The 58,153-nt window shown below is 34.3% G+C and overlaps 6 protein-coding genes across 11 annotated transcripts; 4 read left to right on the top strand and 2 right to left on the bottom strand.

The window, feature by feature from the left end:
* The first annotated feature begins 5,399 nt into the window (after nucleotides 1-5,399).
* Nucleotides 5,400-11,151, top strand: LOC132052460 (histone deacetylase 6). The gene is made up of 6 exons (XM_059444007.1): nucleotides 5,400-6,076; nucleotides 8,834-9,274; nucleotides 9,391-9,533; nucleotides 10,075-10,165; nucleotides 10,236-10,375; nucleotides 10,686-11,151. Exons 1-6 carry the CDS (start codon nucleotides 5,528-5,530, stop codon nucleotides 10,735-10,737), a joined length of 1,416 nt encoding a protein of 471 aa, XP_059299990.1. The 5' UTR covers nucleotides 5,400-5,527; the 3' UTR covers nucleotides 10,738-11,151.
* Nucleotides 11,152-11,299: 148 nt separating this feature from the next.
* LOC132052461 (uncharacterized) lies at nucleotides 11,300-12,829 on the top strand. Its single transcript, XM_059444008.1, has one exon. It carries the CDS (start codon nucleotides 11,672-11,674, stop codon nucleotides 12,680-12,682), a length of 1,011 nt encoding a protein of 336 aa, XP_059299991.1. The 5' UTR covers nucleotides 11,300-11,671; the 3' UTR covers nucleotides 12,683-12,829.
* An 11,468-nt stretch (nucleotides 12,830-24,297) lies between these two features.
* Nucleotides 24,298-25,265, bottom strand: LOC132052458 (protein LATERAL ORGAN BOUNDARIES-like). The gene has a single exon (XM_059444006.1). It carries the CDS (start codon nucleotides 25,263-25,265, stop codon nucleotides 24,747-24,749), a length of 519 nt encoding a protein of 172 aa, XP_059299989.1. The 3' UTR covers nucleotides 24,298-24,746.
* LOC132052457 (AP-1 complex subunit mu-2-like) lies at nucleotides 25,171-40,330 on the top strand. 3 transcript variants are annotated; one of them, XM_059444004.1, is made up of 13 exons: nucleotides 25,171-25,289; nucleotides 35,946-36,084; nucleotides 37,041-37,187; nucleotides 37,269-37,331; nucleotides 37,419-37,595; nucleotides 37,676-37,779; nucleotides 38,048-38,155; nucleotides 38,302-38,398; nucleotides 38,524-38,621; nucleotides 38,735-38,876; nucleotides 38,978-39,100; nucleotides 39,319-39,472; nucleotides 40,299-40,330. In XM_059444004.1, the coding sequence occupies exons 2-12, from the start codon at nucleotides 35,956-35,958 to the stop codon at nucleotides 39,415-39,417; spliced, it is 1,287 nt and encodes a 428-aa protein (XP_059299987.1). In that variant the 5' UTR covers nucleotides 25,171-25,289; nucleotides 35,946-35,955; the 3' UTR covers nucleotides 39,418-39,472; nucleotides 40,299-40,330. The 3 variants fall into 3 exon arrangements, with proteins under 3 accessions (XP_059299987.1, XP_059299986.1, XP_059299988.1); XM_059444003.1 differs by having other exon boundaries at nucleotides 40,168-40,330; XM_059444005.1 differs by lacking the exon at nucleotides 25,171-25,289 and adding an exon at nucleotides 35,655-35,776 and having other exon boundaries at nucleotides 40,168-40,330.
* On the bottom strand, nucleotides 39,511-47,955 carry LOC132052456 (tryptophan aminotransferase-related protein 2-like). 2 transcript variants are annotated; one of them, XM_059444001.1, is made up of 6 exons: nucleotides 47,424-47,955; nucleotides 45,762-45,833; nucleotides 42,878-43,181; nucleotides 40,944-41,224; nucleotides 40,120-40,424; nucleotides 39,511-40,024 (listed from the first exon to the last, which is right to left on the bottom strand). In XM_059444001.1, the coding sequence occupies exons 1-6, from the start codon at nucleotides 47,618-47,620 to the stop codon at nucleotides 39,828-39,830; spliced, it is 1,356 nt and encodes a 451-aa protein (XP_059299984.1). In that variant the 5' UTR covers nucleotides 47,621-47,955; the 3' UTR covers nucleotides 39,511-39,827. The 2 variants fall into 2 exon arrangements, with proteins under 2 accessions (XP_059299984.1, XP_059299985.1); XM_059444002.1 differs by lacking the exon at nucleotides 45,762-45,833 and having other exon boundaries at nucleotides 39,517-40,024; nucleotides 47,424-47,942.
* Nucleotides 47,956-52,145: 4,190 nt separating this feature from the next.
* On the top strand, nucleotides 52,146-55,074 carry LOC132052455 (uncharacterized). 3 transcript variants are annotated; one of them, XM_059444000.1, is made up of 2 exons: nucleotides 52,146-54,153; nucleotides 54,508-55,074. In XM_059444000.1, exon 1 carries the CDS (start codon nucleotides 52,367-52,369, stop codon nucleotides 53,864-53,866), a length of 1,500 nt encoding a protein of 499 aa, XP_059299983.1. In that variant the 5' UTR covers nucleotides 52,146-52,366; the 3' UTR covers nucleotides 53,867-54,153; nucleotides 54,508-55,074. The 3 variants fall into 3 exon arrangements, with proteins under 3 accessions (XP_059299983.1, XP_059299982.1, XP_059299981.1); XM_059443999.1 differs by having other exon boundaries at nucleotides 52,146-54,256; XM_059443998.1 differs by lacking the exon at nucleotides 54,508-55,074 and adding an exon at nucleotides 54,257-54,349.
* The last annotated feature ends 3,079 nt before the right edge of the window (nucleotides 55,075-58,153 follow it).

Below are 58,153 nucleotides of genomic sequence, written 5' to 3'. Positions count from 1 at the left end.
ATGTTAAAACCCCAAAGTACTCAAACACCTTATAATAAGGATAATAACCTTTGTTTGAAGTTTAAGATGTAATTATTTGACCAGGCACATGTTATCAATAATTATGTCAACTACTTACTGCAGACGATGATTCTTTCGCTTTTGTTTTTTTCATTCATGCACAAAATTTCTTTCAAATAGTTTGCCAGCAACTGAAATGTGGTCCCAATTAGTCTTGATTATATAGATTGTTATGGGAGAGTTTAATTGAAGTATAATTGATACTCAATTAGCATGTGGAATACCAAACTGTATCATATTAGAGCTAGAGTTGATCTGATTCATAAAAGTTTTGTAAAATTACGTACCCAATATATATTGATCCACCGTAAATAACTCCTATATTGATGAACTAGAAAGGATTTCGACCTCTTAATTCGCCAAAATTTTAAAGTAAATTGTACTAGCTTCTTACTGCCAACAAGTCCATAAAGGGGGTCTCTAAACGACTAGTACTTCCTCTGTTTTATTTTGTTTGACACATTTTTCTTATAGCATATTCAAAAAAGGATAATACATTTTCTTTTTAAAATTTATATGCAGCTTAGCTTTAAACTTTCATTTTATTTTTAATGAGATAGATTTATAACCATATATATGTTCATAATTGTATAAGAGCTTTTATTATTTTAAGACACTTTGGCGACTATAAGCCTAAAGCCATTAAAGCCCTTGCTGATACGTGCCACCAGCTCAAACATGAAAGGAAGACATAGCTGCAATGATTGTGTGTATGAATTTTTAAGGATGTTTTGAATTGAAAGGAAGAGAGAGATTGACCTCGTCGAAGAGAAGGGAGGGCTTGTTTTCTTTGTTTTTGGATTGATTAGGAAAAAGAAATGAATGGGGTTCATTTGATGCTTAACCTACAAGGCCGGCTTGGCAATTTAGTTGAAACTTTTCTTTCATGGCCTGATGTGAGACTTGACTTTCATGTTTGAACTGTTAGCACATATTGGCAAGTCAATGTTTGTTAGGAGGAAGTTCGGGACATTTCAATAAGTTATAATTAGTGAAGATAATAAAATGTGTTGTCTATTGGACAAGAATTTCGATTGTATTGACTGACTTTTTTTTTTTTAATAAAAAGTTCTTATTGTTTAATCATCGATCAAATTCAACAATATTTTTCAATAATAATTTACTACTAATGTATACTTTCTGTTAAAAGGTGTAAGATATTATTTTGTGAATTATATTATTTTGTGAATTATAAGAATGACTGATGGGGGACAAAGTGGGAGTGGCCTCGGTGGAGGACAAGATGCGGGAAGTAAGGCTGAGATGGTTTGGGCATGTGAAGAGGAGAGACCCCGATGCTCCAGTGCGGAGGTGTGAGAGGTTGGTTATGGACGGTTTCAGGAGGAGTAGAAGTAGGCCGAAGAAATATTGGAGAAGGGTGATTAGACAGGACATGGCGAAGTTCCAACTCACCAAGGACATGACCTTAGATAGGAGGTTATGGAGGACGCATATTAGGGTAAAAGGCTAGTAGGTAGTACCGCTTATTCCTTTGTACTAATAGTCGCAGTTTTGCCCTATAGTTTCTTGTCCTTTGATTTATGTTGTTATCTACTGCTCCTTTTTTTTTTCACACCATTTTATCATGGTTTTTTTTCTCTTTCGGTATTTTCATTTTCATACTGCTTTAAATTGCTTGTCCTTATTTGACTTTTTTTTTGCCATGCTTTCTCTTGAGCCGAGGTCCTTTGGAAACAACCTCCCTATCTTCCTAAGTAGGGGTAAGGTCTGCGTACACTTTACTCTCCCCAAACTTCACATTATGGGATTCCACTGGGTATGTTGTTGAATTATAAGAATGACTCTTTATAAGGTGGATGAAAAAATTATGAACGATTGAACAACACAAGCAACTTCTGTCAATACAATACACAACTTATGACCAAGTTAGCACGATAGATAGGCTAAATGAATAGTATCAAATCTTGCTGGTCCATCATAACTTGTGCAACACAACCAACATTTTGTATATGGGGCAGAACTTTTGACTAATTGAGCAGGTTCACTATGTCTGATATTGAAATGCCCTGAACTCCTGCCTCATAAGTGAAAATCAAAATATATATATTACCCCCAAAATATGAGACCAAATGCATGTGATAATACCCGTTCAGGGACAACTTTTACACACTCAACCTTTTACATAACAGAGGCTATTTAAAAAAAAAAAAAAAAAAACTGAAATGGGTTAAAAGTTTGCGTCCAATTGGGTTATTCTTGTAAATTGCCCCATATAAAAGGAGACAGACTATTTCAAAATATTATGCGGATTTCCCTTCATATGTATTGGTCTTTAATTTTCCCCCTCAAATTGGTGATCTTTAATTTTTGTCCCTACTTCTTCTTTAATCAAAATTTATGGGTCAAAGTACCCTTATTCGCGCGTCTGCTAAATTAGAGATTCGCGTTCGAACCCCAGCAGAGTAAAAAAAATAAAAATTCGCAAGCCAAGATTTTCATTGAAACAATTCCTATTCGGGGTAAAGTTATGCCTAAGGCATAACTTATGTAGTATCCTACAGAACTATGTTGGACAAGGATTAAGGCATAACTTCTATATAAAAACTAAGCCTTAAGGAATAATTATGCAGGATAACTTAATTTCTACAGAATTATGCCTTAAGACATAACTTTATCCCGAATAGGCATAGTTTGCTGTTAAACCGTGCCTTGCAATTTTTTTTTTTTTTTTAAAACTCTATTGGGATACTACAGAAGTTATGCCCATAAGACATAACTTTACCCCGAATAGGCATAGTTTGCTATAAAATCTTGCCTTGTAATTTTATTTTTTTTTTACTCAGTTGGGGTTCGAACCTAGAATGTTAGGACATTTTTGGCACTTTTTTAGTCGAAGGGCAAAAATTAAAGACCAGCAATTTGAGGGGCAAAAAATTAAGACCACCCCGAAATAAGGGCATTCCTGCGAATTGCCGAAACTATTTTTCTCGTGTCATTCTCTTGGACTTAGTAGACTTGCGAGTCTCATAGAAATCAAAGAGGAAACTAAACCCAATTTCACCATCACTATCAGTCCCGAGCTCAAATTCGTGGCCTAATGGACTCCTCCACCTAGACGGCGGCGCATCGCTTCCATCCACTGGCACCGGCGCAAAGAAGCGGCGCGTCTCATACTTCTACGAACCCACAATCGGTGACTATTACTACAGTTAAGGTCATCCAATGAAGCCTCACCGTTTCCGTATGCCCCACAATCTCATCGTACACTACTACATAGAATATTATTTTATGGATTATAAGCTAGCGTTTGGTCATAGATTCCTAAAAAAAAAAAAACTTGATTTGGGTGAAGTTTTTCAAGTTTTGAAAATGTGTTTGGCCATGGTTTTTCAAATATATTTCCCTTTTTGTTTTGAAAAATATGAAACATTACTTCTACCCATAAGTTCTAAAAACTATCAAGACTACCCAACCATACAAAACATACATACTTGCTAATCCCGGATTATGCAGAACATGATATTTTAATAAAAATTGCTAATAACACACTTACTAGCTACTTCAATTCAAATTACAATACAAAGATCCATCCGTTCAAGAAAAAAAAATGCCAGTAACTAGCTTAGCTCGCTCACTTTATAGAAGATACTGCTTTAATTGTAAAAATATGATAGATACGACTTTAATGGAGGAACATGGTAGATAAAATTAGTTGGGTCATAAATAGATGAGATTTTTTTATTTTTTTTATTTTTTATAAAATATAAAAGTTTGGCGTAGTTTTTAAAAGGCCAGAACATTGATCTTCGTCCAAAAACATATTTGAGCCAGAATTTGAGATTTGAAAACAAATCTTCAAAATATGCTCCCAAAATCTATGGCCAAATGGGAGCTAAGAATGATTATTTTTTTTACAGAGTGGAAGAAAAAGTTGTGAATAATTAAACAACACAAGCAATTTTTTTCAGTACTTCGCGTGACCAATTTAACGAGGAAATGATGAACATGATCCTTTACAATTTGAATAGAAGAAAATAATTCTGCAAAGATCTCTTATTGTGTAAAAATAAAAATCTCTTATAAAAAAATCATAAAACTAAAAAACAAATCTATAAAACAAGTTGTCCCTCAATTTACTACTATATATAAGAGACAATCAATGGGCTTTTGTAGTCCTCACAAAAGTTTTCAATAAAATGTCAAAATTTTCAATTAATTACTTGTAGGTCATAATCTTATTTTTTAAAGTTAAATTTGTTTTTTGTAGTTATGGTTGACATTTCAAAAGTTGTCGAACCTCCTACCCTAATTTTTTTTTTTTTAATTTCCTATCTGGTGTCCGATATCCACATTGGAGCACGATTAATCTGGATTTGCGTCGCGCAGGGTCCGTTCAGGGAAGCGCTCCCTAATAAGAATTTTCCCAAACCCAGGTTCGAACCTAAGACCCCTGGTTAAGGGAGGAACAACCACATCCATTGCACTTTATTTTCCTATTACTTTCTTCTATAGACTAATCTATTAACCTAAAAAAAATTCATGTCTTTGCTAGATTCTTGCTTCTTATTGCTCTTTCATTTTCTCCTTTTTCATTTGTTGCTTATTATAGATTTTTGCATGTAGGCATTTCTTTTACTTTATATTTGTATTTGAAGATTTCTTGAAAATTCGTTTACTTACATGTAAGCATTTTTTTGAATTTATATTTATACTTTAATGAGCTCATATGTGTTTAAAAAGCTATTATTAAAATAATTTTCAGATAGTTTTAAAATTATAGATGTCATATAGTGTTGAAAATAAAGATAGTGTTATCAGTCAAGATCTGGCTATCTTTAAAATCTCTTGTTTGGTCAACTATATTCATTTTTTCAACACAAAACAAGTTTAAAGCAGGGCGGAGTTAGAGTGTCGGCTACGGGTTTGATCGAATTCAGAAGTTAAAATATTAAAGGAATGAAATGAAAATTTTACTTTTAGATATTGAAAATATACTTATTTGGAAATTCTTTAATTTAAAATATCTATTTTTTTATCTTGAATAATAAAACTAGTTAATATAATAAGTAGAATGAATAATGTCAAATCTTGCTCATCTATCACAACTTGTAAATATTTAACTAAATATGAGGCAGAACATATGGCCAGTTGATCAAGTTTACTGTGTTTGGCTAGTTGAAATATCCCGAACCCCTACCTCATAAGCAAAACTACTTTATATTCTCAACCTATGCGCAATTAGCAACATAAATTTTGGTCAATGGATTTTCTTAAGCATAGGCTAGTTTTGAAACTTTTTTGAAGTGGATTATAAGTTAAAGACTATTGGGTCTATTTTTGTAAATTATCCCATATAAAATGAGACGGTCGGGTCGTTCTCCTTCCCTTATAAGTAAGTTAATAGCATCTGCTGGACTCATTAGACTGCGAGTAGTCTCATAGAAATCAAAGAGGAAACAAAGCAAACCCAATTTCATCACTCCGAGCCCAAAAGTAGTGTGGCCTAATGGACTCCTCCACCGTAGACGGCGGCGCGTCGCTTCCATCAACCGGCACAGACGCAAAGAAGCGGCGCGTGTCATACTTCTACGAACCCACAATCGGTGACTACTACTACGGTCAAGGTCATCCAATGAAACCTCACCGTATCCGTATGGCCCATAATCTCATCGTACACTACTATCTCCACCGTCGTATGGAAATAAACCGTCCTTTCCCGGCGCGTGCTGATGACATACGTCGATTCCACGCGCCTGATTATGTTGACTTCCTTGCTTCGGTTTCGCCTGAGACGTTACATGACCATACACACGCGCGTCATCTCAAGCGCTTTAATGTGGGTGAGGATTGTCCTGTTTTTGATGGGCTTTTCGGGTTTTGTCAAGCGAGTGCTGGTGGATCTATTGGTGCTGCTGTTAAGCTTAATAGACAAGATGCTGATATTACTATTAATTGGGCTGGTGGGCTTCACCATGCAAAGAAAAGTGAAGCTTCTGGTTTTTGTTATGTTAATGATATTGTTCTTGGTATACTTGAGCTCCTCAAAGTCCACAGGGTATACACTTTTTTACTCTCTATTAAGTATTCTCGTTGTTTCTTTACGTTTTGAATTGATGAATAATTTCATTTAGACACTCGAGCTATGTCCGGTTTCTATTAGACATTCGAACTATGTCCTGTTTCTATTAGACACTTTGGAAAACGTAATGTGTGGGTTCACAGGCGCTCATTATGTAAATAAGTTATTAATCACATAAAATATACCTCATTTAGAACGTGCACGAGGTTTTACGGCTTATTGAGGCTAATGCGTATAATTAAAGGAGGTGATATATTTTAACTGGTTAACTTGTCTATGTAATGGGCGTTTGAGAATATGCGCTAAAGATTTTCATTTTTTTTTTTTTTTTTTTTGTAATTTTAGTTGTTTCTTTACATTTTGAATTGATGTATAATTTCATTTAGACACTCGAATTATGTCCTGTTTTAATTGAGCACCTGAATACATGATAAAATATTTCTTGTTATGTAGGTGTTCACAAGTGCTCATTACGTAAATAAGTTGTTAATCACATAAAATATATCCCATCCTTTGATTATACACATCAGCATCAATTAGAAAATGCATGAGGTTTTACGGCTTATTGAGGCGAATGCGTATAATTAAAGGAGGTGATATATTTTAGTTGGTTAACTTGTCTATGTAATGGGCGTATGAGAACATGCGCTTAAGACTTTCAATTTTTTATTTTATTTTAGTTGTTTCTTTACATTTTGAATTGATACATAATTGTGTACTTGCCGAACTTTGTGCTAAAGTGTTTGATATTGCATTTGATTACAGTGCTATACCTCTATGTTTCTATGTTTCTGATGCTTAACTCTTTGCTCTTTAATCAATTTTGAAATAATAAGTGCAGATATACATTGTGTTCAATCATATTTCGTTCCTTTTTTTTTTTTTTGGCTTAATACATGGACAGCCCATCAAACTTGCTAGCAAATTTCATTTAGACACTCGAACTATATCTTGTTTCAATTGAGCACTTGAACACATGATAAAATGTTCCTATTAGACACTTTCAATTCAAATTATGAAAACATTTTCTTCCAGGGAAAACATGTTTTCCTAGAAAATGTTTTGTTTTATGGGAAAACAAGCGGGTTTCTAATTATTTTCTAGTGTTACTCAGATTAAGGTAGAAGGCTAGTAGATAATATCGTCTATCCTTTCATATTAGTAGTCGCATTATCGCGATATAATTTCTTGTGCTTTGATTTCGGCTACTATCTGTTATTTCCTGTACTTTGATTATCTTATTTTATCTGTGATAGCTATTGCCCCTTTGCAAACTGCTTCATCATGGCTTAGTCGCTTTCGTTATTTTCATTTCTATATCGCTTTGAATTTCTTGGCCTTATCTGACCTCTTTTTATGCTTTTTATTGAGCCGAGGGTCTTTTGGAAACAGCCGTCCTACATTGGTAGGAGTAAGGTCTGCGTATACTCTGCCCTCCCCAGACCCCACGTTGTGGGATTTCACTGGATTGTTGTTGTTGTTGTTGTTTCGTTAAGCAAGCAAAAAACCATTATACCAAGACCATCTATATATAATCTAGCAAAACACTATGCGGGTGGGATGGGGTGGGTAGTGGGCGTTCGGGGGTCGCGGGGGTGGGATGATCAAGGGGTGGGGATTGGGGGTGTTGGGTGAGTGGGGAAGAGACATTTATGGAACTTGCTTTCCCCACTTCCATTAGGGAAGTCATTTTCCTCATTTTTAACGTTTTCCTAATTTTTAAGGAACTTGTTTTCCGAGAAAATTCGAAACGTTTTCAAGAAAACGTTTTCCTCCATTCCAAACACACCCTTAAAGGTTTGAAACATGTGTTTAATCTGGTTTTCATTTATCATTCTCTCTCTTCCTTTTTTTTTCTTTTTCTTTTTTTCTTGTGGTAATATATATTTCCTGATGGCTGTCAGAATGGAGTACATGAGTGTAATCCACAATATAGTTTTAGGTGAGATGAGACCATCTTGTACACCCTATTTTGGGTGAGGGTGATCGGGATTGGACGTTTTATTGAACTATGGAATAGAAGTGATGGTACCATCATGTACTTAATAAGGGTGCTTTGGACTTTCGTTAATAAAATTTTGGGTGTCAATATGGTATGTGGCCCTGCCCTTGTGTATAAGTTTCTGGTAAACCATTTTGAGGAGTATGAAGAAGCCAACTAAAGGTAAGCATGATGCCCATGATTCATATCCTTGTGGATTGGCTGGTTCAGATCGTAGCATTTGGTGTAACTTCAGAAAAGTTTGATGTGAAGGGAGTAAATGTTATGGACTATGGAATACCTATAAACTTGAATTTGACTTTGCCAAATTTATTCTGAAGAAATATGAAAACCTGACTATTTTCCTTGTATTAGCTGGGGCAGATCTGTTCCATCTCTGTGGAAGCATTTAGCAATTCATAAGGATCAATCAAAAGAAATATTGACACGTTACGACCTCAAGTTACAATCTAGTTCCAAATATATGTACACATTATTTGTTAGAATTCCTCTTGTTTTAGTACATCTCTAAGACTTCTAGGAAGTGGAACTTAGTTAGTCTTGATCAATCATTATTTCTCTTCTTATGAAATATATCACTTATAGAATCTGGCTAATTGTAGTGTGAACGCAGTTGCATACAAGTATAAGCTGTAGGTTTGCAACATCTTTTCCTTTGATTCAATCTTTAGCCTTGACTAGAGCTTGCTTTGAGTTACTCTTCCTCTGAAATGTTGAGTATTGCTCTGCAGCGTGTATTGTATATAGACATTGATATTCATCACGGAGATGGTGTTGAGGAGGCTTTTTTCACCACGGATAGAGTCATGACAGTGTCTTTCCATAAGTTTGGGGACTTCTTTCCTGGTACAGGGCATATCAAAGACATTGGTGCAAATCAAGGGAAGTACTATGCCCTAAATGTCCCATTAAATGATGGGATGGACGATGAAAGTTTCAGTAGACTATTTCAACCCACAATACAAAAAGTCATGGAGGTCTACCAACCTGATGCTGTTGTTCTCCAATGTGGGGCCGATTCACTGGCTGGAGACAGGTTGGGTTGTTTCAACTTGTCTGTCAAGGGCCATGCCGACTGCCTTAGATTCCTCAGATCCTTCAATGTCCCTCTGATGGTACTGGGCGGTGGAGGTTATACTATAAGAAATGTCGCTAGGTGCTGGTGCTATGAGGTCTCTCTCTCGTCTTCCCATCTTGTTCGTTTGCACCTGCTTTTCAGATTCTCTATCTATTACTACTATTTGTTTCAGAATATGTGCTAAGTTTCAACTGCTTTCCTTTGTTGCAGACAGCAGTCGCAGTTGGGGTAGAACCTGAAAATAAATTGCCTTACAATGAATATTATGAGTATTTTGGCCCAGATTATACTCTTCATGTTGAACCACACCCCATGGAGAATCAAAATTCACCTAGGGATTTGGAGAAGATCAGGTAATTTGACCATTGTACTACTTCCTGTAGTTTGAGGGAATTCCCATCAGCAGCTCTCACATATGCTAACCTAATATATCTTGCAACATGTTTGTTAAACGACCTTTTCCTAGTGCATTTTATGCATTCTGTTGGTGCTGAACAAAATTATGTTCATTTTCTTTTACTTTTCGACAGGTGACCTTAGTTGATAGTAGATTACCATCAAATTGATGCCTCAGTGGTGTATATGAGACAGATTCTGCTATTCTATCTGTAACGACTAGATTATACTAGTATAATACGATCCTAATCAGAGCAAGAACATCGGTTGTTTCTGTTTATTTTTTGTTAATGACGGGCAACTATTTACTCTTTATGCATATTTTTGAAATAATATGCCGAGAAGTACATTTTCTCTCTATCCATAAGTTCCTCTCGTTCTTCTTCAAGCAACGGCTAAACTCAGGGGCAATTATTTCCCCTCGTTCCTTTTTTTCTTCTATAGAGTAAATTGACAATTCTTTAGACATTACTTGACATAAATACTTGGTGGCTGCAGGAACTTATTGCTTGAGCAACTTTCACAATTACCTCATGCACCTAGTGTGCCATTTCAAACTACTCCTTCTACAACAGAAGTTCCGGAGGAGGTTAGTGGCGCCTTGATCATTAAATTACTACATGTATAGCCCCATCTTATTCTAGAAATTTGGATTGCAGAAAGAGCAAGATATGGATCGAAGGCCAAAACCACGGATATGGAATGGTGATGGTTATGAGTCTGATGCTGATGAAGATGAGAAGCCTAGACAACGAAGTTCCGATAGTAATCTTACTCCAGTAGAGTCATCTGACATGAGGTATGGCCTCAAGTTGCATTAAGTACTTCTGTGAAGCTTAAATATATGTGTTCTTTGAAAAATTGAGGCAACCTAATTGGGAAGTCCTTACTTCGTAAGACACAGGTATTTGGCTGACTATTATTAACTTGGTTTGCGCCTTAACTTGTAATGTGCAACGGAATGTTGTGAGACCAGCCTCAATCAACCATGGCTTTAGAGAAGATTTTTATTAAGCATCACAAAGAAATTTTATATGCAAGATTTAGTGCTTTTATGAAATGAAAATTCCCTTCCTTAAAAAGCTGAAGTGCTGTGGCTTCTGATGCAGGGATGTTGATGACCAAGCCAATGTAGACGACATGGTTGATGATCGTCCCTAGTTCAAAGCTCTTCTACATCTTCCCAAATGCAATGACTGATAATTTTTCTGGGTAGGAAGTACAAGCGATGGTGACCTTCCCCTCTCTTCGAGCAATTGTTCTTATGTCTCTTATGCTGAAAATGGAACTAGAAAATCATATATGGGAAAATACGTGCTTGAATATGGAAATAGAGTATTATGGCTGAGCTCCAGTTTTGTGTTTGTTAAGAGATTAACAGTGTAGATTGTAGTTAGTTGGTTTTAGATTAGTGATTGATGAGTTAAATGTGCACCACAAAACAGACAGGGCACGATGTTCTTACGGATACTGCTGCTAAGATACAATTATGTGTGTCCTGTGAGTTATCCGTATAGTACTGTGGATTTATCCATGTACTTTTGACACAATGATAGTTTCGTCTCTTCTTTGAACGAGATTAGGTTAATCATTTTGGTTCCTTAAATAGAGGGTGGTGATCATTGATCAGTCTTCTAAGTCGGTATCGTTTAGCCGCTATAAATATCACAGGCAACTACATCTCACGAAAGCTTGAAACGGTGAAACCTTACTGCCTATAAATGTTTAGATAACAAGGCTCTTTGAAACTTCATTAATATACCTTGAGGACATATGTTTCGTTGTCCTTTGATTGTTTGAAAACTTGCATCTATTTTTCCTAAATGTAAATCGTTAACCAATTTACGTGTAGATTTCGGAATATGTTACTAAAAAATTGTAATTTTTCCAATGAATTCCTTGTATTCTTGTTCTCAAAATGTTAGTCAAGAACAAACGCCAAAACTTCAAAATCCTTCCTATAGATGAGTTGTATTTAAGGGACTTCTTATCCCGCAAAACGGCAAAAGTGGCACCTTTTTTTTTTTTTTTTGCTTCAAAAAAGTAGAATCTACTTATACATTTTGCCAACAACTTAGACATTTGGGGAGGTGCCATGAATTTATTAGCAGCACAAAACTTCAAAACCTCCATCCAAACCCAACCCTCACTTCAATGTCACCTCCTTCTTTCTTCCCTACCCATAATCTTCAAAATCCACCACGAACCTCAAAACCCCATAGCTCTCAAATCCCACAAAACCCAAGCTTCAAACCACAAAAACATCACTCCCACAAGCCAACAACAACAACAAGAAGATGATGACGGGATCCCAATTGAACATGTCAAAACCCTAGTCAAATTCAAGTCAAGACACAACTACATCCGAGTTCTAGAAGTTTCTAGAAGAGCTGACCACCCATTAGCTGGTTCCAGGCTTCTTCTTCTAGATGCACCTGGTAACATCCACAGCATATCTTTCCTCTTTAAGTCAATCACAAACGCTTATTACGATGTTCTAGCAACTCTTCCACCAATATTACCACCTGGGCCATTAGGAATACTCGGGTTTGGAGCCGGGTCGGTTGCAAAATTGATTCTTGAAATATACCCACAAGGTGTCATCCATGGCTATGAACTAGACCCATCTGTAGTTTCAGTTGGAAGAGAATATTTTGGGCTTTCCAAGATTGAAAAAAAGTACCAAGATCGTCTTTTTATTTACATTAGCAATGCACTTAATGCTAGTGTGAAAGATGGATATTCAGGGCTTATAGTTGATTTGTTTAGTAAAGGGTGTTTGATACCTGAACTTCAAGACCCACAAACATGGGAAAAATTGAAAGGGAAGTTGAAGAAAGGTGGAAAGATAATGGTGAATGTGGGAGGGAGTTGTGTAGAGCCAGAGGATATTAGAAAAGATGGGAAATTGATAATGGAAGAGACATTAAAGGCAATGAATGAGATTTTTAAAGGTGAGGTTTATGTGTTGAATCTTGGAAATAGAAAACAGGCAGATAGTACTGTTGCTATTGCTGGTGGATTGCCTGATTTGGAGAAATGGAGGATGGCTGTCCCTAAGCCTTTGAGGTTTTATGTTGATATGTGGAACAAGTATGGTGGATGAAGAGTCTAATTTTTTTCCTTCTACGGATATTGTTTTTGTTTGATTTGTTGTGTGGAAATCAAAGCAATTCTTACATTGGGTCAATCCTTATAAAATCAGGATATGTTTTTTCTTATTTGGAAATTATAAAGAGAAAGAGTTAACTCATTTGTTTTCTTTTTTCTTTTAGCATTATACTTGAGTGCATTTTTCCTCTTTACCAAATTCCATAAAGAAAGGAGTGCTCTTAGTTTCCTTTTTTGCTACTAGGTAAGATGGAGAAAGATATTTCTACTTGCATTTTTTGGACAGAGATTCTAGTATTCTAGAGTACAAAAGAATCTAATTTCAGCATTTGTTGATCACTATGAACTCTGATAAAGCTTATAGATTCATAAAACAATAGAAACCATGACTAACGTGTAGTAACTTCAAATTTCCCCAGGCCTTGAAGAGGCAATATATTTACATTAAGGTACACATTATCATGCCGTTGCACGGTTGTCCTTCAAAGGCACTGGTCTTTAATTTTTGTCCTCAAATTGTTGGTCTTTAATTTTTGTCCTTTCCCGAAAATCCAAAAGTTCTGAGTTTGAACCCCGGATTAGTGGAAAAAAAAAAAAATTCGCAATAGACTTTTGCCCAAACTCTGACTTATAAGGTTCAAACTCTACCTTAAGGTATAGTTTTTATCTAAATCTCGCCTGGCAAATCCAAAACTCTAACTTGCGATTTTCTTTTTTAATTTTTGACTGAACTAGGGTTCGAACCTGGAACTCATGAGTTTTAGGTAAAGGACAAAAATTAAAGACCAACAATTTGAGGGGTAAAATTAAGCTTTTACCCAAAATGTAGTAGTGAGTAGTGAGTCTCAAGGCAAACCTCAGTCAAAATTCTAGAAAAAAATTAAAGACCATGTTTTAACCCTTAAGATAGACTTTTGCCCAAATTCTATCTCATAAGGTTCAAACTCTACCTTAAAGTATAGTTTTTATCTAAAACTCGCCTGGCGAATCCAAAACCCTAACTTGCGATTTTTTATTTTTATTTCTGAATGAGTTATCGAGTTCTTAACTAAAAATCGAGCATAAACTTGTTAAGGAATTTTTAGTTATGAGTTTTAGGTGAAGGACAAAAATTAAAGACCAACAATTTGAGGGGTAAAATTAAAGACCAGTGCCTTTGATGGACATTCCGCGCAAAAAAAGTCAAGAAGTATAGTGTAGTGTAGTCTAGTGTTGTGCAGTGAATAGTGACTTGTGTTGGTTCGTTCGGCCCAAAGGAGGCTTTCCCTCTTTACTGGGCTGGGGAAGCCTGGGCCAGTCCTCATTCACAACTTTGGCCCATAATCGGGCTAAACCGGAATTAGGCTTACGTAAAGGTATCACCTCAAACAAATAAATGTATGAAGCGTCTTTTTCATACACACAATTATCACTTAAAACATGGATATGAGTTTTTTCCCGTTTCGTTAACTACAACAGTTAAATTGTTTGATTAGATGTAAACATCAAGTGCGAATAAATATTAACCCTTTACTGAAAATTTTCACAATTGACATGCTAATGACAAAGTTTTATCCTCCTTTTTTCCGTTTCTGCTGAAGACAAGTGGGTGTTCCTTTAACGTTGAGAAAATTGTTGATACGTCCCATTCTTGTATGAGTGGCTTATCTGCCAGTAATAGTGGTCATCTCAATTGGTAAAAACTGTCGTCGTCATCATCATCATCATCATTTATTACCACTTCGACCAAAGGTAAAGATGATTTCCTCTAGTATAACAAAGGATTTGAAATTTTCTTATCATATTTCATTAATAATTTGTTTTGACATCTACCTATTTCATACAGTGAAAATGTGAAAGAATTTATTTTAAATAAATTCTCATTCACATAAATTTAGAGTCTATCATATCTTGTAGTAGAATAGCGGTGAAGGATGGTCAGTTGAACACTATTAATTGAAATTTGAAAGTATGCATAATTATATATGGATGAGCAAGAATAATTTGGGAAGGCTTGCATGATTGATTGAGTATAGGAAGATTCTTTTTGTTATAGGAATCAAAGCCAAGCTCTCTGGTGCAGGAGTTCTTTAACCTTTGAAACCAACCTAGGAGGCTTGTGAAATATATGTAAAAGCCTAGAGAGAACATGCAGGCGTGATATTAAGGGGGAGTTTAGGACTTAGGAGTAGGTAACCTAATAGGCTGATTGAAGGTCCTAGAAAAGGAAATGATCAGCTAGAGATCACAAAGCTCTTAGACCATGTTTATTGCATCCACTTCGTGACATCAAACTTTTAACTAGGATGCAGAAAACTATAATAAATACTGTATAAGATGGTCATAGATCACTAGGCAATTGAGTTGTGAATTGTGTCACGCTATTACATCTTTGGATTAGACTTTTTGATGTCCCCCTTTTCTTTCTTTTTTTCTAGCACTTTGAGCTGTAAAGAGGTTGGGGAAGGTAAGAAGTGCCAAGTTGATCTTGTACACTAGCTATATATGACTAATATTTTAGACTCCTATCGGCCAGAGTCCGTGCTCTTCATTAGAGGTCTTGAATTCGAGCCCGAAGTCTTGGATTTGATCCCTGAAATCAAGTATTAATAGGCTTTACATAATATAAAGTGGATTTCAAAATAGATATCGGACACCGAATAGGAACTAAGGAATTTAGGCTCCTCATCTCACAATTAGCTGCGGTGGCAACTACGTAGGCGTTTGTGTTGGGTAAATGGCCCAAAGATACTCTTAACATGATGTGATATTCTCCGCTTTGGGCCAAGCCCGCACGGTTTTCCCCAAAAGGCCTCACATCATTAAGAGTATCCAACTCCTTATAAGTAGGCTCATTTTTCTTTTCAGCTACCAATGTGGTACTTTGTTCGCACACCCAACAATCTTCCCCTCTAACTAAGTTCCACATGACTCATTACGGGTCAGAGATTCAACGTGTCAATGTGCCACCCACATCGTCGCAGTATTTACAATACCGAATCCCAAAGGTCGTGTACGCGTCTTCAAAGCTTACGGTAAAGGTTGTAAACCTGCCCATAGACGGGCAAAGGCACTAAGCCGGCCCCACGCCACACTCCGCCATCTTCATACTTGTCCCGCCAAACCATTGGATCTGATACCAGTTATTGGGCTAAACGGCCCAAAGATACTCTTAATATGATGTGATATTATCCATTTTGGGCCAAGCCTCGCATCGGTTTTTTTTTTTTTTCCCAAAAGGCCTCACATCATTAAAAGTATCCAACTCCTTATAAGTAATTCCTTTTTCTTTTCAGCTACCAATGTGGTACTTCGTTCGCATACCCAACAGTTTGGCCATAGATTCCATTTTTTTTTTTTAACTTTATTTGAAATTTATAAAGTTGGAGTTGAAGATGGAGGTACGTTTGGTTATATTTTTTGCAAAGGAGAGAAGAGAGTACTTTATTTGTATTTTTGTGAAGATCGAGTTGGAAAATAGATTCAGAGCATTTTCCAAATTCGGAATCCAACTCCAAGTAATTGGATTTGAAAATTCTATAACCAAACACTGATTTTGAGAAAAAAATGAAAGATTTTTTTTTTTTAAAAAAAGTGAATAATTTGACCAGACGGCTCCATTACTCCTTTCGACTCATTTTATGTGAAGGTGTAGCTTGAGGAGTCAATTTTTATTTTCTTTAACTACAATTTTCGAAAAGTATTTTTTTTTTAAAGTGCTTTTCAAAAAAATTACTTTTTGCGAAAAACAGTTTCTGCTACTCTCCAAAAATACTTGTTTTCTCACAAAAACTTGTCCAAACACCTCACTTTTTTTAACATAAACAATTGTTGAAAAAAATTAAGCACTTTTGAAAAAAAAAATAAGCTTGATCAAATAGGCTATAACTTTTGTCTATGCTTTTAATTGGGTAGAACTAGCTGATTCATCCCATTTAACATTAGTACATTTGTAAAAGGGGCACAATTAACTTTTGTATGACTAGCGGGTCTAGAAGCTAGCGTGGTAGTGTTTCTGTAGCTCTCACATGTGCATCACTATCACATAAGTGAAAGGTTATGAACCTGAAATATGCACTTTTGCAATTGTTCTCTTTTCTGTTTGTCTTCTTTAATTTCTTGTTATCCCTTTGACTCACAATCAAAGTTAGTTTAATGATGATTTAATTTCCTTGCTTTCTGTCATTTCTTTAATTTCTTGTGTGCGAAACTGATGCCGGAAGGAGACTTTACCGAGTAAGTGACAATTTTAAAATGAAGATATTGAATTTTCTAGTCTAACAATTTAATTTAGTGAACATAATTGGTCTTGCAAATACATTTCGAAACAAATAGGAGACATTAGTACGAGATTTTCCATTTAATTTCGCTCAGGGTGTCAAATGGACATGTTGGCCTGAATTTGATCGGGTTAAAATGGACTGAGTTAATAAATGGCCGAACTGACATTACTTTGAGTTGAGATAGATAGGTAAATTTATAAATAGCAACTTTTCAGCCCCTATAATTGAAAAATATATATATATATATATATGGATTATATAATATATAGGTGAAAGTGTGTACGACACTATCATGGAAATTCAACTATGCAATTTTTAATTTTATAACAATGATTATTTTTCAATTACAAGATTAAATACTGGCTAGCCCGTGCTATTATTATGAGATAGATCGAGTCATAGCCCAACCCGCCCAACTCTTATCAAATATTAATTTCTTTTTAGATTTTCATAATTTATTTAATTACCTAATAAAACTTTTGTTCTCTTTGTTATAACTTATAGATAATTATATATCAAAAAAAAAAAAAAATTGACAAGATTTCTCTTTGGTCAATTGGGTTAAATATTCAGCATGAATTGCATGGACTTCTCAAAATGAGTTAAGTTAATTAATGAGCGAATCATTAACGTGTCAAGTTTAGATTGGACGGGTCTTTATTTTTCATTAGCTAATTTTACCACTGCCGTTTAGAGTTGTCAAAATGAGCTTGGCCTGCCGAGGCCAACCCAACCCTTTATATAAGTAATGTTGGTCTAAGATTTTCTTAATCCATTTAGAAGCGAATAGCTTAACCTCTCTTGGCCCGCCAGCCTCATGTTTAGATTGGCCAGCCCTTGAGGTCGGGAAAAAATAATAAATTAGTTAATTTTAAAAAAGTTATGAGTTAAGCAAAAAGATGGAAATTAATGAAAAAAGAAAAGAAAAGAGAAAGTACTAACTATTAAGCAGTAAATTGGAGACTAGAGTTATGTTTTAGTCTCAGAAATCATATTATGTTTAATTTTTTTTTTTTGGACGTTACTTGGATTAGTGAACAAAGATAGTAATTTATGTTTGTTCTTTTGATTTTATTTTGTTTCTGTAATGTGAGTTCGTGCAAGAATGGTATAGTAGAAAATTATGTTTCAGATTGTAGATTTTTAGTGTTTAGATTGTCTAAAAAATCACTTAGAGAATGCAATTTCGGTAGAATAAAAATCTTAAAGGACGGCCCATGAAAAAGTTAAATTTGGCCGTGCTCTTTCGCCATTTTAGAGGTCCTTTTTTTAAAAATAGTCAGCCCGTCCTAACCCATTTAAATCTCTCTAACCCTTTAGGCCAGCCTGTTTTGACACCTCTAACTAGGGGTGTACATGGACCGGATTAGTTTGGGTTTTTTAAAGACCAAACCAAACTAACAAAAGTCAGGTTTTTCAACCTCGAATTTTCTCGGTTTTTTCGGGTTGTTCAGGGTTTTTGGGTTTTTTTCTGGTAAAGTCAAAACATATAACTTGTACTTCAAATATTTCTTTGGTCCTAGTAAGATATGATTATCTAATTAAGATATTTATTAAGAAAATAACACCAAATGTGTGATGAGAGATACATTGTACTAAAATATTCAACAAAAAAAAGTAATGAAATTGCATAAAATAAAATGATCATAATATAAAAGTACTAAGTCATGCTATAATAAATACGGCTAATTTATAAGGCATATAGAAAAAATGGTGATAATCTAAAAGTACTAAGTCATCCTAAAATAAGTTTTTACCCTAAAATATGCACGGCCAATAAGTATTAATTACATGACTAGATATTAAAGAAAAATATTAAGTTATGTATTTTCATGCTAAACTAATATAAAACTAAAGAATAGATATCCAACTTTATTGTCATTTCTAGTGTTAGAATTGAATTTCTTTTGTTAGCGTTAGTATTGATTTGATTTTTGTTGAGTTTTATTTGAGTTACTAATATCTATGGGCTATAAAACTTATTGGATCATACAAAATTCTAATTCTAAGCTTGAAATAATATGTTAAAAGACAAAAAACTATGAAAAAGTTTAAGACACATTTATAATTACATCATAAATAACACATAAAATATTTTTGAAATTTTATAAATGTAATGTCGGGTTGGTTTGATTCGGTTTGACTTTTTTTAGTTAAAATCAAATCAAACCAATAGTGTTCAGATTTTTCTTTTTAAAACCACACCACTAGTAGAGTTTTTTTCTTAATTTAATTTGAATTATCGGTTTGGTACAGTTTCTCGGTTTCCTTTGTACACCCCTAAGTCTCTAACCCCGTCTATGAAAGACAAAATGCAAGTAGTGTTAGGAAACAAATAATGTGCATGTACATTATATTGTACATATAAACTATATAAAATATGAAACATATCTATCAATCATTCTTTGTTTCTGTTGTCAACTTTTATCTCTAAAAGTTAGACGTGGAAAAGAAGCAAATTAGGGCAGGTGAATATATTGTGGCAGAGATGTTTGCAGAATTACATTACATCAAGAAAAATGGGGATACGGGTGAGTGGGGAAGTTCTGTTCATGCCAGCCCCCATTCCCCACCACGATCTGATTGATGTTACTTTGTTTTTTCTACGGATTATTAGTCAGTAGAAGTGACTGATTCTTTGTTTCTTTTTGGTTGGATGTTTTTGATGTTCCATAGCTTCTCTCGCATAAACAGTCATCCATAGTCCACACATCAATTTGATCTGAATATGAATTGGAAAGAAGATCAAAAACTATTCGAACATGCCACTTATCATGGATGACTTTTCGGATAATATATTTGGCTTAAATAGAAGGCCTCTTATTGTTAAATGAACACATAAACACATGATAAAGTATTCCTACTAGACACAATCGATTCAAATTACGTAGATAACTTAATCACTTAAAATATATCAATTTCTTTAATTATATGCATTAGCCTCAATAAGCCGTAGAACCTCATGCCAGTTTTAGTTGAGGTTGATCCGTATAATTAAAGAAGATGATATATTTAATGTGATTAACTTAATTACCAACTTAATTATCTAATAGACGCTTGAGAACACGTGCAATTTTTTTTTTTTTTTTTTTAAATTTAAACTGAAAGCGTCTAATAGTAATCCTTTATCATGTGTTCAGATACTTGATTTGTAAGTCGCAGTTCAAAGTGTATAAAATTTAAGGAGTTATTGAGGTATTAGCCCATATATTTTGCAGCAACCACCACTAAAAGAAGAGAATTACGGCGGTTTGTGGAGATTAACGCAGCCGTTGTAATTTGAGCAAATATAGGGCGTTTTGTGGAGTATTTTGAAGCAGTTTACGTGGCCGTTGTAATTTTAGCAAAATTAGCGGTTCTTTTGGAGTATTTTGGGCGGTTTATGCAATGGATCGACACTGTAAAAGCACGGCCGGGTAATTTGTGGCGATTTGTTAATTAAAATAATTCAAGAAAAATAATTAGAAAAAAATAAAAACTTATTTTAAGAAAAGAAATTATGAAAACATTAAGAGAAATTTCAAGTTGTTTTTTTTCTTGATTTAAATAATTAGATTTATGTAGAAACTAGATAATTATAAGCAAATTAAAGATTATTGATATTCAAATATCAAGTTCAAAATGCAAAATAACCAATTTTAACTTTTCGTTGTGTTTTCCAGTCACCTAAAGGGGAGAAAGAAATGTGCAGGAGAAGAAGAAAAGGAAAAAAGGAAAGAAAAAGTAAAAGGAAAATAAATTAAGTAAAAAAAAAAAAAAGTGAATTAGGTACCAGGGGTCGTTTGGTAGGAGGGATAGGATGGGCTGGATTATTAATCCAATGAGATTGAAATTAATCCTATGTTTAGTTGGAGGGATAACTTTTTTGATATCCCATCCAATCCCATGTCGATGGGATAAAAGGTGGGATAAGGTGAGATTAGTAATCCCACATAAAGGGTGGGATTAGTAATCCCATCTTATCCCACCCAATCCCATCTACATGGGATAACTTATCTTCCTACCAAACGACCGCGTAGTGCTTGTAAGTTGTTAGCAACAACTTATGCTCATAATTTGTGGTTGGATTTAATCCTGTCATCTAATTGCTCATAATTAATTTCATACATTACAAACTGGGGCAAAATTCTTAAGTGGCACTAAAATGTCAAGTTTTAAAACAAAAGGGAACAAATGGGAATACCTAAATTTAAAATTGTATTTTTTGTGAGAGAGCTGCTATTTATTTCTTTTGGACCATTTTTTCTTCTTCTGTACTTCTCATTGTAGAAACTATCCCAGTAATTTTTTCATTCGATAAATGAACATATTAGAGGGGATATATATTATCCCTCCGTCTTTAATTTGATGTTTTGAATTTGAGTTTTAAGAATGGAGAACCATTCGTAGGAAGCATAAACACAAAGAAGTTAATTAGATTACCTTGTCATGTGACTGGATAGATCAAAGGTTCAATGAGGACTAACCTAACATCAATTATCAACACCAACTGGACGTTCATTCTAGAAGACCTTGTCTTTTTTCCTAGAAGACCTTGTTAATGTAGCTTACCTGAAGTAAAAGTAAATCAGAAGGTAAATACCAGTCCAGCCATACTTTTAGTAAGAAAATTGTTTACAATGTCGATTAAATCCCGTGAGTATTAAATTTTGTTGGATTTAAATTCATAAGTAATTTTGGATTATATTCTAAATTCATAATTTATAAATTATTCCAAATAGAGATCATGAACTAATATGATTGAATTAGTTATTTAAATTCAATGAAATGAATTTAAATAAAACCCTGATTTTATTGGCGAGTTGATTTAGTTGAGCTTTTACCTAATGAGCCAATCCGTGTGGTGAAAACCCAAGGATCCGCCTCAAACCTCAACTCAGACATATATAAAGGGATCACATTTTTTATTTCGGTTCACCAAAAGTCACAATCAAAAGACGCAAGAGAACTCAAAAAATCAAACGACAACAACTCGAATATCAAGCATTCAAAATTAATAATTATTGTTCATAGGGAGCATCGACTTTCACACTTAAATTCAAATGAAGAATAAGCTTCAATTGCTTGAGTTAATGTATAAATAAATCGAACGCAAGAATAAACAATGATATCAAGTCCTTGGGCCAACAGTTAAAGAGAAGAACATTCATATACTTACGACAAATTTAGAAAAATTCTAGAGATTGTAATACTCAATTTACTCATAAATTAGATGTTACAAATTGTTTCATTTTAATTTTTTTTAAAAAAATTTTTTCAGGCACAAAATTTCTTATTATAAACCTTCTCATTAAGCACTCGTATGCCTTTTGAACCTCACTATTCTGTTGTTGAACATGAATTTAAGTTAGATCCACTAGAACATGTAAATGCACTACTATATTAGAAAGGAAAAAAAGGTTGATAGCTTGTTTTTGCGAGTCAATAAGTTCTCGAAAATACCTCATCCTCTCGAATATGATAAGAACAGCAAAAAAGAAGGGTTAGTTCTTGGTGAATATGAAACGATATGACGCATAACGAGGGTCTTTCGGAAACGACTTCTCTAGCTCCATGAGGTAGGGATAAGATTTGCTCGTACACTTTACCCTTTCCAGACTCCACCTTATGCGATTACACAGTGCGCAGAGTCGTTACTGGTAATGTAAATATAAATATGTAATACTGACAGGGGCGGCTCTAAGGCTAGGCCGGCAAGGCCGTTGCCTTAGGGCCCCAATTTTTTTATTTTTTATTATTATATGCTATATATATAGTTTATATGAATAATAATTACCTCTATAAATAAAAGTGTTATAATATAATATTTTTTTTGTTATTTGATTGAGGTAATTTTATACCAGTAAGTAAGTTCATAAATTAAAATAATTTTCTTCACTCATTGATTAGTATATTTGCTTCACTCTTCAATTTTAATTTTATCCCTTTCTATATAGGAATTAAGTTTATATATATATATATATATATATATATATATATATATATATATATATATATATATATATATATATATATATCAAGTTATCAACAACATAATGAATTTCTTTTACAATCATCTCTGAAACTGCATGAACACAAAATCATTCATGCACCGATTTTCTTTTAGTGTAATTCAACACATATTTTATATTAGGTTACTTACAATTTATTTTAGATATTCACCAATAGTGTTACTTAATAGAATGAACTACAATTATCGTTTAAACTTATCAGAAGGTATAAATATTTTTGACATTGTCAATGCTTAAAACTCTAACTAGTATGTTGTGTAAGTTAATTTCTTTTTCTTGTTTCTGATGATAGCCAAATTAAAATTTTCACTTTGAGTTCCGGACCTCAACATCCGATAATCCACCACTTTATTCTTTGTGCATTTTTTTTTTTTTGAAAATTCGCTATTTTTGTCTTAAATGATTAATTTATTATTTAGAAAGCAATTAATTTTGATAGTGTACAAAATTTTATAAGATAAATTTAAAGCCTCTCAATATGGTTTCGCCTTAGATCACGAAATCCGTTGAGCCGCCCTGAATACCGATTTGGTAATAGCAGAGGTTGGCACTACTCGGATAGAGAAAAAACCGACAAGGGGCGTATGGTACTCAAACCCAAAGGTGATTCTTTGATGATCTCGAGATGACAATGAATTAGACATGATAGAATTATTGATTGGAATTGCTGATTTAGATATAAAGAAAGTGAGCTTCTGACATCAACTGGGGGAGAAAAAATTAACCAAATATCTTTCTAGTGCTACATAACAGCGGCAACACCGCCTGCTGTGGATTTAACCCTCTATCCTATTTAATATCCTAGAATTGAAGAGTCGGCAGAATTGAGTAGCTTTGGTTCAAATTATTTGTATAAATAATTTATTCAGTACTCAGCACGCATTATGATTCGGTACTCGTAAATTAAAAATCCTGAACTAAGTGCATGTTCAATGTTTTCTGTTCCCGCGCGCGCGACCCCAGCTAGCCCTAATATTGAATAAATACTTGCAATAGGTAATTGCTTTAGGCTAAACAAGACTTTTTCTTTTGGAAAAAAAAGAGTATTATCTTTACAGAGGTTGAAGAAGTGAAATTTACCCTGCGTATTTCCAAATGTTTAGCATTAATAATAACATGATAAAAATGATATAGGTTAACATAGTTTGAGTTTAAAATATTTTTAAATCAGCAGTCAGACCTTGCCTGTTCCAGTGCCCTTTGGATAGGTGTCTTTCAGCTAGAAAATCACATAAAGGAGCTTAGCAGCTTTGCAGATTATTAGGTATTGAAACGTGGTCCATACTGCCATATGAACAAAAGCTGAATAAAACATAAACAAGAAATACATGCTCAAATATAGGATCTATTTAATTACCTACATACTCGTGCTAGTGAGAATCTCCTTTTACAATGACATGAAATAATTTATTACTATTAATATAAGCAAATCCCATAAAATAGGCCTCTTCACATGGACATTTTTCTAGAGTACTCTCAAATAAAAGTAACACAAACAGAAGATATAGCAGCCATAGAGTTACCTCCACCTCTTAGGTAGTCTCTGAAGATGACACATTATAGTCATAAAACACTTAGAGAATGACTTTTTTTCTAGCAGCACGCAACTACTAAAAGTCTAAAAATCCCAAATTTTCGCCATAGTGACTCAATGGTCTAGCTAGGAAATTGCATGTGAGGAGGACTAGCTAGAAAACCATAGCACTAGTAGTAGTAGTAGTGATAGTTAAAAAGCACACAATTTTTTTCAAATGACCAAGAAACATGAACCCTCTATAAATTAGGCTCAAATATTTCCTCCTCCTCCAGAAGGGTTTTGATCATTCCATGATGAGGGAGGATAAGGGAAATGATAACCTCCTCCATGATCATACCCCATTCTCCTACTAAGTGTCATGTTATGAAGTGATGAGCCAATTTCCTGAGGGCCAATAAATGGTGGCGCGGACACGTCATTGCAAGAAGCATAGCGGAGTAAATCCGCATTAGCGTCGTCGAGCTCCTTCTGGAGGCGCTCGACTTGCCTTTGGAGGAAGGTGATCGCGCTAACACACCCATAAACAGGATCTCTAACTCTGGCCTCGGCTTCGTAGGCCAGAGTGCTGACGGCGTCCTCCCTCTGGTGAGGGAGGAGGTCGTTTAGAAGCTTGGTCACATTGCTGGCCCCGAAGATCTTGTGGACATTGGCAAACTTATGTGGCTCCTCAGGTGGGAAATAAGGTGCAAAGATGCAACCAGGCAGACACTTTCTCCTAAGGAATTTGCAGGCAGCACAAGGGGAGTTGTAGCAGCTGGATGAAGCCATATTTCCTCTCTAAGCTGCACCAAGGTAACATCAAGTAATTAATTTAAACCCTTCTTTCAATTGTTTTTTATAAACATCCTTAAGCTATGTACTTTTAAAAAAAAAAAATTGATCTACTCATTCTACCTACTTGTTACTATAAATTAAAATTACAGTCACGATTTCTCCTTAATTATTTCTAACCTAATTTCAATATTTTCTCCAACTCTGGATTTTCCTGAAATATTTTTTGTCTTGAATTAATATGTAACCATCAAAGAACCTTAACACACCTAACACACATCAAAGAACATATATTCAATTATGCTTTCTAATAATTCTGGTTTCAATCAAGAGCAAATCACAAAAGGGAGGAGAAAATACCTTGAGAAAATTAGTTTTCTTAATTATTTTGTTTGGAGTATAGTGAAGTATGAGATCACTTAGATAAAAGCATGCTGGATGACAGAAAGAAGACTACATGCTTAAATTCTAAATTTTAGATTTCTGACCGCTCTCCAACAAAAATTCTTAATCTTCTTCTTCTTCTTGCTCATCTTATTTTTCCTTTCTTTCTTTTATCTTTTTGTTATAATGGTTAAGGAGGAACTCTGCATGCTTTGTTCAAATTAGATCAAGAATTTGTCTTATCTACATCATCTAACTAGCTAGTGCACAGATACTAGAATAATCAGACTGTGCTTGAATTTGTTGATGAGTTCAATTATATGTAATGAGATACATTTTGTTACTCTAATAAACATAAGATCTGAAAAATGCAGTTCCGGGAATGTATATATAAACATTTTCAAAATGTAAATAAAAGAACAAGTAAACCCTAGATCAAGACTATGAGATAGATTTAGGAAGAATTTAGTGAACTTTAATTTATCTAAACTTTCCGAAAAAAGAAAAGTTAAGTCTCATAAAAGGAATTAAATATAAGGAACCAAAAAAATAAATAGAACACAACATAATTAAACGGTTGTGACTTTACCTGTATGTGTGATCTAGGTTTAATTCTCTGATGAGAAGAATGAAAAGTGAAGTACCTTTTTTTACCTTCTTCTCAGAAAACTGGTTACAAAAGTAACAAAAAAGTTCTTTACCACTACTGATGAAGCCACACAAAGGAAACCTAATTGCAGAAGAGAAATTTCTGAAGCTTTGTCCTTAGCAAAATCTAATATAGCAAAAGTTGTGAACAAAACTGATGATAAGGAGGCAAAAAGCATAATTTAGTGATGGAGAAGGAATGAAGGCAAAAGACAAAAAGGCAATAATAAATGGGAGCGATGTACATAACATTATGATAAAAAAGATGACTATGACCCTCTTTCGAATATTAATAATAATTATAATATCACGGAGGTGTGGGGTTGTTTCCCATTTTTACTTCTACCCTTTCATTTCCTCCTGCTCATGCACCACCCAGTGACAACCAAAAAAATTCTAAATATGCATATTCACATTTTTTTTTCTCTGTCATATGAATGAATCGCAATAGCATACAAGCTGTGTCAAACTCATTATTTGAATTTTCTCGATCCTTAATTTGTTGAAATCCACATGTTTCATGTTTGTATCAATTTCTTTTCCATTTTGATCACTCTTTTTGCTGGTACTAACATGCTACGTACATTACTGCCCTTGGTAAATGTCTAGGTAATAGATTGACATATTTGGTTAGAAAACAATTGAACTAAATTATTTGTTATTCTTGACATTTTGCGCACTATGAATATTCCTTGTATAGAACATATCATGCCGATGAGCTTAAGAAACTAATCACCATTAATGCATAAACCCCAAAAAATTAAATTATATTCTATTTTCTTGTTTATATAATAAATTTATATGCGATGTATAATGAAATATATGCTAAATGATAATAGACTGAAGGAAACGCGATATTACGCCCCATACTTTTTCTGCGTCGGTGTGTTTTGACCTTGCTCTTGTTTTGAGAATGGAAATAAACAAATATAATAGTAGGCTTTAAAAAATTAACTGTTTAAATTTAGGACAAAATAAGGGTATGAGTTGGAATAATTTTATCTATATATTCCAATTTTTTACTTGAATTGTTTGAGGATATATATATTGTATACTAATCAGTAAGACTAAGTGGGATAAAGAAATCATTATTGTGAGGTGATTGCTGGTAACATTCTCATGTGAAGATAAAAAAAAATATTCTTGTGCACTTCTGTTCAATTGCAAAGGATGTATGGAAAGAATATTCTTTCACACCAAGTATAGAAAGGTAATGTCAATATGAACATTAGTTCGCCATGGGACCTGTACGATTAGTGACGAATTTGGATCCGTCGAATACAAAATGAACATTTCTTTGATCTATTCGGAGGAGCTTTTAGGTAGTGGTGTTTGGTTTTAATGGAAAAAAAACACATAACTTAAATATGTTCGGAATAAAAAAGTGAAATATATAATTTTCTGGGATATAATTGTTTAATTTAATTTTAATACAAAAAGATAAACCTAACATAGGCATCTTGTATTTTTCCTGAGGAATGTTTGGACTTCAAACAATTATATATCTTGCTTGTTTTCCGTTTTTTTTTTTTTTTTTTTTGGAGTATTATGCATTCATCTGCAAAACCTAGATAGAGGAATTAATAAAATATTTTGTGTTGTTCACTAGATAGGGCTATCAATAAATAGTCCCTTATTAAGGGTAGGTCTAAAATCATGGTCAACTGACATTCTGCAATGGACTCATTTAGTCACTACATTATTCTTGATTACTTAGTCAAATTTGGTCTAGTCTATTTTTACGATACAAAAAAAAAACTCATAAATGAAATTACAATATCTCTTATCTCTCTATTCTTTTCTATATCCTCTTTTTTTAAAAAAAAAAAAAAAAAAAAAGTGCTATTAGTCGCTCTCGAGTCTCTAAAATTCAATACTTACATTCTTCTCAAACACTACTAAAAAGCTGGTAAAAATCGACGAAAAAAAACCGATGGAAAATTCTGTTACGAATTTGTGTTTTTTCAATATTTTTTAAATCTTTTTTTTTTTAAGACTCGATTATTTTTTTTGCACAAAAATGCGTGACACAAAATATAATTAATTGTTATATTATTTTCTTTTTTTTTATATTTTTTATAAAAAAGGCCATTTTTAAAGGACAAAAAAAGTATTATAAATTAAATCAATGTAAGTATATGAACAAGAAATATTAGTGGTCTAGTGGTAAAGCCCTTTAATGCAATAGTTCCACATATATCATACTGACGTTTCATTTTAACATGAGACCATGTTTTTTTTTTTTTTTTTGCCAAGAGCTTGGTTTTAAATAAGATACAAGAACTTGAAAAAAGTTGAGGTTAAAGAATGAAATTGAGAAAAAGAAGCAAGTAGAGAGAAATATGTACGAGGAATGGTTTAACGATTAATCTACTTGAAGGTTTTGTTTGTTTTTATTTGATAAGTTTTTTTGTTAAAGGACACCAAAATCAAGTATATAGTTGTTGTTCTGCCCATAGATAAACTATTATACCTTTCTCGACTATCAGTTGTCTAAAAGGAATACTATTTTTTACGATTACAATATCATCTTTATACTCTACCACCTCTATTAGTAGGTCCTAATTAATGCGCATGGTCAACTCATTCTGCAATGGACTCTTTTGAATTCCAATATTATATTATTCTTTTCTTGGCCATTAGTGGTGAGTGGTGACCATTATCTAGTCATATGACCATTTTAACATGAGATCAGTAAGAGCTTGGTAAATAAGATACAAAAAAAAAATTGGCTTAATGTATATGCGGCCCCCTAAATTTGTCTTTTTATTTTATTTTGTAAGCTATTCTTTAGGATTCTCAAATATGTCTATATATCAAACCCAATAAATCTGTTTTTTTAATTAGAAAAAAGTTAAATTGGGAAATGAAGGTGGAGTAGTATTTTAAACATGTTGTTGCAAATTCTTTAGGTCGCGGACGTGAATCGGTTTCTTCCTTTCTTAAATTCTTTAGCTTAATTTAGAGTTACTCTTTTTCCCCCTCTCAATTCTTTGCAAATCTTAGGTAAAAGATGGGATAATTAAATTAGAATTTATATTAGCATGTAGCTAAATTGAAGATGGAATTTTGGTAAGCAAAGTTGTGTTTGATAAACTTAAGTGCTATGAGCTTTTAGTTCGGGAGTCAAATAGGAACAATATTTAATTGATGTCTAAAATGGAAAAAAATTACTAGTTTAGTGAGCGCATTTTTATGCGTTAAGCGATTGAATGTTTTTTTTTTAAATGATGATGCTTTTTTATTCGATATTGATCATAAGCACATACAGAGAATAATGGAAAGGGTAGACATGCATGCTAGAAGTCGCTTGGACATCTTAGTGTAACAGAAACAGACGCAACACTTATGACAGGCTTGAAGAACAAATATCTTTTTCCACTCATAATGAGAGGTCAACCATATCAATCTAGGCTAGAAGGACAACAATTGAAGTATTTAATTAACATGTATTGATTCTGCAAAGATTTATGTAATATATAGCAAGTTATTTACTCCTTTAACTGCAATACAGTTCCACATAGTATCTCATGTGTCTACTAGGAGTAATATTCTTTACCTTTTTGGTATATAAAAATTTAGACCAAAAGTGAAGGGAAGTAGAGGGGATCGGAAGAGAGAGAGAGAGACAGACGGTGAAAATAACAGTGGTCCGAATAACGTTTGGCTCAATGAGTGCTTTATTACTGTGGCCTGCAATTGGTTTCCTTTTTGTTGCCAAAGGGGCGTGGTTTTTTTGCGCGGATTGTCCTTTTGGGGCGATCTTTAATTTTGGTCCATCAAATTGATGGTCTTTTAATTTTGCCGCTTTTATTGTCAAAGTTACAGGTTCGTTGAATTACCAGGTAACATAAAAAAAGAAGGAATTTCGCAAGGTAGAGGATTGGATTTGCAAGGCTGAATTTTACCTTCAAAACTCTGTCTTAAGGCAGAATTTTGCATGAAACTTAACAGAATTTTACCTTCAGGCAAAATTCACATGCATATGAGCAAATCCAAACCTACTTTGCTTGCAATTTTTTTTTTTTTTTTTTTTTTTAATTTTTGGTAGCGAGGATTCGAACCAAACCAAGGAGTTCTAACGAAGGGCAAAAATTAAAGACCACCATTTAATGGGCAAAAATTAAGATCACCCTAAAAATAAGGGCATTCGTGGGAATTGCCCATTTTTTGGTGATGAACTATTATATCATTAAATTTAATGGGCAACCTTCTTTTGGGGTGGTCTTTAAATTTTTTAATTTCATGTTGAAATCTTTAAATTTTACCTTTCGGTATTAACCCATTGGGTTCCGGGTTCGAACTCCCTATTAGATCAAAATTTAAAAAAAAAAAATACAAGCTCGGATTTAAATAGAGTTTATGCTTGAATCATAGCCTAATTTAACTAAGACATGCCAAAAAGGAATTACCCAAAGTTCTCCAAATGACCGGCAAGCTTATCCAAACTATGATTAAGACTGCGACGATCTAAAAATAAGCCATAAAATGCCAAACATTAGCTAATGACTTTTAGGCCTTAAATTCATAAAAGTTTGCCTTAATTCTACAAAAATTTATGCCCGTAAAATAGGCTAAAAGTTTACTCGCCCAATCCAATCAACAACAACCACAATAACCAACCTAGCAACATCGATAATCAATTCGAAAGGCAAAGCAATAATAGTAACTCTCTTTACATCATTCAACAATCTTTCATAAATTGATTCGATGGCTTACACTTCAAGCTAACATCGACGCTTATACATTCGCCATACTAACGAACCCATACTGACAACATTTAAGGACATTCCAAAATTCATACAACATTTCCAATAATCCCAGAATTTTTCTCCAAGCTAAGGCATGGACCCCAAGGCCCTTAATTTTTTTTTTTCATTTCCAAATCATGATTTGTATCCCACAATTTACATTCTAACAATGTATCTCATCAATATACCAATTACATTAAATATATATAACCTCCAAAAACAGTTGCCATTAACAACATCATTTTGAGTCAACAAACATTCATTTCCAACATAAGATTCATAGCGACGACGATTAAAACAATAAGCGATATTAATTCATCCTTTACCAAACATTTGCTATACACGCATTGTACATGAACATATAGTGATGGTTTATTCTTCTCCACTCCACAACAAGCAAAAATTAAAGACCGATTCAATATGACAATAATTTAAAGCTCTCAAAATATGAAGGCGAAAATTTAAGATATTCATCATATTAACAAAGAAGGGCAATCTAAAACGCATAAAAAATGAAATTTAATGGTGAATCAGTCCAAAAGATTCAATTTTGAAAGTTGATTTTGGTGAGAGCAAAGTTAGAGATTATAAGGCCTAATTTTAAGTGCTAACCTATTTTTTAGTCCCTAGGGCTCGACATTTTTTTTTTATGAACACAAACTAGTTGAATGGTTATTTTGGTTACAAAAGAATTACTAGTACTTATACAGTGACTTGCTGCGATTTTTGGGTAAAGTTGAATGAATTTTTTTTTTAATAACAAAAGCTAATTTTGTAAGTTTTTGTGAAACTTGAAACAAAGTAGAGTAAAATAATTTAATGACTTGAGTACAATAAAATAAGAATTGAATGATTATATATAAAATATTGGCATATATTTTGTTAAAAACAATTCACTTTTAATCAAAACAACTTGCCATAGAGTATAGGGTTGAACAATTATTTGCGGACAAATGAACTTTTACCTTTTCGTGTTGTTCCAGTAGGCATAACATGAGCACAAATGTAGAAGTCGTTGATAGTTGGATGGCAAATCGCATTGTCAATCACAGTCCCAGGAGCAGCATTATCCAATGAGTTGGTCTAGAAAAACTTATAGTGTGGTTCTTTTGTACAATGACTGTGAAATTTGGAGACCATACATTATTGTTCTCCAAACGAAGGCAAGCCTGTTTCATTGCAGCAAGCTCATTAAGGGTGTCAAGTGGGCCGGGCCAGCCCGAACCCGGCCCGATTACATTGGCCCGGCCCACCCTTGGCTAAGAGGTGTAAGGGGCAGAATTTAGGTGGGTTTTATTAGGGGGCAAACGGGTAGACAGGTGGACCCAAGCCCGACCCACAATGCGGCCGGGTGATGGCCGCCGGGGGCACCGGCCGGCCGGCCCACTTCAAAAACAAAACAAAAAAAAGATAAGTACTACATTTATTACTAATAATAAGTATTTTAAAAACATTGTATCGATAAAATATTTGTAGCTATAATTGTGGGATTCTTAAAATTTTGGAAGCAAATATATGAAATATTTATTAATTATTCAAACCATAGTTAGAATCTTACTTTAGTTAATTAAAACTTAACCATTAATTTTAACTCATGTAATGCGTCTCTTATTCAAGTAAGAACTTGGGGAAAGTTTGTAAGCTTTATAGTTTAAATTCGACTTTGCAATTATCGATTAATAAAACTAAAGGCTCGTGAGCCTTTGAATTTCTTTTCAAATTTTTGTTATAATTTTATTTATAATTTTATTTACAAGAATAATAATCTGTCGTGATCAAAAATAGAACTATAAATGTAATTGTGTAAAACTAATCCTACTGGCGGCAACTCCGAAGATAAATTTACGCAGGAGGGACAAACATTGATCGGTGCCCAAAAGCAACAAGACATTATAATAGGTGACAAAATCGGTTAAATGACAAGCCTCTGAAATTGCTGATGCGTGAAATAAATCAAATACCCCTTTTAAGTTACTATCTTGCTGTTCGCTTACACAAGTTCAAAAATATTTCAATAGGTTATACAGTATATAATAATATAAACTATTAGTTATATATATATATATATATATAAATATTTTTTAGCGTATTGAAATGTCTCCGCCGATGATGGAGAGGTGACAATCTGCACATGACATTAGGACTTAGGATCAGATGAGATAATTAATTAAAAACTTTGGTTTAGTATCAAAACTCATGTGCATTGTTCCCATTTAGTTCCCATTTAGATGAGTAGGAAATTTAGAGAAAGAGGAGAGTAGGGAATTGTGAGATAATATGGAGAAGAATGAATGGTATTTATAGATTGAAAATAGGGCCAAAGTATAATTTAAGGAACTTGATGGTTAAAATAAAGTTGACAATAACTAGATTTTAAAGTTAAACTTAATAAATTTTAGTATTAGAATTTTTTTTTAAAAATAATTAAAATCTGCTCGACCCACGCTAACTAAAACCCGGCGACCACTAACTAAAACACGACCGGCCCATAACTAAAACCGGCCGACTACTAGCAGAAGCTCGGTTGGCAGATGTGTAGCCCCATGTCAGGGTGGGGTGGGCGGACACCTTTCTCTTCGGCCGGCCCCGCCCAAACTATGGCCGGCTCGGCCCCGACCCGGCCCCTTGTGGCCCACATTTGAATGGCCCGGACCGACCCGGCCCACTTGACACCTTTAGCTCATTTCGTATGACATCGCAGTCTACCGACCGCAACTCGCCCACTACATTCTTGAAAACTATAATTCATTTAGGTTTTCTAATGTTAGAACTAAAACAAAGTCCAGCAACAACTCCCTGAAAATACCATCATCTTTACCAATAAATACTGCTAAACACAAACAATTTATAAATGTCGACCCTTGTTTCTTAGCACAAACAACTGCTGAATATATAGCTTGAAATGCTGGGCCACTGTCTAGAATTAACCACCGCTGCAAATTCTTGGCGGTCATCTGCAGGTCCAAAAGGTGATAGACACCCATTCGGACAATCAAAGTGGGATGTGAAGTCGGTTCAGAGACAAGTTCTTTAGGCAAATAGTAATTCAAACCACCCAGCTTTTCGTTGATTTTCAACCGCACATTAGTAAGATACCGATGATCATTGAGACTTGTACGAGCAATGCACTGTGTAGCGATACCAAATTTGACTAAATTCTTTTTCTTCCAGGGGCCATAAATCCAACAGTTCTTTCTCTTTGGTAGAATGCAGAGAAGGAACTGAGGAGTTTCTCAAGATTCTAAATTCACTTTTCCCATTATTAGCTTAACTCTCGTAGCACTAGAGATGGATCTCTAAATCTGAATCCCTGTCAAGGATAACATATGCATGATTCATTAATAGTAAGTCCTATGGCATGGTCACGCTTCTGTAGATTCTGAAGAAATGAAGCAATATTAGAAGAGTCACAACAGAAGTTCTCAGGGCTCCCCAATGCTCTAGTTTGATAGGACAAACCAATTCTTTGTTGTTGTTAAAGTTCCACTATCCATGTTTAGGAAGGAAGTCTTGTGCGTTGCCTACTCTCAAGTATGGAGATGGCAAGATACGTCCCTCAACATGAGTAAACTGATTGCTGAATGAGATTCAGCAGATGCAAGAAGAGGGTCAGCATTATAATCGCAGGTGTTTAGTGCCTTAGTCAATGTCACCATCCTCGGCAGGGGCTTGGAGAATGCTTGTAGCGCTGCAGGGAGACCAGAGAGAGCAAAGCTCAAGAGTAATAAAAATTGGATCTGTCATGTGTGGGCTTCTCAATGTTTACACAAGGGTGATCCGCAGAAGTTGGCAAAGAAATTTCAAGATGCTCGGTGAAATAATCATAAACTTTCACCACCTGTGCATTACTAGTCAATGATATCACTTATCGTGTGACAGCCATTATACAATTGAGATTGTAGAACTTTCAAAATCGGAAAGAATATCAACTTTCATGACATATTCTTGGATCACTAACCAAGGGCGGCTTCATAAATTATTGGCTTAAAGCTAGTTTTTAGTAAGTATTATATACATTTTAATATAATTTATATATACACAAACATGAAAAAATTAGTGTCACATTTCTTTATTTTCCATACTTATTGTTTTTATGGTAGTATTTGCAAAAGACATAAAGCCTATTATTGATCTTAGTTAGGGTTAATTCAAATTAATAAGATGTTAGTCACGTGTTTGCTATACATTATCTTAGATCTTATTGTAAGAAACTTTATTTACTAATATGAAGATTTGAGTAGTTTAATTTAAATTATAAAATATTTCTACTATTAAAAAAAAGACAATATTTCTAATTTTTTTTTCTTTCCTTCTATATATATATATATATATTTTAAAAGGTTTGAAGATGAAAACCAATTTTCAAGTGAAGAATATTTTTTAACTCACAAAACTTCTATTTTTTTTTCAAGTAAAACTACATGTTCATACACAATTTCAACTTTTAGTATTGTTTTTCAACTTTTTGCAAATACTACATTTTTTTTAATATGACATTGTTTATGTCCAAATCCCCTCCTTAAGCGATCTTATAAGTTAAATCCCAATTGTGTCCCGTACGTGTAACAGTTTATATATGATAGACGAAAACACGTGCTTTACCGCCCGGTTCCATCTCAAAACCTCGTTAATCGTTAGACAAATCAAACAGTATTACCAGATCTCATACTTTTGTGTTTTGTCGTTCTTGACATCTAGGCGAAGCAACTAAGAATTAACCCATAGGTAAATTGACTCTATATTTTTTTCTTCACTAAAATTCTACATTTGCATGATTTATTTGTGTTCAATATCACGTACGTATCTCTATGTTTTTTTCTTCACTATTCTACATTTGCATGATTTATTTGTGTTCAATATTACGAACTTATCTCTATATTTTTCTGGTGATCAGGTGGAGATCAATGGCAGGTGCTACCTCCGCTCTGTTTCTTCTTGATATGAAAGGCCGATGCCTTATAAGTCGTGACTATAGAGGTGACGTTACTGCTCAACAAGTCGAGAAATTCTTCACTAAGCTCCTCGAGAAAGAGGTACGTGATATTCCTCATTATGTCAATCTTCTCTGTATCGTTTCAATTTTACTGTTCCAATTGTATTGTCCTTTAATTTTCCTGTTTATTTTCTTTCTATTCTTGCTAGCTAGTTTTATATTATGCGTTTGGTCACGTACATACAGTGTACTGCTTCTGAATTGCTAAGATATGATTGAGATATTATTGTACTATTAGCTTCTGGGATGACGTGTTTTAAATTAATTAAACTGTCTCAATTAAGTTTAACTTTGTTTATTTTGGATATCCTTTAATGATGTTTCACATTGTGTCTGACTTCCAATGAGTGATTTTACTACATATAGTTTTTTACCCCCTTTTCTTTGGTGTTCCGTTTGTACAATAACAACTATGCCTCAGTCGCAGATAAGTTGGGATCGGCTATATGGATCCTCACTATCGCATTTAAGCTTAGCTAATGTCATTATCACACCAAATGAAATGGTTGTTCCATTTGTCTTCTTACTAAATTAGCCTACTTTTCGTTTAAGCATAACATGCCTTGGTTTTGTAGGTACATTATAAGTTGATGAAGAATAGGCCGGGAGACTTCAATTCTAGATTGTTTGGCTTAATCATCAGTTCCTCCTTTTGACTGTTACTGGAACATGGCCTGGATTTGGCTAAATAAAATGACAAACAATTAACTCTTGTGATTCGTATAAGGATGAGATTTTGTGGCTCATAGCAAGAAATATTGAGAATAAACTATAAAGTAGTTATGATGCACAATTTGAATAATGGACATCAGGGTGAGTAGTCGAACTTTAAGTCAAATTGAGATCTCTGAAAGTGTAGTTTGCTTCATATTTAGTTTTTCATCTTATCATCGTAAATGGATTCCAACTCCTAACTTGTTCATTTCAAGATTGCAAAGTAGATGGACTATGAGATTTCTCAATTAAGCTATTAAGTTTGTTCACTACTGACAATAGGGTGACTTGGAATCTCATGGACCAGTATGTCACGAAAATGGCGTGAACTACATGTTTATACAGCACAAGAACATTTACCTACTGGCAGCGTCGAGGCAGAATTCCAATGCTGCTAGCCTCCTTTTCTTTCTACATCGTGTAGTCGATGTAAGTTGGTCCAACCAATTTTTAACGAGGAATTTAAATTTAAGTGAGAGGTATTCTTACAGTCTGCTTTTCCTTTTGTAGGTTTTTAAGCATTACTTTGAAGAACTGGAAGAGGAGTCTCTACGAGATAACTTCGTTGTTGTGGTGAGTATAAGGAACAAAACTTTAAAGATTAAAGGTTTCAGATTATGGTAGATAACTTATTGATTTCATCCAATAACAATATGTCAGTATGAATTGCTTGACGAAATGATGGACTTTGGTTACCCTCAATATACCGAAGCTAAGATTCTTAGTGAGTTTATAAAGACGGATGCGTACAGAATGGAAGTCACTCAGCACCCCCCGATGGCTGTGACAAATGCAGTTTCATGGCGTAGTGAGGGTGTATATTACAAGAATAATGAAGTATGTCCTTAATCATTTTGCTTTACTCTTTCTACTTCTTCTGTTAGTTTAAATGTTGCTCTTTCTTTGTCTTGAATCAGGTTTACTTGGATGTGGTTGAACATGTTAATCTCCTTGTCAACAGCAACGGCCAATTAATACGTTCTGAAGTTAATGGGGCGTTAAAGATGAGAGCTTATTTGAGGTACTTGGTTATCAAGTGATGCTATTTCAATAAATTCTCAAGACTTGTCTCGTATAATTGATCTTATATTGTTTCTACATTTCCTCGTTGGTCACCATGACGAGCTCTTCTCATTGGCTTACACCTTTTTTAAAGCAAGCGTAAAAATCTATTTTTTTCCACAAGCGTAAAATTTATTTGTTCGCCCACGATTATACACCAAAATTTGTATATTCTTGCAATGGTCTATCCTGCTATGACAGAAAATTTTATTTCTTATGTCTTGCAGTGGCATGCCCGAGTGCAAGCTTGGGCTTAATGACAGAGTATTATTGGAGGCTCAAGGTCGACCTACCAAAGGCAAATCCATTGATCTGGACGATATCAAATTTCACCAGTAAGCAGTTATAGTAAATATGTCAATAGCTTACTCAATATGTTGTAAAATCAGTAAATGAATTGCTCACACCACCCTTGACCCGAGCTTACTGTACTTCCAGATGATAAACTTCTTAGCCTAAACCATTTAGCTTGCATATTCAGGTGTGTGCGTCTGGCTCGGTTTGAAAATGATCGCACAATATCTTTTATACCTCCTGATGGATCATTTGATCTGATGACGTATAGACTTAGTACTCAGGTTCAATTCATGTTCTCTGTTACTATATATATTCTCATTGTAGTGTCAAGTGTTGCCTATGATTGCTCTTCTTCCTTAGTTTAGGCGGACTAAAAAGTTCATAACTTTACTAGTAATGGATTCAGGTGAAGCCGCTGATTTGGGTGGAAGCTCAAGTTGAAAGACATTCAAGAAGCCGGGTTGAAATGTCAGTCAAGGCCAGAAGCCAATTTAAGGAGCGTAGGTAGCATTCTTCTCCTTTCTCATATGCATAGGAAAGTTTAACTTGTTGAAGTCATCTTTTTTAAATCGGTGTTTTTTTAAAATATTTCAACTTAACTGGCTAATATGTGGCAGCACTGCTACGAACGTTGAAATCGAGTTGCCTGTGCCATCTGATGCAATGAATCCCAGCATACGAACTTCGATGGGATATGCTACATATGCTCCTGAGAGAGATGCAGTGGTATGGAAAATCAAGTCATTCCCGGGTAATAAGGTAAGGATTGAGCAAAAATGATAGTATATCTGTAATGTATCCCTTTGATTGTAGAAGATTGTCTTCAGGTTTTATCAGTCACAAATTTAACTAATGCACAGGATTATATGCTGAGGGCAGAATTTAGACTTCCAAGTGTAATATCTGAAGATACACCTCCTGACAGAAAAGCTCCAATCCGTGTTAAGTTTGAAATACCATATTTTACAGTCTCAGGAATTCAGGTAAATTTATCTTAACCTTGCGGAGAAAAAGCTCCATTTTCTCCCGTGATGTTGTGTTCTGATTTTGAATTTCATGATTCAGCATATGAACATATTAGTTTTTATGCAGGTATGTTGGAAGTCACTATTATTACTTTATATAATAGAGTTTCCTTATACCAATGCACCTACTTTCCACTACTATATTAAGTACATGTTTACATTTTGGGATTGAGCAGGTTCGTTATCTCAAAATTATTGAAAAAAGTGGATATCAAGCTCTTCCATGGGTGAGGTACATAACAATGGCTGGTGAATATGAATTAAGGCTTATATGAGCAGGACTATCTTTGTGCTGCTGCACCGTGCACTGCTGAAATCAAAGCTATTTTGGTAATATTCTACACTTGTGTTGCTTTTTCATCTTGGAAAAAGGAAAATATGAACTTCCAAGAAATCCTTTCCTTTTCTTTTTTATTTTCAAATAGATATACATGTTTCTGAGCAATCTTTAATTTGGGCGGCACCACTACATAGGATATGTATCTGTTTTGGTCCTTAATTGAGTGAAAAAGGTTCAAACAATATTGAGGATGTATTTGCAATGGTGTTTACTCTGAACTTGTGCAACGTCACTGATTTAGAGTCAATAAGTTTACAAATACAAACATATACATTTTTGTGTACAGCCCTCTGCATCACTTAGTCTTAGAGAATATCTATACCTACAAAAAAGACTAAACTCTATTCATGTAGCGTACACACAGCTGATCAGAGATAACCTTTGAATAAATTCACCATACTCTTCCTGATGGCTTATCAAACTGATCCTCACGTATTTTTCGCTTGAACCAAAATGGGTTCCGCTTCTGGTCAAAATCTTGTGCTTTCTCAGGAAGCTTGCACAGTCGTCTACGGCCTTTTCACATTTTAGCCATGCAAAAGCTGAAAAGTGTGGAAAGAAAGTTGATTGGCATCATAGTAAAACCAAAAGAACTGTCGGAAAGCTAGATATAGCTCAATGAGTAAACTAAAATTACCAGGTTGTGTTCCAAATGTCTGACCACTAAAGTTGCATTTTTCAACAGGAAAGTCGGGTAAACTAAATGTTTGGCCTTTGCTGACAGCTGATCTCAATTGTCTCCATCGCTTTGCCATTTCATTGTAGCCATAATGGAAGAAGGGTGTAGCCTTATCAAATTTCTGTGTGTGCTCGTAGGTATCAGCAATAACATCAAGGATTTTAGCAGCTCGGAGCTGTGAATCTTTAGAGACACCAATGCTGCTGATCTCTATAAATTTAGTCATCTTCTTCGCAACTTCTTTATCTTTCACTAGTGCCCATCTACAGTTTTGATGAGGATATTGCAACCAAAATATGCAAGTATGTCATTACCCACGTACCATTATAATCACAGATAATTATTCAACCGAACATGAGAAGGTCTTTATTTTTGGGGCACTGATACATAATCCAATGAGAAATGGATTGACTCATTCAAACTACGTGAAGTTTGTCTTTTAATTTGGTTTCTGCTGAAATTCTTACTTTGAGAAATGAAAGAAAGTAGTTTAGATGGAACGGAATAACTAAAGTTCCTAAATATTACTCCCTCCTTTTTCATTTGAATATGACAGTGTTTGACTAGGTACGAAGTTTAAGAAAGAAAGAAACACTTTTGACACATATCAACAGTACTTTTATAACTTGTGGTCTTAAATATGTAATGACATTTCTATGGCTATAAGAGCATGTTGTAAGTGTAAAAATGAGAAGTTTTCAAATATTCATTCTTTTTTAAATAGACTAAAAAGGAAATAGAGTCATATAAATGTAATAGTAATACAGGAACCAGTAACATACCCTATACGTATCCCAGCATGTCCAGTGCATTTGGAGAGTGTGAACAACATAATGTCATGGTCTGCCTGAAATGAGATCGGAGTATACTGGGGCCAGTAGTAAGCTAGGTCATGCACCAGTATTCCTCCACTGCCGTTAACTACAGCTTGCCTGATTGATCCGTCAGGATTATTTGGAGAAGTCACAAGCTCAATATAAGGCTCGTCTTTGTTAAATTTTGAGGCATCACCTTTCCACTTGTAGAGCCCAGATTTCAAGCAATCAATGATCAATGGATACGACTGCAAGAAGTTGAAAAGTATGAATTGTAAGCCACAATATTATGGTTCCTATAATTTTTTTTTTTCAGGCATCTTGATTTGAATGCTAAGTTCCTATTATCCTGTGACTGCCTGATTGAGAGTGGGAACCCATTAGAACACAATCCAGTCAATGGTTTTTTATTACATAGAGAAAATGAGGGAATGATCTGATATATATTTTTGTGCAACCAATACACATAATTCTCCTAAATATAACTTCTTAGTTAACACGACATGCTTTAAATAGTAAGGTATGAGTCATGCTTTAAATTATTTTGGAAAATCTTGTTGAAGCATATGATTGTAATTAAGGATGATGGATTCAAAGGGAACAGTGACAGCAGGAGTTATTACTTGAAGATCTCATAATGTCAAATTGTAGGAGAAACATTAAATACAAGAAACTTCACAATTTAAAAGATATGTTTGATTGGTTCTAGGAGCAAATGAGTAGACAAAGCAAGGTAATAATATGAACATTCAAGAAATATGTTCTGTACAACGTTGCTTCTGCAGGAAGCTATTACTGAAAGAGGAGATATTTTTTAGAGCAGAAACATGAACCTCTGTAAATGTAAATTAAAATATAACTCTAACGGTGAAAACGAGGGCTGCCTTGGTGTGGATTCTATTTACAAATATATCCAGAACTCTGTCAAATGTTGGCCGTCCTGCTGTTATTAAAGCACGACCAGACTAAATTTTGTTATTTGCCTAATTAGCTGTCAAAGGCGGATCCAGGATTTTGAAGTTTATGAGTTCCTATAGCGACCTCAAGTTAATCTAAACTAATACTTGAGTTCAATGTCAAAAATGTATAGATATTTAGAGCCTGTTTGGATGGGCTTAAAAAAAAAGCTGCTTATAAAACAAAAGTTATAAGTTAAAAAAAAAAAAAAAAAAGTTGTGTAGCCCAACTTATTTTCTTTGGCTTATAAGTCGCTTTTTAGATAAAGCTAAAAACTAAATTATTTTTTGGGATTATTTTATAAGTTTAAAAAAAAAAAAAGTTGGTGTAACCCAACTTATTAATATATATTAGTTTATAAACCTATAGCTTTAGATAAGTTACCGAAACCGAAACTTCAACAAACCGAACCGAACCGAACTAGTTTGGTTCGGTTTTTGGGATTATTTCAAAAAACCGAAACCGAAATAGCCGAACCGAAGTTTCATAAAACCGAACCGAAAAAACGCCACCGAAATTTAATACATTATTTAGTCCAGACCCATTAAGTTTAAAGCAAAAAACCCAATTGTAATAAGTCTTCTTTTGCATTTTGTATCCTAATTTTCTACTTCGTAACAAAGAAAGGTAACTAAGATGTCTCTTAGGATTAATATATGTCCTTTATGTGTTTTCTTAATTATTCTTACGGTACTATATAACAACCCAATCCAAATTTTGTTCTCTTACTAGATCAGCTTTTATGTTTTATTGCTTTTGAGAATATGAATTAGTGTCTTAATATATATTCAGAAGAAACCGAACGAAAGCTAGTTTGGTTCACATGAACCTATAGCCAGACCTCTAGATCCTCCCCTGTCAACTATATGCAAAGCCACTATGTGATGAATTCCATGTCATGAAATTCGCTGAAGGGAAAAAGAATCATAATTTGCATTACTCACCGAATAAAATGGGGCAGCAGATACAATACTCATTGGCTGTGGTGCGTTGGATGGACAGAGAGCATATAACGCAGCCTGAAACAGTTGTGTAGATCCTGTTCCAACTACAATGTGATAATTTCCAGTCTGAGCATTCCCGACTAGATTGTGCAGTCTAGTTACTGCATTTGCAAAGCCTGGCTCCAGAAACCAGCAAATGTTCTTGGTATCCGAAAAATAACTAATGGATTGCCAACCTGATAAAACAAGTGTCGTTTTGTCTCCCATTTGCTTCCAGTAGGTCTCGTACATTGTCGGATCACCACTGCAGAGAGTGTAATAAGATATTAAAGCTTCATCCTGTAATCATATTAATTAAATACCACTTGCTTTCTTAAGTGGACTGGAAGATCCATTTTTCACTTATGAATACAGTACCATTTGTAGATTTCTAGATTTATCATTTCAGCAGTTTCAGTAATTACATTTACATAAAGTATTTCAGCAATGCAACGTAATGTACCATTCAAAGGTGGTACAATCTAGACAATAGTCCTTGCTGCAACATCATTTAATTTAGATTAGGCAGTTAGGTGAGGCAGAGTTATGAGTCTTTTCCATTAAAGGAAGGATATGAAATTAATATGAATCAACGGGCCAAAATACGGAGTTTTCTGCCCCACGAGCCTCGCGGCAGAACAGAAGTGCCTAAAAGTCAAGCGCTTCATTAAGGATAACTAGTTCTAGGTAGTAACATAAAAATGGCTGCAAAAAAGTTGGTAAATCCAGAAATATGACCCAAAAAACATTCAGGATTAAGAGCCCGTTTGGATTGGCTTATAAGTTACTAAAAACAACTTATAAGCTATTTTCAGCTTTTTTGAGTATTTGGTGGCATTTAAGTCATTTTGTCTTAAAATAAAAAAAAAAAATAATTGAACCCGTTTAACTTAAAACTTTATCTAAAAGTAGACTTATAAAAATTTGAAAACATCTTATAAGCAAAAAAAAATAAGTTGAAATTTCCCCAACTAATTTTTTTGGCTTATAAAAACTTTTTTAAGCCCATCCAAACAGGCTCTAAGTAGTGCACGTGTATCAGCCATCAACCTTTTCCAAGTGATATAAAGAATGGGTCTTAAAGTGCATTTCCAAATCTTAAGGGTCCCAAACTTTAGTCTTTTAGATATTCTCAAAGGACAATAGGTGGTCTGTATGTGGACCCACAAGAATCTAAATTATAATAGTAACTAGTCTAAAAGTAATTTCCAGTCAACATGATGGCGTTGGAATCCAAAATGACTACTAAATAAAGATTGGTACAATATACAAGCAATACTTATGAAAGTGTATTTTGATTATTAGTACGGGCAAGTGTTGTTTGAGGGTCATCCAGCAAGTACAAAACACAAGAATGGTAAGGTCTGGTCAATGAGAGAATCAAGGACCACCATCCATGGTGGTTTGTGGGTTCGTGCATAGCAGCAGAACCTGGCCTGGGGAACAGAAAGCAAGAGAGGCATAGTAGCAAAATGTTGAAGCAAAGTAACAAGTGAAGCTGTCTCAAGGGTGGAAAGAATTTAATTTGCGGGTTGGGGCGGGTCGAGCATGATTTTTTTAACGGAAAAGGGCCAAAATTCACATGACTTTGAAAAATAGTTCGCTTCGTTATCATACGATTATCTGCTTACGGTTATATTTTTTAAAAAGTTAAATAGGTCATCCTAGCCCTTCAAATTATTTTACCCTCAAATAAATTAATGATTTTTTTTTGCAAAAATAATACGGATAATTTTTCAAAAAAATATAAAAATAATTCCGTATTATTTTTCTTTGAAAAAAAAAATTGGTCGGATTGAGTTATTTTAGTGAGTAAAAAATTATTTGAGCAGAAATAATTTTGTAGGATATTCCACGTAAAGCCAGATTAAGAGATAATTTCGAAGGGGGATAGATTATTATTTTTCTTTCGTGGTAATTTTGGTCCTTTTCCGTTTTTTTAAAAGTTAAATCAGAAAATTAATGGTGGAATTGGGGATTCTGTCAACTGAGGGGTATATTTGTGTACTTATTCGAAGGGTATATTTATCTAACCATATATATTTAACTATTAAACTAAAGGAGATATTTGATCGTTTTCCCTTTAACTTTTCTCTCTCTCTTCACCTACCATCAGTTCTTCAATTCACCCTTCCGATACCCCTAGACCCTAACTTACTCCAACCCCCTTGCTAACCTCTATTTGGCTAAGTTTGACAAATATAATTTATATTTTTTAGTTTGTTTGCACGAGCCATTTGGTAACACAGTGAAAAGAATTACTAGTAATGTTCTGAATTAGAATTTTCATAATTAATTAATTAAAGCTATTCACAATGAAGAAGATAGTGATAAAAATAAAAATGTTGAATTTTAACTTTTAACCTACATCTGAGCAACAATAAACATCCATTAAAGTAACTTTTCCGTCATTCCACCAACACAGTGCACAAAAGTACCATTATACCAAGTAGGGGTATATAAAGAAAATAGATAAATCGGAAACAAATCGATAAATTGAGTTAATTGAAAAAACAATAATTTAATGGTTTGATAATAAAGAAAAAAGTCCTATCATAACTAATTTAATTTAATTTTAACTAAAAAAAAGTCAAACTAAGACAAATCAAACCAACATGATATAATCTACTTTGTAAATATTTTTTTTAACTTTGTCATGGTTTTTGTTTCTTAAAATTTTAACACCATGTTTGGTTTGCAATTTTATCCCAATGTCCGTATATATATTAAATTTAAATGAATCAATTACACCTTTGATGTTTTTGTTGTCCCTCACAACGATCCATCCATTTTTAATCAAGTTTTTTTCGAGTATATACAATTTATAAAGTTAGAAAGAACTCACCTTTTAGAAGTTGAAGCTCCCGTGTATGATATAAATTTTATTTCCCCTTTTATGGCGTTGTTATTGATAGTTCTGTATGTAATTGATTAAAATGAACTGAATTAGGTATGATTGTATAAAATAGTATGACATTTGCATCATATTTCACAAAAAAAAACAAATTAATTTTCTAATAAATATTTCACATCAAACCAAGAAAAAAGAAAAATTCAAAAAAACGTATAAAAACCCGATTTTGTTGATTTAATTTTATTTGTAGATATACAAAATCGACGCAATTAATTTAACTAATAAATAAAAAATATCCGCGTCAATCAGACTTATCTGCACGTACCAAGCATCAAACGAAGAATATAAATATATGCTGAATATACAAAAAGTTGGGCGAAAAACAAAAGATATGACCAGAACACTGATCAAGAAAATTCAATGATACAAAAATGAGAGTAAAAGAAATGGAAAAGGGAAGGGCTGATGATTGAAGGCTGTTGTTGGAGAGAGAAATAGTACTAACTACTAAGGATGAGAGGGGTCATAGAGGTGGGACCCACACACTTTTAAAGAAAAAAGAAATAATCACCCTCACATGTCAAGTAATACTTGTGCCTCACCCATCATAAGAATTTTCAAGAACGACCGTCAATTGTCTCAATGAATAACTGACATAGTTTTTAAGTGTAAAACACTCAACACAAGTTAAACAATCAGAGCAATTTGCCTTTAATGCCTCATGCCCCACAACCACCTGCATCAGCATGCCCACCCTAATATATCTGCCACACCCGTACTGAATTCTAATTCTAAAAAAAAAATACACTATTTTTGAAGAATTCGACATTTCAACATTTATATGACTCCGAGCAACATACACTCTCACCACCAACCTCCCCAGGAGGCAGAAGCCCAATTCACTCTCATTTCAAAGATTGCCTCCTTTTTGTCTCCTGGCCATTTCCAAGCCCCCATCACTCCTTACAGATAAAATGCACCCCCACTAGGGTGAAATTAACAGAAATCAGAACAAACGTTGACAGGGGCGGATCTAGTCATTGCCCAGGGTGTTCACCCAAATATTCTGGGCAAAAAATTACATTATATATTTAGGATAAATTTTTTATGTTCATATACATATATTAAATTTTGAACACCTTAAATAAATGTAAAAGGCTAGCTCAAGTAGTTCAATTATTTTTTCAAATACCCTGAGTAAAAATCCTAAATCAGCCACTGAACGCTGAAACCCTTCTGTTTTATCAGCAAAAGATGTCATCCCATCCCTCTCTCGCCATTGATGACCTCCATTACCGGCAAGAACACAGAGATTTGCCAACTTTTTGTCTCGGTTTGACAGCAATTACCATTTTGGAAAAAAAATTACTAGGCTTGAGAAGCATGCTGGAAAATTGTCTTCTGATTATTATTTATAAAAACTATGCATTTTAATGGCTTAACGTAAACATGAACTGCGAACAGTTTTGCGTTGTGGTAAGTTCAGTACAAGAAATTTTCACACCATTTTACTATTATAATTTATAGCAGCTAAATTATCTTATTTTCAAGATTATAAATTCAACGTACATCTTAATAAGGCTTAAATATCTTTTGGATGACTGTCTAGGCGTATATATAACTTAAAAATGAGAAAAAGAGAGTTGGACTTACTGGTCCAGATTGATGTACTGATCTTGCATATCAGTTGCACGGCTCAAAGTTTGCAACCCATTTGCAGGCTTAGCCTCAGGAAGCACACCCTTCGGAACAGACCTTCCAGCCCATTCATCTCCATCATGCAGAAATTTCAACACTAGCCCTGCATTGATAGCTATAGAAATGATAAGCAAGTGTTTTATTCCTGGCATGAACTTCTGGTTCGTCAGAAGGCTGAAACTCGTACAAAGGGTAGTGGAGTGAGCTTCACTGCTCTATGCTCTGTTCTTTGTGAAATGAAGATGGTTCAAGGGTTGGTATTTATAGTGGTTAAAGGTGCATTTTTTTAATAACCATGATGTCCGAGCCTGTATAAACACACCTCGATTAATTACACAAAATACATTCTACTTCTACCTCTCAATTGCAACTTCTCAACCCATTATACGTATCTAATAACACTGTCCACGCATAGCAAATAATTAGTTTGACTTCGATTCCACTGGTACAGGAGAGCAAAAAGTGAGAAGCTGAAACGTAACTCAAACTAAAATACCCACTTCCTGAGTCAACCCTTTAATTTAAGTATGTGGATTCACCACTATCATTATCTTTAAATTTTTTTTTCTTTTCAAAGTTGCCACATGGAAACTGACTTGATTTTCAACTAAGACAAATTTAGTCTCTAATCACCGAATGGTAAACACGTTTTTCTGGTTTAATGTCAAGGAATGATGAAGATTTGATTTTTTATTTTATCTGTACTTCCAAGAATTTTTCCTAGAGCAAATCACCAAGATTTCTGCAATTAACGCTACCTGGTCACTTTCCTCTGTTTAATTTGACTAAACATTGATTGGAATAATATAAGGAGTAGATTTCTGCAAAAGGCTGGTCTATTTTCTAATGCTAGCCCAGAATTAGAATTGATTGGTCCTATGAGAAATAAAGCCTTAGTACTGCTTTATAGGCCTTGACTCTTGAGGCTTCACTTATGGATGATTAGTGGCTAGCCCCATTAATGAGATTGTCCTTCTTATGGGCGTGCCAATTGCATAGTGACATAGCCACTTTCACCGAAGTTGCATACTGTCAGTTGGAGTATTTAACGAATTCCCCCTACTGGATTCCTGCCACGGCTAGAATCATAGTACTAGTACTCCTTCCGTTTCAATTTATATGAACTCATTTGACTGGCACGATATTTAAAAAAGAGAAATTTTTTTTAAAACTTATAATTTAAAATAAGCCTTAAAAATTTGTGTGACTGTAAATTATTCATAAAGTGAATTTGTTTCCAAATTAGGAAAGAGATCATTTATTTTGATACAAAATAAAAAAAAAATAGGTTCAAACAAATTGAAACAGAGGGAGTATTTCTTTTCATGAATTCAGTGCATTTACTGCTAGTTAACAATTAACATTACTCTCTCCGTTCCATTTTATCTAAAGGTGTTTGATTTAGCACGAAATTTAAAAATAAAGAAAAATTTTTAAAATTTGTAATCTAAAACAAAATAGCAATTGTGTAGCTAAAAATCATTTTATTAAGGGTAAAAGGTTAAATTATTACTAGATATAGAAAACTGTCATTTTTTTTTAAATTGACTAAAAGGGAAAGAGTGTCATATAAATTGGGACGAAGGAAGTTTTTAAATATGGTAAAATTTCTTAAATGACTACCTTATTGTAGCTTCCTACCATTTGTAGCTACCCTTTTTAATATTACCATTCGTAGCTAAAAATGTATGTTTTCGCATGTATTTGTTGCGAGCAAATACATGAGCATGCGGTAAAAAAAAGGAACAGGCTCCTTTATTTTAGGCTGTAACGGTGATGGTATTAAATGAGAAATTAAGATATTTTTTACCTTCTATCTCCTATAATATTCTCTTTCCTTACACGTTTCTCTTCTTCCATGCATTCTTCAACATTCAAACGTAAAAATTCAAATTTCAAATTAAATCTTCAACACCTCTGAAAATACATTGACAAAACAAACACGATCAATCAACAACCAATGTATTTGAAGTTTTCAATATTGATTTCGTTTTTTATTTACCGATGTATTTGATAGCATAACTAATGTATTTGACGTTTCCAATCAAACTCCATGTATTTTATATTAAATATCATGTATTTGTGTGAGTAACAATTTGCATCAACCATGTATTTAGTGGTAATGTATTTGAAGTTTTCAATATTGATCTCGTTTTTTATTTACCCATGTATTTGATAGCATAACTAATGTATTTGAAGTTTTCAATCAAACCTCATGTATTTTAAATTAAATCTCATGTATTTGTGTGAGTAACAACTTGCATCACCCATGTATTTGATGGGATTAATTTGAACAAAATACATAAATATACGAAACTTACCATGTATTTGCGTCACGTGTATTTAAAACTAGATGACTGATAGAATTAATTTGAACAAAATACACAAATATATAGAAAAACTTACAAAAATTACACCACCAACCACAACAATTGGTAGTTATATCATAGAACATACACAAATACATATATTTTTCATCTTCTCAAAACCCTAAAAACTTTCTCTCTCCTTCTCTCGTGTGCGCCGCCATAACTACCACCATGGCCTGAAGCAAAAACAATTACTTCCACCAAGTTGATTTTGTGGAAGAATAATAACACAAATAGCGAAAATTTCACGAAACAAAGGAGATGGGATAGAACTGAGTACTTTAAGGCTTCTTTTTCCTTTTTTTTGAAAAAAAGAAAGAAAGAATACGACGAATCTTCTTGATTGGTGAGAATGGAAGTGAAATTTTTGCAGAAGGGTGAAGAGAGGAAGAAGACGATCATAAAAGGTAAGAAGTTATGAAAAAGGAGAGAGAATGGTAATGTATATTAAGTGATTAATATTGTTACCATTAAAAGGGGATATGAGATTAGGGGTGCTAATTTTTAGGTGTATTTGTGAAATGGTAATTCAAAAATTACTGTGTAGCTATAATAGTTAAATTAGAAAAGTATTTAGTTATTATTAGTAATTAAAATAAAAGGTAGTTATTACCACTAATTATGTATTAGAAGTAGCTATAACGCGTAAAAATTCCTTTAAATATATCCCTATCTTAACGGAAATTCCCAAATCCCCTAAAATAATCCGATTTCATTTTTAAACCGACTCAACTACACAAAATCCATATGCGACCAACTTATTCCCGAATCTTACATCTGGAGTCACTAGGCACAAGAATGGGTAACCCATTTTTTTTTGCGTGGATTGCCCTTCTTTTGGGGTGGTCTTTAATTTTTGCCCCTCAAATTGCTGGTCTTTAATTTTTGCTCTTCGTCTAGACTACGCTGAGATTTTGGATTCAAACCCCAGCTCAGGCATAAAAATAAAATAAAAAATCGCAAGGCAAGGCTTTTGAAAAATTCTGCCTTATGCGGCACAGGTTGGCTCAAAGCATAACTAAAATTTTACCGAATCCGGCATAGGTTGCCTTATAAGGCAGACTTTTAGTTATGCCTTAAGACAACCTATGCCGGATTTGGTAGAACTTTAGTTATACTTTGAGGCAACCTGTGCCGCATAAGGCAGACTTTTCCAAAAGCCTTGCCTTGCGATTTTTTATTTTATTTTTATGCCTGAGCTGGGGTTCGAATCCAAAACCTCAGCGTAGTCTAGACAAAGGGCAAAAATTAAAGACCAGCAATTTGAGGGACAAAAATTAAAGACAACCCCGAAAAGGGTCATTCCTGCGAATTACCCTGGGTAACCTATATGGATTTTTATTTAGTTGGATCGGGTTTAAATAGAGCGGGTTTAAAAATGAAATCGAGTTATATTGGGGATTTTGGTTAAGACAGGGGTATATTTGAAATTTTTTTAATGATGAGAGGTATATTTTTAACCCAAATTTGTAATGAAAAATATTTTTAGCTTTTTTTCCAAAATAAAGGACATTTTTGACCCTTTTGAGTATATGAATCCCCCTGCTTTATTGGGCCACTTCCAAACATAAATGGGATAAGTGCACAGATAACTGATTGTGGGATTACTATTTAAGCCATAGCCTTAATATATGGGAATTTGCAAGTTTAACCATTTCGGGATCAACTTCAGAAATACGCTCTTGAAGTTGCAAAAAGTCGCGTATGAAGTTTGTCAGCAAATTATTGAGATTTTAGCCTGAAGTTTGGCTTAACTTCAAATATGTATGAAGTTTCAGGTATATATGTTTGAAATTCAAAGTAGCTTTCTGAAAGGTATAATACATAAATAGGTTGTCAAATTTGGTCTTAGCTGGTAAGTATACTATCCAATTTTGAGTATACATAATTAAGCACCTTTAACTTTTATAAAGTTGAACACGTAAACATAAATAATGACGTGATACTAACCCAACACATAAATTTTGGAGGTGGATAGATGGTCATTTTGTTAGTTGGAATGTTCAACTGATAAAGTGGAGGTAAGTTGAGATGCCTAGTTATGCACATCTAATGTTGAAGGGAATACTTGACAGCTGAGTCCAAATTTGAGGGCCTATTTATCTATTATGCCTTTCTGAACTAACAATTTTTATTTATGTCAATATTTTCGAACTTTTTCAACGACATCCACTTAATTTAAACTTAATTTTTGTATCCAAAATTCAAGATCAACTCTTCAACCTTACAACAATTACGATTTTAATGTTGAAATCCTTAAACGACTACGAACTTTTTTTTTTTTTTTTTTTTTTTTTTTTAAAAAAAAAAAGGTAATTGTGCCTTAAATGAAATTATGCAATTAGGCTAGGGGATGAAAGTATAAAATTACTCCGGAAAGAGAAACAAAAGGTTAAAAGAGGATCAAAACGGCGGCAATTAGCCGAACCTACACATTCTCTCTGAAAAAAAAAAAAATTGAGTTTCAGGTACACTTATCTTGCTGTTTTTGGTGTTTCTTCTTGCATAATTGTGATTAATACTCCATAAATGGCCTTAAATCTTATTGAAAGAGGAACCCATGAATCTGAAAACCCAATTGAATTGTCTCTTAGAGAAGCTTTTGAGTTTCTTAAACCCCAATTAAACCCCCCATTTACCTTAAAAGTCCTAACACAAGAGGAATATTCAAACCTGAATAAAGCTATAATCTTTGGCATTTTAACCCAACCCCATTTGGCTAAAGTTCATATTAAGCACCTACATGCAATTAATACTGATGGGTATTGTTTCTTTACTTGTATGCTTATCAAGATTGTTGATGAAATTTATGTAAAGTTGGTTGATTCAGTGAAAATTCAGCTTATATGGGTTACTAAAGAGATGTTGAATGTATTGGCTATAGGGTTTGATAAATTGCTAGTGGCTCTTTTAAGGCAAATTATTAGTGGGGATTTTAGTGAGGGTAATTTGTGGTTGTGTTTAGAGATGGTTACATTGTTTTTAGCCAATTGGGATTGTTTGTTAGAGGAAGAACCATCGGTTTTGAATAAGGGATTGTATGTGTTCCTCCGGTTATTGACCGATCATTATAGAGTACAAAGTATACCAATGATGGATGCATTGAAGAGAATGGAGGTTGAGTTTTGTGTTCGACTTTTGAGGGAACAATTTTCATTGTGTTTGAAGATAGGGAGGGACTTAATTAGGCTTTTGCAAGACTTGGTTCATATACCTGAGTTTAAAATGATATGGAAAGAGTTGTTATTGCATCCAGGACAGTTTAGAGTGGAGGGATTTGAAGATATTTCACAAATTTACCGCACAAAAACTCCAAGTTCGTACTTTTTGCTTCGAATAACTCCTGAAATGGAAACCAAATTGAGGTTTTTGCTTACACATGTCAAGTTTGGTACTCAAAAGAGGTACCAGGTTTGGTTCGCGAAGAAGTTCCTTGGAGTACCTGAGAGAGAAACTGTCTTAATTGACATTGTTAGGTTTATATGCTGTTCAGTTCACGCATCCAGTGAAATTACGCAACCAGATATCTTACCTAGATGGGCTGTGATTGGTTGGCTGTTGAAGTCATGCAGGAAGAGTTATGTCGAAGCAAACTTAAAGCTTGCATTGTTTTATGATTGGCTTTTCTTTGATGAAACGACTGATAATGTTATGAACATTGAACCTGCAATTCTTTTGATGGTGAACTCTATACCCAAGTATATTGACGTGACCCATACTCTTCTCGAGTTCCTACTAATTGTGGTTGACAACTATGATATTGAGAGGAAGGAGATGATCTCCAAAGGGGTGTCAACAGCTCTTTCTACACTTGTTAAAAAAGGAATTGTTGGTTCACTTGATGTTTTGACTCGATGTGACTTGATAGCAACAGTCCTTAGGGAAATGCTTGGGAAATTGGTATTGGTCATGCAAGGTACCCATTCCAAAAATTTAGGACCATCCAGTATCATCCATGATATGTCACCACCACCTTTCCATTTTCTCTCGTCAAGCTCAGGATCCCAACACCCTAAGAGGGTAAACTGAAATTAACTGTGTGTCATCACAGGCATATTTAGGGCAGATTTAATGCATCTCTTTCGCCTCCCGGAGAATTGCTTGTGGTCTTTTTTTCCAATTAGGCTATAAAGTTCCACTCAAGTGGATGAAAGTTTCAAGGAGAAGTTTGAAATCAAGGTGATAGGGAAAACTTCTTTTTCTCTCCCTGAAGAATTGCTCGTGAGCTTTTTGCTCCAACAGGCTGAAGTTGCACTCAGGTGGATGAAAGTTTATAAGGAAAAGTTTAAAATCAAGGTGATAGGAAGTTTCTCAAGGTAATACTTGAATACCTGAAGATAAATGTTCACCGTCATGTTGCTATAAGTTTCTTTAGGTCTTGAGTAATGCACATTCCTCTCGTTGTTATGCTTTTATCAGGTATTCTCTATTCCCAGAGTGGCCCGGTTTTGTTAATAGTTCTGCATTCTGCAGTTCTCGAATTACTTAAACGGGGATACACATCTTCAACAACGCTTCGTTCATATACAATTTTAAGTTAAGCAATTTGGTTATCTCATCCGTGTGAGAGTTGATCACGAATATTAAGTTGCAAAATCTATGCCTTTGTACCCTTACTATATAACCCTTATATATACTCTCCACAAACTCTTTTTCCCCATTTTTTTCAGGGAAGTCCTTCTAATCCTGTCGACACTCTATTTTTACCTGCATCAGCAGTGGAGAACTTGAGTTAAGAAAGCTACATTTCTTGGTTTATTCTTTCTTTGCAAGCGAAGGGGCCATGAAACAGGTATGAAAGTGACACCTCCTTAGATGAACATGTTCTCTCAAGCCTCTGCCTCGTCTATAGTTAGTGATGTTTTGCAGAATGGGAAGTGGAGATGGCAATTGGCACATAGAAGAATAAAATAGAAGTTATACTACTTTGTGAAATTCGCTTGTTAACTTGTGCCTAAAGCTAGTTGTATGGATTCAGTAAGATGGAAGTTTGAAGGAGAAGGTTGTTCTACTATCTGAAGTGTAACATTTTCAGGCATAATGAATTAGCAGGTGTATTGACAATCCCTATGGTTTAAGAACATAACTTGTCTAAATTTAGTCATGGCAATTGGCAAGATCATAATCTCCAAAATATTTGCCAAAAATGTTTATCGATCATAAAAACACATTTTGTATAACATAGGCGATTATATTCATTCTTAAGCGATTCTTTGAAACAAAATTTAGGCGATTCAACTTCATAATATGGAAATCGAAAGAGCTTTGTTATTTACAACACCAAATATTACTAATGGAGTCGGCAATCTCAGCTATAGTTAGGCGATTTACCCCTACTAAACTTAAAACGGTTTAGATTAGCAATATTTTAAAAAAAAAAAAAAAAAACTAACTTTAAATTACTTCAAATGATTTTATGATGTTTAAGCATGAAAAAATTTCAAAAAAGTTCCTCGATAACATTTATTTTCATATAGTAACATAACGATAATTATAATCACTATTAAGTAATTTTTGTCAGACACAATTTAGGCATTTCAACTTCATAGCGTAAGAATCGAACGAACTCAATCGTTTATAACACCAACTATTAGTAACTAATTGGCCGATTACATATATACTTAGTTGATTCCCCATTTAAGTTATTTAGATTAAATAAGGTAAATATAAAAGACAAAATCAAAAAGAAATTATAGAACACATAAGACTCCTATTCCTTTTGTAGAAAAATCTCTTTTTGTTATAAAATAATACACAAAACAAATTAGGTCGCCTCACAGTTAGATTGGCCTCCAAGCAATTAGCTTGGTGTCCAAGTATTTTTAAATAAATGGACTTATTCATTTTTAATTTGTTTACAACATTTTTGACTAATTTCCCTTTCATTGGTTATTAGCCGACATAGCTGTGACCTCTGATTTTAACTTTTGACATTACTAATCCTAAACTATTTAGGATTTGGTAAACCCTTTATTTAATTCATATTTAAATAGGATCAGAGTAAAAAATATACAAAAATAGGTTTTCTACTCCTGATCAACTTGGGTTTTGAACTCACAAATTCATCTCTCACTGAAACTCACTCACTTTATAATCCCTGTGAAAAGAGAGAAACAATTGTTGAGCCTAACGAACGTTCGTGTTTGCTGTTTGGTGTGATAACTTACCTGATGGCAGGAAATTCGAATAACTCTGGTGAAGCTGAGTCTCTCTATGGGAAAATTGATCCCAAAACGTTTGGAGATCGTGTTTCCAGGAGTTTACCACCCGAAAATATTCGCAAGAATAAACGTGAACGAATTATCTCTGATCACACTATGCATAACAACAAGAGACAAAGAATTCAAGAAAGTTCTGTTCTTAGCTGGAATACAGATGAAGGAGGAATATACCAACCAAAAACCAAGAAAACTAAGGATGCTTATGAAACCATGCTTAGTATGATTCAACATCAACTATGTGGACAACCTCTCAACATTGTGTGTGGGGCTGCTGATGAGATATTGGCTGTGTTAAAGAATGGTGCTTTCAACAGTTCTGATAAGAGGAAGGTGGAAATCGAGAAGCTGTTGAGTATGCCCGTATCGAATCAAGTATTTGATAAGTTTGTGTCAATTGGTAGAATTATAACTGATTATCAATGTGATGGTAATGATGATGAAGTTCTTTATGATGATGATGTTGGTGTAGCAGTTGATTTTGAGGCGAACGTCGAAGATGAAAGTGACCTTGATATAGTGCCAGATGATGAAGAAGAGGATGACGATATGCGTCTAGAATTAGCTAATGGTAGCGATGGAACTATGCATATGGGCAGTAGCATTGATGATGATAAAGGAATCGCTTTGAATGTTCAGTGTGTAGATGCTTATTGGCTTCAAAGAAAGATTTCTCAAGCTTATGGGCAGCAGCATATTGATCCAAGACAGAGTCAAAAGCTTGCTGAAGAAGTTTTTAAAATTCTTGCTGAAGGTGGTGATGATCGTGACGTGGAAACAAAGCTGGTGGTGCATCTGCAATATGAAAAGTTTAATCTGATCAAGTATCTTTTGCGAAACCGGCTAAAGATAGTGTGGTGTACTCGTCTTGCAAGGGCCGAAAACCAAGAAAAGTGGAAGAAAATTGAAGAAGAGATGTTGGGCTTAGGGCCGGATCACGCTTCAGTATTAAAGCAGTTGCATGCAACTACTAGGGAAACTGCAAAAGAGAGACAGAAGAATTTGGAGAAAAGCTTTACTAAGCGGCTTAGAGATGCGGATGAAGCAGAGAGTGAAGATATTGATCATGGTTGGTCGATGATGGGCCAGCGTTCGTTGCTCGATCTTGACAGCCTAACGAAGCATCAGGGTGGTCTATTGATGGCAAATAAGGAGTGTGCGGTTCCGGTGGGAACTTATAGGAATCATAAGAAGAGTTATGAGGAAGTTCATGTGCCAGCATTGAAGCCAAATCCATTTGCTGCTGATGAAAAGCTTGTGAGCATCTCCTCCCTTCCAGAGTGGGCACAACCAGCTTTCAGTGGGATGATCCAATTGAATAGGGTTCAGAGTAAGGTATATGAAACTGCCCTATTTTCCCCTGAGAATATCTTACTGTGTGCTCCCACGGGTGCTGGCAAGACTAACGTAGCTATGCTTACTATACTTCACCAAATTGGATTGAACCGTAAGGAAGATGGATCTTTCAATCATAGCGATTATAAGATTGTCTATGTTGCGCCCATGAAAGCGCTTGTTTCTGAAGTTGTTGGAAATCTCTCCAGGCGTTTGGCACAGTATGGTGTCATTGTGAAAGAATTGAGTGGAGATCAAACACTAACTCGTCAACAGATTGAAGAAACTCAAATTATTGTGACAACCCCGGAGAAATGGGATAGCATAACCAGAAAGTCGGGTGATCGCACATATACACAGCTTGTTAAGCTTCTTATCATTGATGAGATACATCTCCTGCATGACAACAGAGGTCCTGTTTTGGAAAGTATAATTGCAAGAACTATCAGACAAATTGAGATCACGAAAGAGCATATCCGGCTGGTCGGGTTGTCGGCGACTCTGCCAAATTTTGAGGATGTGGCAGAGTTTTTGAGAGTTGATCTGAAAAAAGGCCTCTTCCATTTTGACAATAGTTACAGACCTGTCCCATTGGCTCAACAGTATATTGGAATCACTGTTAAGAAGCCATTGCAGAGATTCCAGCTGATGAATGATGTTTGCTATAAGAAGGTAATGGATGTGGCAGGAAAGCATCAAGTGCTTATTTTTGTCCACTCAAGGAAGGAAACAACTAGGACAGCTCGTGCAATACGAGATACTG

This window comes from Lycium ferocissimum, chromosome 4 (genome assembly GCF_029784015.1).
Source record: "Lycium ferocissimum isolate CSIRO_LF1 chromosome 4, AGI_CSIRO_Lferr_CH_V1, whole genome shotgun sequence".
In the NCBI taxonomy this organism is placed as follows: Eukaryota; Viridiplantae; Streptophyta; class Magnoliopsida; order Solanales; family Solanaceae; genus Lycium; species Lycium ferocissimum.
The sequence above is the reverse complement of the archived record's forward strand: the minus strand, read 5'-3'. Positions and strand labels throughout refer to the sequence as shown.

Bases quoted from the DNA above. Each gene is read 5' to 3' on its own strand.
- LOC132052456 (XM_059444001.1), bottom strand. From the start codon at position 47,620: ATGCCAGGAATAAAACACTTGCTTATCATTTCTATAGCTATCAATGCA. The intron at 45,834-47,423 runs GTAAGTCCAACT...AATTACATACAG, and splicing joins CAGTACATCAATCTGGACCA to AACTATCAATAACAACGCCA. The intron at 41,225-42,877 runs GTGAGTAATGCA...AACTTCTTGCAG, and splicing joins CTGCTGCCCCATTTTATTCG to TCGTATCCATTGATCATTGA.
- LOC132052457 (XM_059444004.1), top strand. From the start codon at position 35,956: ATGGCAGGTGCTACCTCCGCTCTGTTTCTTCTTGATATGAAAGGCCGA. The intron at 36,085-37,040 runs GTACGTGATATT...TACTGACAATAG, and splicing joins CTAAGCTCCTCGAGAAAGAG to GGTGACTTGGAATCTCATGG. The intron at 38,877-38,977 runs GTAAGGATTGAG...ACTAATGCACAG, and splicing joins AGTCATTCCCGGGTAATAAG to GATTATATGCTGAGGGCAGA.
- LOC132052455 (XM_059444000.1), top strand. From the start codon at position 52,367: ATGGCCTTAAATCTTATTGAAAGAGGAACCCATGAATCTGAAAACCCA.
- LOC132052460 (XM_059444007.1), top strand. From the start codon at position 5,528: ATGGACTCCTCCACCGTAGACGGCGGCGCGTCGCTTCCATCAACCGGC. The intron at 10,166-10,235 runs GTTAGTGGCGCC...TTTGGATTGCAG, and splicing joins CAACAGAAGTTCCGGAGGAG to AAAGAGCAAGATATGGATCG. The intron at 10,376-10,685 runs GTATGGCCTCAA...CTTCTGATGCAG, and splicing joins GTAGAGTCATCTGACATGAG to GGATGTTGATGACCAAGCCA.
- LOC132052461 (XM_059444008.1), top strand. From the start codon at position 11,672: ATGAATTTATTAGCAGCACAAAACTTCAAAACCTCCATCCAAACCCAA.
- LOC132052458 (XM_059444006.1), bottom strand. From the start codon at position 25,265: ATGGCTTCATCCAGCTGCTACAACTCCCCTTGTGCTGCCTGCAAATTC.